This window comes from Lycium barbarum, chromosome 8 (assembly GCF_019175385.1).
Source record: "Lycium barbarum isolate Lr01 chromosome 8, ASM1917538v2, whole genome shotgun sequence".
NCBI lineage: Eukaryota > Viridiplantae > Streptophyta > Magnoliopsida > Solanales > Solanaceae > Lycium > Lycium barbarum.
Genome location: NC_083344.1, coordinates 128,473,919 through 128,535,477, shown reverse-complemented (window position 1 = coordinate 128,535,477; position 61,559 = coordinate 128,473,919). Strand labels below are relative to the sequence as shown.

The 61,559-nt window shown below is 33.1% G+C and overlaps 3 protein-coding genes, 1 non-coding gene and 1 pseudogene across 8 annotated transcripts; 4 read left to right on the top strand and 1 right to left on the bottom strand.

Moving 5' to 3' along the window:
* The first annotated feature begins 8,243 nt into the window (after window positions 1-8,243).
* Window positions 8,244-12,152, top strand: LOC132607337 (uncharacterized). The gene is made up of 3 exons (XM_060321271.1): window positions 8,244-8,694; window positions 10,439-10,668; window positions 11,448-12,152. Exons 1-3 carry the CDS (start codon window positions 8,358-8,360, stop codon window positions 11,724-11,726), a joined length of 846 nt encoding a protein of 281 aa, XP_060177254.1. The 5' UTR covers window positions 8,244-8,357; the 3' UTR covers window positions 11,727-12,152.
* Window positions 12,153-14,347: 2,195 nt separating this feature from the next.
* On the top strand, window positions 14,348-15,433 carry LOC132607336 (large ribosomal subunit protein eL38-like; annotated as a pseudogene).
* LOC132608397 (U6 spliceosomal RNA) lies at window positions 15,330-15,432 on the top strand. The gene has a single exon (XR_009570323.1). It is a non-coding gene; the product is annotated as a U6 spliceosomal RNA (small nuclear RNA).
* Window positions 15,434-41,086: 25,653 nt separating the features above from the next.
* LOC132607335 (probable disease resistance protein At4g27220) lies at window positions 41,087-49,847 on the bottom strand. Of its 5 annotated transcripts, none has more exons than XR_009570237.1 (3): window positions 45,868-49,844; window positions 44,704-45,060; window positions 41,087-41,378 (listed from the first exon to the last, which is right to left on the bottom strand). XR_009570237.1 is itself a non-coding variant. In XM_060321270.1 (2 exons), exon 1 carries the CDS (start codon window positions 48,828-48,830, stop codon window positions 45,870-45,872), a length of 2,961 nt encoding a protein of 986 aa, XP_060177253.1. In that variant the 5' UTR covers window positions 48,831-49,847; the 3' UTR covers window positions 44,609-44,803; window positions 45,868-45,869. The 5 variants fall into 5 exon arrangements, 2 of the variants coding, with proteins under 2 accessions (XP_060177253.1, XP_060177252.1); XR_009570239.1 differs by lacking the exon at window positions 41,087-41,378 and adding an exon at window positions 43,193-43,469 and having other exon boundaries at window positions 44,704-44,803; window positions 45,868-49,847; XR_009570238.1 differs by lacking the exon at window positions 41,087-41,378 and adding an exon at window positions 43,194-43,469.
* An 8,030-nt stretch (window positions 49,848-57,877) lies between these two features.
* Window positions 57,878-60,104, top strand: LOC132607334 (protein RADIALIS-like 1). The gene is made up of 2 exons (XM_060321268.1): window positions 57,878-58,354; window positions 59,844-60,104. The coding sequence occupies exons 1-2, from the start codon at window positions 58,104-58,106 to the stop codon at window positions 59,869-59,871; spliced, it is 279 nt and encodes a 92-aa protein (XP_060177251.1). The 5' UTR covers window positions 57,878-58,103; the 3' UTR covers window positions 59,872-60,104.
* Window positions 60,105-61,559: the final 1,455 nt, after the last annotated feature.

Here is a 61,559-nt window from a genome sequence, read left to right as displayed (position 1 = left end):
TAGGAAAAATGACTTAAGAAGTTTTTTTTTTTTTAATTTTCATTTTAGTGAAAATGTTTTTCCCTGCTAAAACAATTTCCACAGCTTATTAAAATAAATGCTGAAAATGATTTCATTATGATTTTTTTTTTTCAGAAAGCTTCTTTTTGGTAATTCAAAACATACTTAGTTCTTAATGGACAATGTTTTGTTTAAGAGTGTTGGGTTGCACTAGTCACAGCTAGAAACTTCAGCTATGAGAAGAGAATTCGAATACGGAAAAAGTAATACTTCATGGTAATAAAAAATGATGATTTTCCATGTATTAAGTTGCCTAAAAAGGATCCGTGTCAACGAAAATTCTTGATGTGCTAAATTCTTACTCAATACAAAATTATCTGTAACTTGTAAGCATGGATTGATTTTGCGTATATCTCTTTGAAGAGTAAATTTCGTGAGCTTATTCCATTCATATTTTATACTGTCTTGTATATAATGATGAAATGCTCACATCACATTCAGCAGTAGTCCTAAATGTAAGTCAAATAATCGTTAAATTTTTATGTATGCTTTTATTATACTTCTCTTTTATTTGTCGCTGTTCAATTTTATTTATTAACGTTGATTTAATAATTGATTATTTCGATCATATCAAACTTTGCTTTGAAGGGCACAAAAAGAAAGGGAAGGGAAAAGAAAACGAAAGGCAGGGGAAATAGGGGGGAGGGGAAGAAAGAAGGGAAGATGAAAGAACAGAGAAGGGGAGGAAGGAGCTAGAAGGAATTTTTTTTTCTTTTTCTTTTTATCATTAACGGATCGTTTATATTACAAGGATCTTAACAGTTCAATTGGTTGACTATTTCGATTTTTATTTTGTTGGTAAGGATTTGATTCCCCACCTTATATTATGATTAGTGAATTAGTTGCGCTTCACGCGATTATAAAACTCTTATAAATTTATGTAATTTTTTTCTAATATCTGAATAATACGAAATTTTAAATCTCTTTTAGTCCTAAAATTCAACTAGAATAGATTTTACGTTCTAAGTCATTTTATCATTGTCACTTAGTTTTATTCTTTTAATTTTTTTTTAACAATTTACGGATTTTAATCTTCCAGAAACACTTGAATTTTATATAATAATATAATCTTTATAGGTGGAATATCGTTTAAACATCGTTTTTCTTTGTTCATTTTATTTTAGGGGTTTACTCTCTTTATGTCGATATACGTAGTTTAAACATAATTTTTGCTTATTCATCTAATATATGAAGTATATAGTATCTAACTTGTCTTCTCTATCTAGAGTTACATTTTAATTTTTTCTCCTTTTAAAAAATCTTCGAAAAGGAAAATGCATCAACAACAACCTCTACTACAAAAGTAATAAGAAATAATAAGGAAAAGGGAGAAATCTCCTTGGTTAATTTTTGACTTATCTTTTTCCTTTCTTTCCCTTTTTCTTTTCTCTAATTCTTTGTTTCTTCCTTCCTAGGCCATTCATTTTCACAGAAAGTATTTACCTTTTCATCTTCTTCCGGAATATCACATTCTTTATAATCAACAACTCACTCTAAAGCTACTCTTTTCTATCCTCAAAATCATCAACATTATACTAAAATTTCATTATAAAATTTAAAAAAAAATTGCTCATTTTAAAAAAATATTTTTATATGAATTCAACACATGACATCTTCAAAAAAGGACAGAGAATTCAAAATATAACTGAATTTTCAAGCTTCAATTTCATTAAGAATCCTTTTGACAATAGAGAAATTTATCATTTACTAACTTCCTTTCATTGAAAAGACGTAAAATTAGTTGGTAAAGCTAATTGTAAAACAGCTTCACTACTATTTTTGATATATTTTCCAACCATATCAGTTAATAGCTAAGCAACAAAAGTATGCTTACACTATATATAAAAATACAGGATAGAGGAATGAGAAGTACAAATTATTTAAAAAAGAAATAGAAAACAATTGGTACAAGAAACTTTAGTAGATGGGAAAACCTGTTTTCGATTCAAAAAAATTCATACCCATTACAGATCAAAATAGAAAAAAGAAGAGAATAACACAAATAGAAATCACAATAATCCACCAAAAATAATATTATCATAAAATCACCAAAATAAAATAAAATAGGGGAATATTACATCCACATATAAACCCATTACTCACCAATTTTCAATCTGCAAAAAAAATAAAAAAAAAATCACAACCATGTCTAAATAATAACAATGTAGTGTTCTAGAATTTTATTTTATTTTTTAAAAAAACGAAGAGTTCAAAAAAACTCACCTGGCTTAAAAAAAGGACCAAATTGGTTGATAGGGAAGTGGTGATTAAATTTGTTTACTTATTATCGTTGATAAGGATTTTTTTGAAGAAAAGTAATAATGATTTGTAATTAAAGCTTAAAAAAACTGAAACTTTAAACCCATTTATGGGTTACGTGAGCCCGTTGACCGGTTTGGACCGGACCGGTAACCGGTTATAAAACCGGCCGGTCCAAACATTAAAAAAAAATCATTTTTTTTATTTTTTGTATAGTATATATATCTATATATATATTATAGTATTTCTTAGTATATTGTATGTATATTTATATATGTTATATAAGTTTATAAGTAAAGTTTATATATTTACTAACTAACAACATATATGTATATATATATTAAGTTATATGCTTAATTTATACTACATATACCTAAAATATACTAAGAATATACTTATAATATAAATATACTTAAGTTACAAAATAGAAATTTGCAAACTTAACTTATAAATAACTTAACTAACAGAAAAAACTTAACTTATATGTATTATAACTTAAATAAATATATATGTTTAAGTTATATGTATACTATATATATATATATATATATATATATATATATATATGTTTAAGTTGTATGTATACTATATATAGTTATAACTTATATATATATATATATATATTTAAGTTATATATATTAATTTACAAACTTAGAAAAAACTTAACTTATAAATAACTTAACTAACAGAAAAAACTTAACTTATATGTATTATAACTTAAATAAATATATATGTTTAAGTTGTATGTATACTATATATAATTATAACTTATATATACATATGTTTAAGTTATATGTATACCATATATAGTTATAACTTACATATATATGTTTAAGTTGTATGTATATTATATATAGTTATAACTTATATATATATATATGTATATATATATATATATATATATATATATATATATATGTTTAAGTTATATGTATACTATATATACTTATATATGTTTAAGTTATATGTATTATAACTTAAGTTTTTTCTAAGTTTACAAATTCCTATTTTGTAAATTAAGTATATTTATATTATAAGCATATTTTTAGTATATTTTAGTTATTTTTCAAGTATATAACTTTCTAGTTTTTAATTTAAGTAGATGTATATTATAAGTATATTTTAGGTATATTCCTAACTTAATATAAGTAAAAATATTTGCAAAGTTATATACTCAATGAGCCATATATTTTATTCATTCATGGATAACATTTATTTGCAAGTTGTAATTTTTCTTTTAACTTGCAAATAATACATGAGTTGCAAATAAATAGTAGAATAATAAAATCAAAAAGTGTCAATCATTTGGCTAATATCCGCCACATCATATTCGGTTATGAAGATATCTTCAAAGTTTTTCATTTGGTTCATTCCACTTGCTATCAAATCTTCAATCTCTTCCTCTTCGCCTTCCACCGCTTCTAAGTTTTGGTTGCGTCGCTCTGATCTAATCCAATCGCGAATGCACACTAGTACTTGCAAGCTAAATCCGGATAATGAGTGTCTAGGGTCTCCAATTTGTTTTCTTCCTTGGCTAAATGCACTCTCCGAAACCACGGTTGATAGTTGAACCGTAAGGATATCTCGAGTCATTCTTGAAAGTACCGGATGACTCGCCTTGTATCTCTTCGACCATGCTAAGACGTCCAAATCATCTAGTTCCTTGATATCCACATTTGGCTGCATCAAATAAAGGTGATATTCATCAAAGTTTGCATTGTGAGAAGGAATTGAATGTGAATGTAAAACTTTTAAATGCGACAAACCCTACAAGCCCTTTTTGCTACTTTGAGAAGTAGTAGGGCGTGGAGTAACGAATGTAGCACTTTCTTCCAAATTAGAATAATGACTAAAAACTTTTTTAAACTCGGCATCAATTGCGAGCTCGGCTTCACTTAAAGATGGTTCAACTTCCTCGTCAATTTCTAAATATTTATAAATTTGACCAACCAATGCTCTAGTATAAGACATTTTAAAACAAGGATTTAAAAGAGAACCCAATATAAATAAAGTTGGGATGGGAAAAAAAATACTTCTTAAATTTTGTTCTCATATTAAGAATAACCGCTTGATAACCGGATTTATCTTTATACTCATGTAAAACTTTAGCTATTTCCGTTAAGTAGGCTAAAATTTCGATTACGTGGGATAGAATTGTCAAGAAAAAGCAAGAGCTGCATTATAAATTTTTTGTAAAAGTTCAATACATTCTTAACATCTTCCCAATCGGTAATATTTAACCAATCATCACTATCCGTATTAAAATGGTTGTGAACTTGTTATATGGGAATCCTATAATCATATGCTTGTTGTAACATAATGTAAGTGTAGTTCTATCTAGTATCAACTTCTGCTTGAATTTTCCTAGGTCTAAGGTCATTTTCCACACAAAAATTCTTAAAATCTCTCATTTTTTGCCTATTAGCATTACAAAAAAGAAAAGCTACCGCATTTCTAATTTTTTGAATAGAATCTTCAAAATAGTTAAGACCATCTCTAACAATCAAGTTTAAAATGTGACAATTACATCTCACATGAAGAATATTTTTTAGCGGAGGGTTTAATTCCCTTTTTAAAAGACCAACCGCCTTTGTATTATTAGAAGCATTATCTAAAGCAATACAAAGTATTTTTCTATAAATGTTAAAAAAATTCATAATAGTAGACATTGAATCCGCTAATTTTTTTCCATCATGACGATCTTTCCCTTCATCATATAAAAAAACTATAATTCTTTTTTGCATCACCCAATTATCATCAACCCAATGACATGTAATAGCAAAAAAATCTAACTTGTTAAGACTAAGACTTAAATCGGCGGTAAGAGAAACACTACAATTTAAAGAATTAAATACATGACGCAAATAAAATCTATATTTTTATACAAATATATAATATTCGCTCTACAAGTACTTCTAGGAATACCCTCAAATAACGGATTATAAGAACGTTGAATATAAGTAACAAATCCCAAACCCGAAGGAAAGGAAAATGATAGAGCACCAAAAACAACCATTTTAGCTATTTCTACACGCTCTTTTTCTTGTCATAGCAAAAATTTCTACCGGTTCGTGAGTCTATTGTTTGTTGAATACCCCCACATTTGAACCCGTTTGCTCTCCCCAAATATCCCCATGTTTACCTTTCATATGATTCGTTAGTGAACTCGTTCCACCATCCTTACTAGTTAGTTGTCTAAAAACAAATTCTTGGTTACATAAATTACATGTAGTTGTTTGTCTTTCCTTATCCTTAGTCGTAAATTTTGAACTTTTAGCGGTCGGCCTACGAGTTCTTAGCGGTTTGTCTTGTGTATGTGATTGTGCAGGACCTGTATCTCCTATGGAATTTTCAAGGGCTTGTGTTTCATCATCATCATCATCATTAATTTCATTAAAAGTGCCGGTATAGTGTTGTTGCATTACCTCATGCTCTAAAAGTGGATTATTTCCACCAATATCAATACTTAAATTAGGTGTTTCATTCACAAATGTTTCCTCATTATGCCCACCCCTAACAATACCACTACTACCGGCACCACGTCTGAATCTCTTCGTCATTATTAAATAGAATTAATTTAAATCACACTCAAATAAATCACAAGAAAATAAATTGCAACAAATTAAATTGCGTAAATTAAATAGCGGAAAATAAAGATAGAGTTAGAACGAAGGTACCAAATTGCCGGACTAATTTCCAACAAAGTGAAGGCAGCTAGAATTGTAAATCCACCAAAGCTTTGGAGCTACTTCGGATTGTTGCAAAATCACCATTCCACCAATAATTTTTTTTTATAATTGCAAAATTAATAATTGAAACTAGAATAAAACTTTATAATATTTAATTGAGAGAAATTTAAAGTGCTAATTGTTGCAAAGTTGCTATAATTGAGAGAAATTGAGAGAAAGAGAAGAGTCAATTGGTGTGGATTAAAATTGAAAATGGAGAGGGGTTTATATAGAGGTAGGGGATGGATTAAAGTGTAAAAAAGTTTGGGGGGGTTGGGGGGCCAAAAGGGGAGTTTGGAGCCGTTGGCAACGACCATTTTTGCAAAATGGACCGTTGCCCAACAGTCCAGCCCAATCAGCAACGGCTACATTTTAATTTTTTTTTTAACCGGTTTTAACCGGTCCCAAAAATGCAAACCGAACTGGTAATAAATCGCCGGTTAACTGTGACGGGTAAACCGAATCACCGGTTTCGATTTAACCGATCCGGTTACCGGTCAAACCGGACCGGTTGACTGGCTTAAGGTTACTTAATAACTTTTTGAATCTGTACGTTTCAAATGTTTATCCAGCAGCAATGATCGTTGGCCGACTCCTGACTAACAAAGTTTATTTTGGCTGGAGAGATACATTTATTGTATGAGCCTTTTATTAATTCATAGCTTAGTAGTATAAATGAACCAAAAATGCAACTAAAAATGAGAAAAATGTCAAAAACAAAAGAAGAAGACAAAAAAGATAAATGAAAATGCTGGTCATAGAGATAGAGAGGTGCCTCATCACCTAGTCTATGCCTAGTTTTATAATATATATTGATGGTGAGAGTTAAATTCTCCACCTTGTAATTTCCTCTCCATTTCTTCTTCCTCATTACTCCCTTCGTTCATTTTTACTTGTCCACTATGAACTTTGCACATCCCTTCAAAAAATAATAAATGAAGTGCATAATTTACCATGATACCCATATTAATTGATACATATATTTAATGGATTTGAAAAAAGATTTAAATTGAGTAATTAATACTCCCTCCAGATAAAACAAAGTGTCCACTTATTAAATCAAGAAACAATTAATCTTATTTTTTCAGATTTGCCCCTATTAATTGTTATGTGATCAAATCCCAATGCCTATTTAATTAGGGGTAGTTTAGTCAATTTACATATTTTTTGTTATTGTAGTGACTAGTTTCTTAAAGGGTGTGCAAATGGTTAAATGAGCTCTTTTTTTGATCCGGAGGGACTACTATGATAAAATAGAAAAAAAAAATTATCTTTCTCTTGATACGGTAGTAGGAGACTAGTAGTACTATCTTTTACTATTAAAATGATTATAGTGTTTACTAACACGCACTTTGACCACATTAATTATACCATTATCGCATCTAACCATAGTCAACATCAATAATTATTTAGTCCAGAGTATAGAGGTCGTTACATGAGAAAAGCGGAAATAATCACGGGGCAACTTCATAGTAGTTCATACAGTACATAAAATGAAGGGGTCATATTGTCATTTAATTTTTAAAACAACCATATTCATAATTTAATATACCCCTCACTCTCTGTGTACATTCCATGCAATAACTCAGTAGCAGACACGTATTTTTAATTTAATTTATTAATTCTTGTATTACTTGTTTAGTTAGATACTTTCTCAATCTCAATAAGTGTCGCTTTATGAGAAATTATTTATCCCAAAATAAGTGTTGTTTTAGAAATTCAACACAAAAAATTAGAAGTAATTATTTTTAACTATATCTTTATATTAAAGAATTACTTCTTAATAGTGTTAATTCTCAAGTAACATCTAATAAATAAGAGTAATTTAATAAATTATAACTTGTATTTTTTTTTTCAATGAGCGTGAAATAAGCTAAAGCGATATTTATTTTAGGACAAAAAAAGTATTTTATTATCCGTGTTAATTAACACGCACTTTGACCACATAAATTATACTATTGTCGTATAAGTATGGTCAACATCAATAATTATTTAGGCAAGCGTGTATCGGTCGTTACGTGAGAAAAGCGGAAATAACCACAGGGCAACTTCATAGTAGTTCATGCTGTTCAACAAAACTGAAAATATCTTAACTAATTTTGATTCGCATATAATAAAATTAGAAAAAGACACGGAAAGACGAAAGTGATGAGAATGAGAAGGACAAAGTGGTAGATGCTCATTTTAATTGTAATTAAATACTCCCTCACACGCCATATTATATTGTGAAAAATTTCCCCTTCACTCTATTTATATCCATCCAGTAGTCACTACTATTTCCAAACCGACAAACAAAAAAAAGGAAAATTAATGTCGAACCATGGTACTAATAAAGCAGTCTGCCAGCTGGAGCCATGGAGAGAGCTCACCGGAAAAGTAGTAATGGTGACGGGAGCATCATCTGGAATTGGCAGGGAATTCTGCTTAGATTTATGTAAAGCTGGTTGTAAAATCATCGCAGCCGCTCGTCGTGTTGATCGATTGAAATCTCTCTGCGATGAGATCAACGGTCAGGATCAAGAATTACGAGCGGTGGCGATTGAGCTTGATGTTAGTGGGAATGGTGCTGTAATTGAAGCTGCTGTACAGAAAGCTTGGGATGCGTTTGGACGTATCGATGCTTTGGTTAATAACGCTGGTATTCGAGGTGAGGCGAATAATTGTCCAATTTAAAATTCAGTATTTAACGGTGTCGTTTTGAATATCTCTTTAGAGCACTGTTTATAATTTTTTTTTTTGCTTTTGACTGACCCGCTTAAAGTTATTTTGTGATTAAAATAAACTCAAAAAGATAATTGGATCCGTTTGACTTAGCCTATCTAAAACAGCTTATAATAAGCTACTTAAAATAAGTCCATCCAAACAGGCTCTTATTAACACTAATTCCACGGATACCTGATACCTGCTAATTTTATCTGTGTTGGGATGTGAACCTGACACCTTTACGTGACACGCTTTTGTTTGAGATAGATTTGTGCCGCGTAAATTGGGACGAAGGGAATATTATAAGAAACCGTGAAAACTCACAATACTCATTCAATAGCCGGTGTGAGAGGTGACATTGATAATTCTAGAATTTGCTTCAGTGTAGCGTTAGATCCTTGATGCATGATCCTGTTGGAAAAATAATGGATCTCACAATTGAGTGGCTAACCGTAAACCATCAAAATAATAAATTATTTATACCGTAAAAGTTCAATTGTTTGCACAGATTGTAGTTAGTTTTGAAGGCCATTATTATGGAGTCATAGACAAATTTTGGAAAAGTCTTTTTTGAAGGAATAGTTGTGGAAGACGAACTTTTCTTTGAAAAACACCCTCAAAACATTTCTTCAAAAAAGTAACCACAACACCATACCTTAGGAAAGAGACTGTTTCCGATAGACTCTCTCGCGGGAAAACCCCATGTACTTAGCAGGCACACGCCTTAACCACTCGGCCAAAGCGACTTGTTTTCTTCAAGAAAGTAGTTCTATATTTAAAAACTTGGTACAAGAACTTGTTGAAAAGCAAAAAGAACTTAACCAAACGAGTTTATGTGAAAGATTTTTGCAAGGTCTTAAAATTATTCCATGGACAAGTGCCTAATTATTTAAAATAAGTTTAGTTTAGTGTGCATTATAATAATTTTCCACATTATTAAATGGATTATAGAGGAGACATAATGGAGCAGAAGATAATATAAAAAACAAAGCCAACTTGTGTCTTTTGGTGGATTTACTATTTATTGCCGAGGTGAATTGTAGAAAGATGGAAAAAGAAAATGATACAACTAACATTCCAATGTGTATGTAAACTATTCCAATGTGTATGTAAACTTTCTCCATGATTAATATAATAATATTTCGAGTTGCTATCAGCCTTAATTAATGAGTTAATGAATAGTTTCTTTGGGCAGATAAAAAAATACTAGTATTAATTTAAGAAATTCTTCCTGCAAGCTTGTCAATGGAAGGTGTTACTAGGGCAGTCTGGTGCACTAAGCTCCCGCTATGCGTGGGGTTCGGGGAAGGGCCGGACCACAAGGGTCTATTGTACGCAGTTGTTTTTGATTATTTTCGAATGCTGCTTCTGGTGCTCCTTTGAAGTTTTAAAATGTTGCAATGTCCAGCTAATTTCCAGAAGAGAAGGGTATTTTTATTTTGGGGGGTGGAGGGGGTATTTTTGTGTGTGTGTGTGTGTGGGGGGGGGGGGGGGGGGGATTGTGATTGCTCATAGTATTAACTGCAGGCATAATTGATTATGGTACAATTGATTCAGAATATATGAAAGAGCTTTCTTACCTTTTAGTAATTGGACCGAGTATTCAGGTATCAAATTTGGTTTATTTTACATTGCTTCATAACTGAATCTTCTTTGTGTGACGTCTATCTGTCGGTTGTATCATATAGGCAGGGTGCACTCTCCACTGGATTTGACAGAGGAGGAATGGGATACAATCTACAAAACGAACTTAAGAGGGGCATGGTTGGTGACCAAATATGTTTGTATTCATATGCGTGCTGCTAATCAAGGAGGATCTGTTATTAATATCTCTTCTATCGCTGGTCTTAATCGTGGGCAATTGCCTGGCGGTCTTGCTTATGCTTCTTCAAAGGATGCTCTTAACAGCATGACAAAGGTAGTGTCTTGAAAATGTTTAGAAATTTAAGCTTGCTTCATTGAGATTGCACACAATTATATGAAGACAAACATGCATGACTTTTCTAAGCAAATTAGTCTCTTTTGTCAGCTTGAAGCACACAAATTCCATACTTAATACGCCAGGTTTCTGACTTTGGTAGCTCGGTGAATGAAGAGGTGAAAGAAGAAAGATAAATTCATATATAACTTAGAGAATACATTTAAATGCGCAGAAACATATGAATAGACATACACATATTTGATGTCCAAAATGGTTTGACATTTTGAGAATACATGCAGTGTAACAGCACTAAGGAAGAGTGACTCTAGGATCTAATCATGGTAAATGTTGAGGTATTAAGCTCGTCAACGGGAAATCTAAGCAGTTACCATTTTCAGTTGTCTCACATGAAAGTTTTCACTACTTTTTGGACTTTATATATGCGACGCCTCACGCACATCAGCCATATTTGGCTGTGATTCCTTTATGGTGGGCTTGGTAGCTTACGCTTCATAGATATAACTTGTCGCATTGTCACTTATAGCTTATGGTTGTTAGTGGTGGACAACATAAGCAAGATGGTCTACCTTCCCGAAGTGTACTCTAAAGTCATTCTCATTAGGTCTCATCCATTTCAACTTTTCTTTCTGAAAATTTCGTTCCTGCAGTGTATAGCAGGTCAAATGTACAGTATTTCACTCTAATAAGACCTTTGTATGTTTTCTTCTCTTTGTGATTTACAACCTCGTTAATCGTTTTTTTTCCAAATGTGACAGATGATGGCCCTCGAATTCGGACCATACAAGATCAGAGTGAACTCCATATCACCAGGACTTTTCAAATCTGAGATAACAGAGGCCCTCGTGAAAAAGGACTGGATTCATAATATTGCATTGAGAACCGTTCCCTTGAGAACGCATGGAACTTCAAATCCCGCTTTGACTTCAGTAGTACGTTATTTAATCCATGATTCGTCAGAATATGTTTCAGGCAACATGTTCATAGTAGATGCTGGAGTTACTTTACCAGGTGTTCCAATTTTCTCATCGCTCTAGTCATAGAGGAAATTGAATTTGTTCTGTTTGAGTATAGTGATACATGATCCGGAGGTTAAGAAAAGGTTATAGAAATGTTTGGGAACGAACACAGTGCTTCCAACATTATCTGCTGTGTAGTTTGTGAAGGAAACAGCAGGTTGAATTTGGTTACAGTTTGAATTTAATGTTTTGGTGTGAGATGTTTAAGGTAAAGAAGGCCTTTTTTTCATGGAATTGTTCTTCCTTGTTTGGCTCCATCTGAAATTGTATTATTAATTGAGTTAACTGCTTTGAAGTAAAGTTAATTGTTTTTATAAGGTTGGAAGTGACAGTTATATTTGTGTTGCTGACTTCTTTTTTCCGCTTCACTCAGAGAAGCTATTTAAATGTTACTCATTGAACAATTGAAATGATTCAAGGAAGCAGGAGACATGTTATTGTTGACAGGCTGCAATTTGAGTTCCTACCTTTCCGTTTCATTCCTTATATTTCAAATTTGCATGAACTTAATTATACCTTATATTTATACCATTTCAATGAATATACAACATTTCTCTTTACCGGCATTGTTATCACCCATTTTGCTTGATTAATACATGTTCTTACTTCAATTTTATCAGTCAACATATGGTAAACTATTGTAGTTTAGTGTGAACATCGGATCTGAGAAATATTTTTGTTCGATGCAATTTCATTTATTGATACAAGGAATTGTTACAAGGTCGACACGCATAGTTGTGACCTCGACTTTTGGATCTGTTATTTTGATCTTTGCTCAAGAAACAGTTGCACCAAAGGAACTCTAACATTTTATTTTGGGATAGGTGTTATAATTACCAGTTAAAAGCACTAAATAATGACGTTTAAAAGAGCTAATCATGACATAAAGATTAAACAGAAGTTACATTTGGCGTGAAGAAACAAGAGTTGGTTCTGTAACCAAATGAAAGTTGTTTATGCAAAACCACAAATTTGAATTACTTTTGACAAATAATCATATTACCCAAATATAAATATTAGAGAAATAGAGGATCCGAACATGGGATATGCGTCAAGAGAATTTAAATTTGTTAAAAATCACGCATTTTTTTGCACGGTTTGCCCTTCTTTTGGGGTGGTCTAAATTTTGCCCCTCATATTTGTGGTCTTTAAATTATGCCCTTCATATTAATGATCTTTAATTTTTGCCCTTCGCATTGTAACTCTGAGCGTTCACGCGGAAATCATGAGGTTCTGAGTTCGAAATCCTGCTCAAGCATAAATTTTAAAAAAAAAAAAATCCAAGCCAAGGTTTGGATCGCGTGTATGCCGGACCCAGCATACACTTGTTAAGGAGTTACCAAATTTATGCCGGACCTGGCATACTCATGCCTTATGGGCAGACTTGGCATAAGTATGTCAGGTCCAGCATAACTTTGGTAATGCCTTAACAAGTTTATGCCGGTGGGGAAATACTTTTAATGGGCAAATGTTTATACCGGACCCGGCATAAACTTGTGAAGGAATTACCAAAGTTATGCCGGACCCCGCATACTTATGCCAAGTCTGCCCATAAGGCATAAGCATGCCGGGTCCGGCATAACTTTAGTAATTCCTTCACAAGTGTATGCCGGTGGGGGCATAGCGAAATTTAAACTCTGTCTTGCGATTTTTTTTTTTTTAAATTTTGACTGTGTGGGGGTTCGAACCTAGAATCCGTGAGCTTTAGCCGAAGGACAAAATTTAAAGATTTCAAATATAAGGGGCAAAATTTAAAGACCACCCTAAAAGAAGGGCAATTCTAATTGCCCAAAAATCACGTCATACATGACCCAAAGTAATCCCTAAAGCCCGTGCTAGTACGGGCTCAACACGATAAATAGTACCACAATTTTCTTTTTAGTCTGTCTTAAAAAGAATGATATATTTTTATGTTTAGAAATCATTTAACTTAAACTTCCTCTTTACCTTGAATGAAATAATTTAAATCCACACAAATATTTATGACTTATTTTAGACCACAAGTTTCAAAGATCTTTCATTTCTTTTTTAAACTTCGTGCCTACTCAAACTATGTTACATTAATTAGGACAAAGAGAGCGCCTTTTAGTAATATAATTATGAACTTTTTATTATAGAAAGTATTATAACTCAATTAATTGAAACTATCACTAAATTATTATTTTACTTATTCCGCTTCTCTCATATATGACTTTTCTGGTTTGTTTTTTCAATTGAAAGATTTAAAATACACATTCTCCTATCGAATTTCATGCCATCATCTGTTTCTACTCAACAACACTGAAAAGTGCTTTCATGTGTTAATATCTGTTGTCGTCTTAAATTTCTAAATATAGATCAACTTCATCATTTTAAGAAAATATGTGTATACGTTTCTTGACCGTTTATATTTCGTCTTCTTAAGGTTATTCCTCATTATTTGTGTGAGACGTATGTGTGTATAAGTTTTAAATCTTTTGGTTTATATAACTTCTTTAGCCGTTTTCGCGTTTAATTTAAATCGTTATTTTTTTTTTCATGAATTTCTCATCTTTAAATTTTCTCTAAGCTTATCTTTACTATTTTTTGAATTTATCATCATTATTTAAATGACTTTTTTAAGGAGGGAAATTATTTTTGGGACACGAAAGAAAAGAAAACGAGGATCAAAGCTTGTCTTTATATAATATAGTTACTTTTGATAAATCAAATCCCTAGAAAAGTCGAAAATCTATCTCCGTCTTCACCTCCTTAGCGCCAAAAAAATGCCTAAGCAAATCCAGGAGATCAAGGGTTTTCTTCTCGCAGCCAGAAGGAAGGATGCACGAACTGTCAAGATCAAGAAGAACAAGGATATGGTCAAGTTCAAGGTTTGAGTGTCCGACTTTGAGAAAGCTGACAATTGTTGAAGCAATCACTTCCTCCAGGTTTGAGTGTGCAAGACCTGTGAAGAAGGATATATGCTTTTTATAGAGTAATGAGGCAATGGACAATTTGAGAGAACTCATATCTTTGTGTCTTAATGATGCCAAATGAATTTTGATTGTTAGAAAAAAAATAAAAATAAGAAGGGTAAAAAAAAAAAAATGAAAACAATTTTTTTTTTCAAAGTTGAAGTATGCATTATCAACTGATGTTGTTTAGTGATGCTTGAATAACATATTTTAAAGGAAGTCTAGACAAAACTTGAATCGAATTAAAATAATTTTCTTTAATGTAGTGACATCTACAATATTAATCTCTCTAATACCTTTATGTATTTTTGAAGCATGTGTTATATTATGAGAAAAAGAAGTATGTCAATTCTCTTTTCTGCTGATAAGTATATTTAAATTTCTCCAATTCAAGCAACTACTCATATCTATAACATCTCTAAATCCTTGTGGGTTAACAAATAATACAAGAAAGTGGGAGAATTCAATACATTCAGAAGTGTAGAGGGAACTTTATCATATGAAGGAAAACATAAGGGGTTGCTTTCGAAATAAACGTTTCTTAAAACAGGAAGAAATGTTTAGTTTTCGAACTTCAGGACCCAAAATGATATTAGTCAAATGCATAACTCCCTTTTCCCATTCTCCCACATCGTGCAGAGAAAGAACTCTACAGCCCTTTAAGAACAATAGCAAAGCAACCAGGCTTGTCCCTTCGGGGACATCCGATAAAATTGGAACGATACAGAGAAGATTAGCATGGCCCCTGCGCAAGGATGACACGCACAAATCGAGAAATGGTCCAAATTTTTTTTGCCATTCGTTGTGATGCTCAAAATTTAGCTGACGGCGATATGTTTATTATTATGCCCTAGTCTTGATTATTTAATTTTTTTTTCTAGTCACGATATTATTGTGAAATTCACTCGTGTCACATCTGAAAAATTTATGAATATGAGCACTTAAAGGTATTATGCCAAAAAAAAAATATATATATAGATTCGAGAAGTAATTTGATGTTTGCACCTAAGAAGAGGATTCAGATATTATTTCTGGTAATACAGTAAGAGTGAACAAAATGGAAGCTCAGAGCTTACAGAAGTATAGCACAAAGATTTAATAAAATGAGAAAATTTCATAAATATCTATAGTTTCGAACGTAATTACAGAACGTAGCTACATTTTGCATATTTACGGAACAGAGCTACAATTGCCCATACAGTAACTATAGTTTAGAGTTGTATCAGTGCATCCAATTATGCTGGATTAGCTGAAATTGCGGGTATCAGCTGTATCAGCGCGTACTGAATTGAAGTTGGGCGAAAGAGCTGCATCAGCGCATACAGTTATGCGCGCGTATAGTGTATTTGCTAGAAACCCGAAATGTGGCTACGTTCCGTAATTTGTTGAAACTATGACTACGTTTCATAAATACAGTCTAGATGTTTGCCACGTCGCGTAGTGTTTCCTAATATATAGGCATCTGAAGTTCAGTCATTGAACTCTTTTCTATTTGTTCATGGAAGCTAAGGGCAATTTGTCTCCTCAGCTTGTTCTCTCTGTGTTTTAGTGCTTTTCTTCCTTTTGGTCATAATGTTATCGATGGTGCTTGATGAATTTCTGGTAGCCTTAATGGTTGAAGATTGATTTGTCCCTGTTGTACCATGATATCTATTCCATGTCTAAATTATATATTTATTGTGTTTGATACTTGTATTTCACAATCCATGAAGACGAACAAATAATAATGATTGCTCGAATGAAATTTCATCTAAATTGGGCTGCTTAGGAAACAGGGTTGGAAAATCGTAATGATCATACAGGTGCAATCTTTAAAAATTAAAACCATGATGAATTATGCAGATTAACTATGAAAATTTTTGGGAGAGAATTGTAGATATTTCTTGATATTCTGGTAAGGATCTGTCTTTTTAAGTTAACTGTTTAGATAGGGAGCAGGTCTCTACTGTTAATTTTATTTGTGCCACTTCTTTCTTCATTGCTAAATGAACCATATAATGATGAGATGAATGAAACCTGAGGCATCTATGATCTATTGGGTAGCTTGAAGCAGCGTTCCTACATAATTGTAAGACTGGGGGACAAAAGGGAAAACGAAAAGCCTTTTAGGGGTCTTTTGGGTGGTGGATAGGATATGGTGAGATTTAACATCATCGGATGGTGAGGGAATTGTGTTCTGTTCTTCTTGGAGAACTGGTAAGTTAATTTTTTTTTGCTCTAGCACTAAGGGTGTGCTGTAAAACTATGCATATAGAGCAAAAACCAGTAGTGTATCCGTTGTCTAGCCGGGGAATTATTAAAGAGGATATTGTGGATGGGATTGTCAATGGGTAATGCTTGTGTCACATATTTGTTTTTTGGTGGATTAAGTGTGGGATTAACTTTTGCTACAAAGTTGACCTTTGTCAAAATGTATAATATAACCTATAGTAACTAGTCAATGCATGTAAAAGAATTAACAAGTACACATGAATGGTATCTCACATTCTTTCCCTGGGGGATAAACTTAACCTATGAATGTGGAACTCTAATCTTTCAAGTCCAAATTCCACATACCAAAAACAATCCAATAACTTAATTATATTTTGTCCCCCATTTTGCAACCTTAATCCACTAATCAAACGACCGTGTAGATTAGAGTTGCTTGTTTGCGAGTCAGAAATCAGAATCAATGATTTTTTATATAGTCATTCTACTATCTTTAACCACGTGTACATTGAGCCGCTTTTTGTTCAATGGCTTTTCTCCATCCTTCTATACTTTTTCAGTTGAGGAAGCTCGTCCAAACATTTGTTATATTCCTTTGTGATTTTTCTCTGCGATGGAGAAACTATGGACATTAATTTACAGCTATTCTAAGTGAAGCCTGTAGGGAAGCATCTATGTTATAAGCCACTGTGTTGTTAGGATTTGAATCCCAAATCCGACCTTTGTAAGCAGGTTCCCAGGAAAGATTGGAAGGTCACAGCTGGACCACTTAAATACCAACCTCCTTAGACAGAACCTACTTACGCCGTGATGTAAGCGAAGAATAAATAACACACACAGATTTATAGTGGTTCACCCTCAATGTGAGAGCTACGTCCACGTTGCTGCTGCAGATCTTATTAAAGAAGAAATATTACAAGTGTTTACAACACTCAACCTCACAACCCCAATCCCAATTACACTCAAGAATTTTACCACAGAAAATTCTCTCAAAGACCTTCTCTTACTTAGGCCTTTCACTAAGAGTATTTCTCTTAGATTTTTTCTCTCTTGGGATGTGTATAGCAAATGATCTTAATGGTATCTTACAAATGAACCATAAGCTACCTATTTATAGGAATGAATTTCCTATGATGAGGTAAGCGCTTACATCACAACTATTATGAGGTAAGCGCTTACATCACGACTATGTGAACAAAAGAATTGACTTGTTTGGCCAATTCCACACCTAACAAATCTCCCACTTGAAGACTAATTTTAATTTGTCTTCACACTTTGATCGATGCAGCAGCTCTTTCCTACTTTCATACTTCGTGCAGGCCAACTGAAGTTGAGCATAGCTTCAGTTTGTCTATCGTCACTGCCTTTGTCAGCATGTCTGCTGGATTCTGACTCCCTGCGATCTTCTCAAGCACTAGCGCTCCATCTTCCAAAGCTGATCTAATGAAATGGTACCGGAGTTGTATGTGCTTCGTTCGAGCATGGTAAACCGGGTTCTTTGCCAAATGAATGGCGCTTTGGCTATCACAATATAGCACACTTCCCTCGTGGTCCTGATCCAATTCCCGCAGAAAAGATTGTAGCCACATCATTTCCTTTGTGGCCTCCGTCACAGCAACGTACTCAGCCTCACAACTAGAGAGAGCTACTATCTTTTGCAACTTGGAAACCCAAGAGATTGCAGTACCTCCGAAGGTGTAAACATACCCGGATGTGCTCTTTCTGCTATCAATATCACCACCGTTGTCAGCATCAACATACCCTTGCAATCCTATTTTTGATTTTCGGAAATACAGAGCTGAACTCGAGCTGCCTTTCAGATATCTGAATATCCACTTCACAGCCTCCCAGTGTTGCTTTCCTGGATTGCTCATAAATCGGCTGACAACTCCCACTGCATGTGCAATGTATGGCCTTGTACATATCATTGCATACATAAGACTACCGATTGCAGATGCATAAGGTATCTTGTCCATCTGCTTCTTCTCATCATCGGTTGTCGGCGACTGATCCTTTGACAACCGAAAGTGTCCAGCCAAGGGAGTGCTGACTGGCTTGGCATCATGCATGTTAAACCTTTTGATAACTTTCCTCACATATTCTTCTTGTGAGAGTTTGATGCCCTCCTTGCTTCGGTCGATTCTCATCCCAAGGATTTGCTTTGCAGCTCCCAAATCCTTCATTGCAAACTCTTCCGATAACCCTTTTTTCAACCGATCAATCTCCTGTAGGTTTGCTCCTACGATTAGCATGTCGTCGACATAGAGTAGCAGTATCATGTACGAGTCTTCAAATTTTTTGAAGTAACAGCAGTGATCTGCCTCGCACCTTGAAAAATCAGCTTTCTTCATAAAGCTGTCAAACTTTAAATACCACTGTCTTGGAGCCTGTTTTAGTCCGTACAGACTCTTTTGAAGTTTGCACACCAGATTCTCCTTTCCTTTGATTTTGAATCCCTCCGGCTGTCGCATGTATATTTCCTCGTCTAGATCACCGTGAAGAAATGCAGTTTTCACGTCCATCTGTTGCAGATGTAGATTTTCCTTTGCTACCAGCCCAAGAACAGTTCTGATAGTCACCATCTTGACTACGGGAGAGAAGATCTCCGTATAGTCAATGCCTTCTTTCTGTTGAAATCCCTTTGCAACCAGCCTTGCTTTATAACGCTTGCTTCCATTGGGTTCTTCCTTTATCCGATAAACCCATTTGTTTTGCAATGCCTTTTTATCCTTTGGCAACTCGGATAATTCCCATGTATGATTTGCCGATAGTGAATCCATTTCATCCTTCATTGCCAGCTCCCACTTAGTCGATTCATCGACTTGCATTGCTTCTTCATAACATTCCGGCTCCCCTCTATCAGTGAGTAGAATGTAGTTGAGGGATGGAGAGTACCTGTGAAGCGGCTTCCTGATCCTGGATGATCTACGCAGCTCTGTGATTGGCGTCTGTTCATTTGTTTCAGAATCAGCACTTTCATCAGCACCTTCTCGGATTGTTTGTTCCTCTGCCTCGGTTGTACCTGGCTGCGGCTCAGGTGCCGGAAAGTCCCTCAAATCGACTATTTCCGATTCCTTGTCCTGACATTCTGAATTCTTTTGCAGCTTGTCTTTGTACAGTACCTCTTCGTTAAAGACAACATTCCTGCTTCGGATGATCTTCCGATTTTGTTCATCCCAAAATCGGTACCCAAGCTCGGTGTCACCATAGCCAATAAAGTAACACTTCTTTGATTTTGGATCAAGCTTGCTTCTAGCCGTATCATCATTATGAACATATGATAAGCAACCGAACACTTTCAGAGATGAAAGATTTACCTTCTTGCCACTCCAGACTTCTTCTGGAATTCTGAAATCCAAGGGAACTGACGGTCCTCGGTTAATTAAGAAGGCCGCGGTATTGACTGCATCTGCCCAGAATGTCTTGGGCAGTCCAGAGTGTATTCTCATACTCCGATCACGCTCGTTCAACGTTCGGTTCATTCTTTCGGCTACTCCATTCTGTTGCGGCGTTCCAGGAATAGTCTTCATCATCTTGATCCCATTATCGGCACAATACCGTTTGAAATCACCATCAGTGTATTCTCCGCCGTTGTCGGACCTCAAACACTTCAACTTGAGGTTTGTTTCATTCTCGATCATGGCTTTCCATCTTTTGAATACACTAAACACATCAGATTTATTTTTCATAAAATAAACCCATACCTTCCTGGTTGAATCATCAATGAAGGTCACGTAGTAGTGTGATCCTCCAAGGGAGGGTACAGTGGTAGGTCCCCACACGTCTGTGTGCACCAATTCCAGCTTTTTGACCTTCAACTCTCTGCCTGCACTTGAGAAGCTTACTCGCTTTTGTTTTCCGAGAATGCAGCTCTCACACGTATGAAGGTCCACCGTCTTCAGCTCTAGAATTAAGCCATTTGTCACCAACAGCTTCATCCCCTTCTGGCTGATATGCCCAAGTCGACAATGCCACAAATCTGTCTTCTTTGTGTTGTCAATCACAGCAACAATATCACGACAGCTATCCGTCATGTAGAGAGTGCCAATCTTCTTTCCTCGGCCAACTACCATAGCACCTTTCGCCACCTTCCAAGACCCATTACCAAAGTTGAGATCATATCCCTCATCATCAAGCTGACCTACTGAAATCAGGTTTCGCATCAGCTTTGGAACATGTCTAACTTTTGTAATCTTCCACGAGGATCCATTTGACATCTTCAAATTAATGTCTCCCGTGCCAACAACGTCTAGCGGCTCTCCATCGGCTAAATAAACTTTGCCGAGATTCCCAGCCACGTAGTTTGTCATTATATCATGATGTGGGGTGGTATGAAAGGACGCTCCTGAGTCAAGCACCCAAGAGTCTATCGGGCTGTCAATCGATAGCAACAACGCATCGCCAATGTCTTCCGTAGCAGCGTTGATTCCAGCCCCCTTGTTGTCCTCCTTCTTTGGCGTCCTGCAGTTCTTCTTGAAGTGACCTGGTTTTCCACAGTTCCAACACTCATGTGTTCGTCCTGGTCTGGATTGACCCCTGCCATTCCTTGACTTCGATCTGCCCCTATTTCGGTTGTAGTTTCTGTCATAATTTCTGCTTCTGTTTTCAACATTAAAAGCAGAACTCGTCGATGCCTCTCCAGAATCTGTCCTGCGCACTTCCTCAGCAAGGATACGATCCCTAACATCGTTGAACTTTAGTTTGCCACTGCCGATAGAATTGCTAACCGCTGCTCTCATTGGCTCCCAACTATTTGGTAGGGATGCCAACAAAATTAGAGCTTGTACTTCATCATCGAAATCAATTTTTACCGATGACAATTGATTTACAATGGTATTGAATTCATTTACGTGTGCAGCAACATGAGCATTTTCCATCATCGTTAGATGAAATAATTTCTTCATGAGAAATACCTTATTATTTGCCGAAGGTTTCTCATACATGTCAGACAATACCTTCATCATATCTGCGGTGGTCTTCTCCTTTGCCACGTTGTGAGCAACGTTCTTCGATAGCGTCAGCCGAATGACTCCCAGAACTTGTCTGTCGAGGAGATTCCAATCTGCTTGTTTCATCTCCTCTGGTTTCGGACTCAGAGGTTCATGAAGCTTTCTGCCATATAAATAATCTTCAATTTGCATTCTCCAGAACGCAAAATCTGTACCATCGAATTTACCGATGCCGTGCGTCGTACCATCTTCGCCTCCCATCGTTTCTAAATCACAACACAACCTGTTGCTCTGATACCAGTTGTTAGGATTTGAATCCCAAATCCGACCTTTGTAAGCAGGTTCCCAGGAAAGATTGGAGGGTCACAGCTGGACCACTTAAATACCAACCTCCTTAGACAGAACCTACTTACGCCGTGATGTAAGCGAAGAATAAATAACACACACAGATTTATAGTGGTTCACCCTCAATGTGAGAGCTACGTCCACGTTGCTGCTGCAGATCTTATTAAAGAAGAAATATTACAAGTGTTTACAACACTCAACCTCACAACCCCAATCCCAATTACACTCAAGAATTTTACCACAGAAAATTCTCTCAAAGACCTTCTCTTACTTAGGCCTTTCACTAAGAGTATTTCTCTTAGATTTTTTCTCTCTTGGGATGTGTATAGCAAATGATCTTAATGGTATCTTACAAATGAACCATAAGCTACCTATTTATAGGAATGAATTTCCTATGATGAGGTAAGCGCTTACATCACAACTATTATGAGGTAAACGCTTACATCACGACTATGTGAACAAAAGAATTGACTTGTTTGGCCAATTCCACACCTAACATGTGTGTGATGTCCAGTTAGCTTTTTATCATCCAGTAAACTTCGTGTCATATAAGCAACATTGTTTCCTTTCTTTAACTATTTCCTTGAATTGAGGAGATTGAAGGAGGAAGCTTCCTATGGAAAAGATGGAAAAAAGGGGCTTCAATGAAGATTCTAGAGTTATTCGAAGATGACATGGTTTTTTCGTATGCTTAATTGTTATCATAGCACCAACAGACATGTGAAGGATGTTAAGACCAGGTAGTGTTCTGTTTGTTAATGCCTGTGGATCTTGGAGTGTTTTATCAGTTACTTTACTTTTTTTTTTTTTTTTGGATAATAACTTGTACTCAAGGTAGAGATATGATTCTTTTCTTATCCTCGGCATTAAGTTCCTTGACTTTCGACAGATGAGGTTTTCTCCTAGTACTATGGCAAATTAATTATGCAGTTTGTCGGATCCATCCCTGCTTCTCGGAAGATAGCGGAAGTAGGTTCGACAGATGGACTGCAAAATGAGAAGAAAATTGTACCTAATAAAATTGCTTGTCTCTGTGGTGCAACCTGTTATCTAAGCTACTAGTTTTGTATGACAAATAGGTATCATAGGTACATGAATTTTCCGTGTCCGAATAGCATAATCAATCCGTTACTTATCGAGTTCTCCTAGAAAGCATTTGTAATGCAGTAGGATATTTTTTATCCTTGCACATCTTGCGTTTATCCTCAGTTATATCTGTTTAACATCGGAATGTATACATAGCTAATATTATATGACATGTTATTTCAGGGTCAAACAAAAGGGATTAGGTTCTGTTCTCCGACACCCCCACCCCCCACACCCCACACACACCCAAATCCCCAACTTCCATAATGATTTGATCTGATGTAAAGTGGTTTGCTCCTATTTCTTAAATTCTCTCTTTACCAAGTGAAGTCAATTAGAGTAAACTGCTTTTATCCTATCTCAAGTTGTACTAAACACCTTATTGAATTGTTTAATCTGGAATATATGCATTATGTTTGCCACGAGACTTACATGATATGGTACGAAATATTTGCCGATTTACCAATAGTGTTTTTTCTTGGCAGATTCACTGAGGATACCTCTGAATCTAGAGGTTGTCCATATGCTCAGATGCCTCTGGAGATGTGACTACTAAGGACGTTGCTTCCATACTTAACGGACCAGGAGTGAAGACAAATGTAGATATCAGAAAGCTTATGTTGTCTGGAGATGTTATATCTACAATCATTTTGGGCCGGCCTTCTAGTTCTGTGGGTGCCCTTTTCTAGAGCTCTGAGCGTCTGGTACTGTCTAAAGCTTTTGTTACGTCTGATGCATTTGGCATGTCTATATTGCCTTTCAATTTTGACATGACCATCCCTTGTTGTACGGTAAACACTCCCACGTTGGCATGCTTGTTCAACCGAGGACTACACAAACCATCCGAGTTGGCATGCAAAGTTGGGGCAGGGCTTAGAACAACAATCATATGTAATGAATTGTTTTGTAGAAGATAGAGTAATGTGTGAGGTAGTAGGTACTCCGTGGAATTAGTCGAGTTAAGAGAAAGCTAGCTTGGAGACCAGAGTTATGTAACATAAGAATTATAGTGATGCATGGGCTGGTAATTTGTAGGACGATAGTTTAAGGGACAAACTCATTTATGTTACTGTTCTATGAAATGAACTTATTTGAATTTCAATTGCTTACTATGAGTCAATTGTCCCTTAGGTGATAAATTATGACAATTAGGTAGAATTAATGTTACTTAAGTCTTGGTACAAATTGACTTTAGGTATAATGCTACTGCATATAGTATTCATGATAATTGCTGAAAACAAGCCATTGCTTTATCCACTACAACATGTTGGACCTCAATATAATATGTTGCAGCATGAATTTTTTGTCAGCTCTTGGGGTCAATTTCACGAGGCATTACATGTTCTTCAAATATGTCTAAGAACTGTTGCAAACATTTGTTCCTGCTGAGAAAGTATACAAGTATGGGTAGTTTGTAGATACAAGAGTCCTAGCTGGTTTTTATGGCTCTGCTCTTCTGTGTACAATTTCTTCAGGACATTAATGACTCTGGGCATTTATTGCCTTCTCAGAGTGCTCTGAGGAGATGTCAGTTCTTGGGAAGTTTGGTTCATAGAATTTTATTTTCTGGTGGAACTTTGTGAATAATTTTTTTTTTCCCACTTACAGAAAGGTAATGATAAGAGTATTATTTTCTTCAACTTCGTGTCTATGTGCTTTAAAATATACTAGTATAAATTTACGAAGCCAACTTTCATAAACTGGATGGAACATGTCTTTGTACGGTTTTGACTAATCCTCTCCTCACGAGGTAACTTTTGGTATTGACTTTATAGGCTTAAGACTAATACTACTACTTATTCTTAAAGACTGAGGTCTACTGGTGTTAGTTCTTCTTTCTTTTTAGCCTCACCCTTTCTCAAAACGATCATTGTGGTTCCATTCTAACCCTCATGTGACTCGAACTTTTGACATACTGTTGACGTACTAGTTGGGTTTGTTAGAGTGTTCGATGCTGGTAGAAGGAATGAGATGTAATCTCTTTATGAGGTATTGTACATTCCTTACATCTTGAGCTAACTTTTTAAGTTGAGTTAGACTTCTTGTGTATCTTCTTTGCATGTTTCCGAGACCAGAGGCATCCAAATTGTCCTTGTCTAGTCCTAAATGTGTGAGGGTGTTATAGAGTGTCCCATGTTCGTTGATGGAACATGTTATATCTTTATATGGTTTTGACCAATCATCACTTCACGAGCTTAAATTTTGAATTCGAACTCCTGTTGAAAATAAGTGTCTCAGTCGAATGATCTACCACTAATATATACCACGGCTAAGCCTCAGTCCCAAATTAAACAAGCCGGAATCAACTATAGATATAAATCCTCACTATTCCATTGGATCTCAACTCATGTTCTAGCATTAATGTAGAGGGCAAGTTAGATTTACGTTCTACTTAATGTGTATTTCCCCCTTTTTTTTTTTTTTTATTATTATCTGTCGCCGTCCAAAGAAAGGAATTACTCCAAAATTAATCATATATTGCTCTCACAACATGTAAAGTGGTGGTATTCAATGCCATGAAGGCAAGGGTAGTAGAAGATAGTTAAGGATGTGACAAATGCATAGAACCAAAAACAAATTGAGTAGAAAACAACTACTCCTATGAGGAGTGCCGTAACAAAAGAGGACAATCTGTTTTCATCTTACTTTGGGATCTTACTTTTCCCAATTGGTTGTTTCCTCTTGATTTTTTTCTGTGCAAATGAAAGAAAATAGTTCATTTTCTCATTTGTTGCAGACATGTACAGACCTTGTATCCGATGCTTTACTAAATTGGGTATAAAGCATCTGTAATTTTGGAGTGGTCCTCTCTAATGCAGCTATAGTTTATGTGTTTGGATAGATAGGGGCGAAGCTAAAAGGTTACATACGGGTTCAGTCGGACTCAATAGTTTCAGTCCAAATAGTTTCAGTCCAAATTCATATATCTTTATCAAAGATTCACTTAATATGTCTAAAAATTAAATTCAGGACCCAGTTACTAACAACTAATATCCTATCTTAGACTTAAGAACACATAAAGTTTAAATTCTGATGACTCCGCCTATATTGGTAAAATAGTCTTGACAAACGAGAAGTCTCACGGTTCGAACTTTTGGTGAATAATAGGCTCACTTTAATAACCATGGCTTATCGCTTCTCCACTTATATATTAGATTTTTGTCTATGCATGGTCCAAACCCATAAAATACGCCTAATGCATACATCACGTGTTGTGCATTTATCACTGGAGCAAAGCCCTGAAATTTCTTGAATTGTTTTAACAGAGTATCTTGATTTGTTTTGGTAATACCAAATAAAGCGAAAGAATCTATTCGAATTTCAAGAACAAAAATGACAAAAAGATTTCATATAAGACATCGCGAAAAAAATGCATATACTTATTTTCTGAAGTTTGATAAAACAATTACAAAACAACTTGAAACCGCTAATAGTAATTGATAGCAACTATCAGTTTTTACATATGAAACAGGAGAGATACATAAAATAGATTGAAAACCAATGTCATATATCAGTCGAGATGGTGGATGTTCGTTTGATCAGATTATTTCCTATCCTTACTTTAGTTTCTCTTAAAAAAAGTCATTTGGGTTTTACTTCTTTTTGTTAATGTTTTCCTATGTTAGTTTTGGTGATGAGGGAATAGATTCTTGTACAAAAAATTTATTTACCAGTTTAATCATCTTTTTGGGTGGGGCGTGGGTGGGTGAAGGAATGAATTTATTATGTAAATTTTGAACTTTATGGTACAATAGAATTACTATTGGCGAGACAAATATAACTTCATGGTGAGATCAGCATGATATTAGTTAGTCAAGATTATTTTGTTGAATAATCATTAAATTGTGGACACCTTCCCACATCTACCATTTTGACATCTTACAGGAAAGAATGTTAATAATGATATCGTCCTCCTCTACTAAGTTTTTTTTCGAAACAAACATGCAAATTACTCAAAATAATCTTTTTAGTACAAAGTGAATCAAGTGATAGGCCACCACAGAAATCATCTTCGATAGTACTACCTTTCCTAATTAGATCTTATTTGTTTTTATTTTGTTTGGGATGGCAAAATTCTTTAAGAGTTGATTTCCAGTATGAATACAAACCATACTGTTCAAAAAGAAAATCAATCTAAATGAACAGAATAAATTGTATAGACTAGGAACGTGAAGTTACACCTACTTAAATTTGAACCACTCAATTTGGTGAAAGGACTGCAATTTCTAGTGTGAGAAGAGCAATAAATGTTCATTGTCTTACACTTTTCAGAAGAAATTAAATACAAACTTTCACATGTTTGCAGTACAAAAATCTTGTGATACAAAAATCTTGTGATACCATTTTTCGTTGCTTTATGGTGGATCTGCGATGGCTCCGGTAGAATTGACCAATATAGAAGTTTCCGAAGTGGTGTGTGATTTGGGGTGTATGTCGGCTAGTTTCATTTATTGCTTTTTATTTGGATCGGATAGCTTTTGTTCCGGGTTTTATTTTCCTTTTCTGTTGAACTCTTATTATTTAGTATTTAATAAATATCCCTCCACTAAGTATTACTTAGTGGTTGCTTAAAAAAAATTGTTTTCAAAATATTTAACGTTGTAGTAAAATAAGAATAGTTAATTTAAATAGAGTGTTAATTTAGTGAAAGGTAGGAGATTATTTTGGGGAAAAATCTGAAAAAATCATATTCTTCTATTTAAATTGTAAGAGCCAAGAGATTATTATTATGAAATATCATTTTTAAATATATTAAAAGATACTTTGAAAGATAATAAAATGGATCAAAGGCAATAATAATACTAATAGAACAAAACCGAAAAAAAAAAAAACTAATTGAAAAAAGATACTTAGCATAGTAGTTAGAGCCAAACGGCAATATAGTGCCTGTCTCAATCATTTACAATGTAGTATGTAATGCCAAGTATATAATTTACTACATTTAAAATAATTTTTCCTTCTAAAAGACAAAATATAAAGGGAAAAGAGCAAAATTGCAGGAAATTTATTACCTTCACTGATTTTTAGCCGAAAGTGAACCCCACCATTTATAAATGCAGGCCTGATTATGTGGTGGGTCCTTAGCTATTGAAATTGTTACAGAAATTCATGTTTCTGCATAAGTGCCCTTGTTTTCATCTTAGCTTGCACCACACCACATTTATTTTAAATTTTACCTTTTCTTTCTTTCTTTTAAAGGCTAGAAAAAAAAAAAAAAAGAGGGTAAATGCATGCAAAGTTTTCAGAATTTGAACCATCATTTATTCAAAATATTGTTATTCTATCCTGAAATTATAACCAATATTATAATTAGGATTATCTATCCATCTTTCTATACGTGATACGTAGATAATCTTAGGACTATGGTATAAATTTTATCTTGGTTTTAGCTCATATTTCCAACTAAACACATGATAGATTTAACCCCAAATTTTATATCGGAATAACCGCTTATCTCTGAAATTTAGGATAATGGCTTCAAGTTTAGCAAATGAGTTATGCGTCTGATTTTTGTACATATATTTGAAGCCAAAGTTATGACATGCAGCCTACTATAATATACTATATAAAATTGCACTGATAGCATAAACTTCTTTACACTGTTTATGAATATAATACTAAGTAAATTCTAAGATTTAAGCAACGGCTAGATTATTACCTTCAAATAAATAAAAACAAAATATATTATAGTTGATGGAATGATGGGATCTTCTTCCGTATATTGCCATGCACACGTATTCACGTTTGTATTATGATGTTAACAATGATAAAGAAAATACTAATTGATGCAATTTAAGTACTTTTCTAGTATAATGATCCTTTGCATATATAAGAAAGAAAACTATAAAATAATAAGTTGCTTATTTTTGCTTAAACTATACCCCACATTATTGTATAATTGTTCCCTAACAAGATGGATATCTTTTGGAAGTATGTGAATCTATACCTTTTTGTTTCTTAGTACTATGTTTGGAAGTATGAATAATTTAAATAAACTTAGTAAATGTTCCATTGCTAGTTTGGAAAAAAGATTCTTGATACCTTCGTTTTTGCCATTTGAGAAATGGAAAATGAAATAGAAACTTTAATTAACATGAAAAGAAGTGGAAGAAGACTATAATTCAGTACTCTACCAACAATCTCAATATAATTATAAACCTTATTACATCAACTTACTATCAAACAAAAAATAAATAAAATATTTTCTCATCAAAACAAAATCTCATCATGAGAGGCAACAATTCTCATATACAATAATATCCAGATCTCAATAATATTCATATACAAAAATTCAAGATTTCTTGAAACATTCCTACGAAGCCAATGTGTACTTAGCTTCAAAGACCATATATCAAAATGATTAAAAAAAAACACAGAGAAAAAGAGTTGAATAAGAGAGATCAAACTCATATTTTTTTTTCATTTTTTCTTCTACTTATCTGTTGTGTAGAGGATTTGGACCAGTGCGAACTTTCCTCTTATCATCACCAAAAATCTCATCCATATTTGGAATATTATTTTTTCCTCTTGAGAAGAAGCTTCTTTTGTTGTGAGATGTAACAGCTCTCTTTATAGAAGAAGAATAATCACCTTTGAATCTGTAAAACTTGCCATTATTTCCAATATTTGCACCACAAAATGGAGCTTTGAAATGTAAAATACCCATAAGAAGAAGAGATAAAAAGGCCAAAGTAGTCAACATTTTCTTGCTAAAAACCCAAGTCATGGTTCATGGGATTTTCAATAAAATATGACAAATTAGAGGTTTGTGGGATGCTAAATAATAATAGGAGAAAGAAGGGGAAAAAAATTAGAAAAAAGGGCTCTTTTTCTTGGATCTTTTTGGATGCCTAGGAGTTTGGAGTGGTGTATTAAGTCAAATGCATAAATTTTGCTGCCTTGTAATATTCTATGCAAAATCTTGGTTTTTGTGAATTTTCAGAAGGAGAAGTGGTATGATTTTCACTTGCCAATTTCAGAGCCAAATTTGCTCTCTCTAAACATGGCCACCAACACAGAAACAAAGGGAAAGAAAAGAAGTCCTCCTTTTAGGTGTTTGATAAAAGAGGGGGGGGGGGGGGGGGGGGATAGTGGGAGAAAGAAGGAGAAATATACTAAAAAAATTGGGCTGACTTAATAGGAAAAATGGGTCACTATGCTACTCACTTACACTTCTTTTCTCTCAAAATCTTTATCAATCTTGGCTCATGTGAGGACAATCATTCTCTTGTTTATTTATTGTTTTGTTTTGTTCTTTCTTTTTGTGTGTATTTTTTTTTTCTTGGGTTTGGTTGGGAAAGTAGTGGGGATGAAGAGTTGAAAAGGAAAGGTTATTGCCTAATGGTAAGTAGAATGTCTTTCATGCTTTAAAAGTCTATACAATTCCATTATATATATTTCAGAGAAAGTCCAGAATGGCTTTTGCTTTTTGCTCAAATACAAGAAAGTTGCATAAAGGGCAGTTCAGTTAAGTAACTTACTTGGCATTTAAGCTGGATGTTTGTAAATTGCCATATTAGAGACCTAAATTGCCTGGACTTGGAAAGAAAGATACTTAAATTCTACTAGCACCTACTCTAATTTAGAGGGAGTTATATCTTTCAGTTATTTAACTTATCATAACAAGTTAATTAGTACTCCCTCCGCCTCAAAATAGTTGTCATGTTTTTCATCTGTACGTCCCTCAAGAAAGCATTAATAACTAATAAGGGTAGCATTTTTACTATTTTACTCTCTTAAAATATTTTCACTGTATTATCTCTCCTCATAAAATATTACTCCCTCCGGATCAAAAGAAGAGTCTACTTAGCCATATGCACACCCCTTAAGAAAATACGCACACCCCTTAAGAAAATACTAACTCCTAGATAAAAATAGGTAATTTGACTAAACTACCCCTAATTAAATAGATATTGAGATTTGATCATATAACACTTAATAAGGGCAAAGCTGGAAAAACAAGGTTAATTCTTTCTTGATTTGATAAGTGGATACTTTTTTTCACCCAAGAAAAAGGTTAAGTGAACACTTTTTTTTATTCGGAGGGAGTATTATATATTTATGCCAACTCCATCAAAGATGTACTCCCTCCTAAATGTTGTAATAAATACAAGGGATAAATGGAAAAAAAAATACTTAATTTTATCCTGATTTTTATAATGACAAACTTTGAGAAGTATAAAAGACAAGTATTTTAAGATGGAGGGAGTATCATATTAATGTTTATTATGAGGATTTACTTGTAGTTATTTTATAAATAACCTAATTATGTAAGTATCTTTTACACTGTCAGTGCATATAACTTCTATCTTTTTTTAATTATTATTACCTAGGGGGTAGGGGAAGGAGAAATGGGAAGGGAATTAGAACGTGGCGATTCGAACCTTCACCAACAAGGTGAAAGTTCAGGTAGCTAATCAACTGAGCTACTAAGATCCCTACCATATAACTTATATTTAATTTACATATAGGAGTACAAATTTTTTGAATTTTTTTCTTTTGGTATAACCATCTGGTGTATGAATTCGCTGCCCCAACGGATCTAATTTCAAGTCGCATAGGACCCATTAAAACAGAAGCGTTCCCTATCAATGGTTTCTCCATTTCTAAACCTAGAACCCGACCTTTAATAAATGTATAGGAATGAATCGTTCCGTCCCACAACAGCCATGGATGGGTAAGGTTGTAACATATATGAATTGGTTTTCTTTCGTTTGTTTGTTCATTTTAACTTGTGAGTGGTAGTTCTTGAAATATATGGTGTCCTCTCCATCCTAGCTTTTATATGAAACTCTTTCCATTTTATGAAGTTTTAAGATATTTGATACCATACAAATTCCTTTGTTTCGTTTTAAGACACTAACAATAATTGCAAAGTTAAACTATTTTCGGCCTGTTTTTCATATATTTTTTAAAAAATAATTATAAAATGTGATTTATATTACTTTTTATATATTTATAAATAAAAGTTATTTTAAAGTATTTAACAAAATTGGAAGATGAAAAATAAAGGCTATTTTGGTCTTTTAAGTGTTTTATTCCCTAGAGCTAATCCCCGTATCAGTATAAAATTAATAATAATTTAGATAGTTAACCATCCTCTAAAGAAGTTTCTCAATGATTTTTTAACGCTAAGAAGGAATCTCTCTATGCTTTTTAAAAGTTAGTCGTGTGTATATATATATACTAGTTATGTGAGGCCTGTGCTAAGCCCGGACCCAGACTCAAGATATAAAAGTAGATATTTTAACTAAAGAAATATAATTTGTGTTAGTACAAGTGTACAACAACAACAACAACAACCATATACCCATTGTAGTCCCACAAGTGGGTAGTTATATGAAAGCAAAATTTTCATTCCACTCCTTTAATATTTTAACTTCCATTTTGATGAAATTATTTAATTCAAATCAAATTTGGAACCAGAATTTGACATTATAACTTATGTATCCTAATTTTCTGAAGTTATTTAGTTCTAAATAAATAATCCATACATAGTTAATGAACTTTTAAGACAAATACATAATTTAACTTGTGCAGCGGATGGAGTTGCTCCTCTCTTAATTAGGGATTAGGGGTTCGAACATGGATATGGAAAAAAATCTTTGGAGGAAGCGCTCCCCCCGAATAGGCGCGATGCAGTGCGAATTATCTGGATTAATTGGGCTCAAATGCGGATATCGAGCACCAATCAGAAAATCAAAGAACGTGAAAAATGAGGTAGGAGGTTCGATAGCTTTTGAAAAGTAGACTTTAAAAACAAAAAACAAAAAAAATGACTTAAATAAATAAGATTATGACCTAAAAGTAATTAATTAAAAATTTTTAAAAAAAAATTGAAAATTATTGTGAGGACTACAAAAGTCCCCCGGTTCGATAGCTTTTGAAAAGTAGACTTTAAAAATAAAAAATAAAAAAATTGATTTAAATAAATAAGATTAGGACATAAAAGTAATTAATTAATTTTTTTTAAAAAAATTGGGAAATTATTGTGAGGACTACAAAAGTCCTCACATTTGCTCTTATATAATATAGTAATATATATATATATATATATATATATATATATATATATATATATATATATTTTTTTTTTTTTTGACGCTGCACAACCATATATAGTTACTAGTATGCAATATATATTGACTTTTTCTTGCTTTCTATCATTTCTCCAAATAAAAAGTAAATCTTAAAGGGCAATCAATTAGTCAAAAATGATGATGGAAATAGTGCTAAAAACACAAAGTCATAGTAATAATAACATTAGTTGTCCATATAGTTCTAATCGATCGGACAGTGGTCTGCCTCCTAATTACCTCCTATATTTAGAGATGCATAAATGTTCTCATCATTATAGAAGATTTTACATTTAAACAGTCTGAATAGTGACCTTTCCATTTAATTATTTTGCCAGCTGAAGAGCATTTCAGAATTAACCACCATCTCCCTAATTAAGTTTAATTAATTAGTGCTACTCATCTAATTAAACTGGCCCTGTAACTTATTATCATTAATTTTTTTTAACATTATTTTTTTTTAACTAGACAATGTTATTATTGCTACCGTTACAACAGGGCTATTAAAAAGCTTATAATATGCAATTGATTATTTTCTTTGTTTCCTTTTTTATTTTTTTATTTTTTTTGCTTTTAGGTGTTGAGCATGGAGGGGTTTGATCATGTAAAGTTTGAGTTGATTGGACTTCATGATATTATTGTGTTGCATGTCTAGTTTATTAGGAGAATAAAACCATAATTTCTCAGATTCTTTTATTTATATATAAGCGTTTCAACAAAATAAAGGCTAAGTAGCATTTATTGCAAAGGAACAACATTTCATGGTAAATATATATACATGTCCTCTCCTCTGCACTATTTCATTGGGGAACATTATTAAAAAAACGTGAATTTCGACGGATGCTCCGTCGGAACATAGTTAGAAATATGAATTTTTTGATGAAAAGTTTGTTAGAAACGTTTCCAACAAATCAATTTCTGATGAATTCCATACAAAAATTGCATTTTTTTAGTAGTGCAAAAGTAGGAAGGAAAAAATTGTCTATGGTTGTACATTTTGTTTCTTCTGAAAGTGGTCTAGATAGTGATTTCTTTATTATTTTTCAATCGATGTCTCATATCTGCATTGATGTCCCGGCTAATTCAGATTCACACTAACAATCTTACAGAAAGAACCATTAAAAAAGAAAGTGCTCCATACAAGTTTTTTCATATCTAGAACCCAAGTCGAGACCTCCGGTAAAGGATGGTAGTTAAATGATGAAATTAGATATGCATTGATCATAGTTTATTTATTTTTTTATAAAAGAAGGTGATTTTTTCAAAAAAGTTTTTATGTTTTAATATGGCTCATCATTTGCAAGAAGACTAAGGCAATTAAGTTTCTTGTGTTTTTTTCTGGGTGGGCCAATAAGATAAGATGTAAAAACCAGAATGTATGTCGTGATTACTTTCTTATTAGAAATGATGTTGTCTCTTTTTCTTCTTTTTTATGCTTTGTGGTAAGAAATAACAGGACGTGAAAGTTGGATGACTCGTTACTTTTTATGGTTTTTTATAGTAGTATATATATATTTTTTTTAACTTGATGTCCAAAAAAGTGGCCCTAAAATTCCAAGACCAAATTAGTATAAGGATCAAAATGTTGTTTGAAAAAAAAAACTTTTGTTTATTCCTTTGGTTCATCTTTGTTTCTTTCATTTCGATTGACAGCTTGCTTTAATCAACCACCAGCCTTTAATAGCAATTTTACTTCGATGCAAGATCGAGGAAAAAGCTATTGATTTAATGTATATTCCATTTAGTAGGACAGAGAAAAAGTAATAGATCACGTCCCTTAAAATAAATACAAAATTATATTTAACACGAGAAAAACTATGTACTAACTGTACAAAAGAATTACACATATAAGAAAATTAAAAATAAATTATTATAATAAATATGCAATTGATAACCTGATGAGGTAAATGATTAAAATTTAAATCCGTTTGATAAGTGTATCTTTTGGGTGCAAATTTTCAGAACCCTACAAAATTAGACGGGAGTACAACATTTTTTTTTAAATTTCCCTTCACTCTTACACCAAACAAATAAACGAAAGCGAAAATGGTTAAAAATGTCCTTGAATTATTAGAATTATGCCCTTTGTTTGTTTTTTAGTACAAAAATGTTCTTAAGGTTTGCCAAATGGAACAGATATGTTCCTGAACTATTGAGAATAGAGCAATTATGCCATTAGTTTGCTTTTTTGGCACAAAAATATCTTTACTAGCGAAGTAGAGCATATATGCCACTCTACACTAACAACTCCACATCAGATGTAAATTATAGCACAGAAATAATATTTCTTTTGCAGAAATCTAGGTTGAAAAAAAAAACAATAGAATGACATAGTTACTCTATTTTCAATAGCTAATTAAGAGCATTTTTATCTTTTATCCCTAAAAGAAAACAAGTCACTCTCTAGATTTCTTCCCCTCTCCTCTTTTTAAAGATCCATTATGCATATATACTTAGTATTTATGAAATACTCAAATATAAAACGTTAGATGTTCAACGCCTATGAACGCACATAATTTTGTAGGCAGTTCCTTTATTTTTTCGGCCTGTCAAACGATTACTCACTTTACTGATGAGATAAGGAGAAAAAGATTGGCTTAATCTTAAAAACAAATCCCTTCATCACAAAATAGTTGTCATATTTCACTTTTCGAATGTCAAATTAAATAAAAATATAGAGTATAATTTATGGTTGTTCAAACTTTCAAATTTCGATGTAGAAATTTTCCTCTAATTGTAGAATACAAAATGAGATGATTCCCAGTTTGCCTCTTCATTTGTAGGATTTTCCTCTAGTGGAATATCGAGTTCTTTACCTAAGCTAACTATATTGTGCTATTTGATAGTACTAGTTTTCATAGTGTACTTCAAGACCAAAATGTGTGATCGCAATAACCTTCATAGCGCACACATCATCCCTTTTCCTGTTGAGCTCAGACCCTTACATACCTAGCATCTAAAACAAATAATTTTAATATTCATATATGTACTCAGATTCAAACATCTTATTCTTAACAAAAAAACATCAAGTTGTAGATCTGATTAGTTATGATTATAAGGTATAATAAATATCAAAAGCATAAGCCTAATAAATATCAAAAGCATAAGCGATTGCCCATATACAGTATATGATAAACCTCCATCACAAGCTTAGATCATAACAACACTCTGCCATAGCAGCTGCAACAAGAAGTGGAAGAAGATAATGATACATAATCCATTCAATAGCATAAATGCATAACCATAGGACAATTTAGATAAATGAAAAAGTGGGATGACTTCAGATGGCTTAGTTATATAATTAGATCATTAATTAATGTATTCATATGTTATAAGAATGAATACTTATGCAATCATGCATGTACCTTATACTCATCTTCATTATCTAGGCAATAATCTAAGGCAGGATACATAACGCATATAGATAATCATAACATCAAGGCAATAGAGCAGACGGCACCACTTAGATGTGTGAACATTGATACTATTTAAATACTCTAGTAGATATTCCTCTCAAGTGGTATCACTTTTAATTAAACATATATTTGTTTAAGGTAATAGCCCTTTCATCTACTATTAGGATGTTAATTGTGGAAAAAAGGAAAGTAGACTAATCACCTTGTTTTTAAGAGCAATATATGAATAGTCACTTATGTACATGAAATCATGAATAGTTAGTTGAACACACCGACTATTTTTTAATATTACATTTTAAGTTGGGCGCTTTTTGTTAGTGTATATGGAGTAAGAGGGGAGCTAAACTGCTAAAGGAGAACTCCGATTATATATATACACACACGTACAAACACACACCTCTTAATTCACTAAAAGGCAAAAGGCATATATATCTTGAGTTGATGAGATCTTAAATAAATACCTAAAATTAAAAGAAGACAACTGCATCATGTGTAATCACTTGCAAACAAGGATAATTTTATGTTTCCTAATATAACGTGTGACTAAAATGTCAATAACATTTCCAAATCACTTATATTGAATCATCATTTTCATGCATACATAAATCATCGCCCAAGCTTTTTTATTTAAATTTCCACCTCCCAAACCCTAAGGTCGACAATAAAATAAGATGCGATATATAAACGCCTTTTCTAAGAATGAAAACAAGTGTGTGTGTGAGAGAGAGAGGGGGAGAAACTCTAGCTAGTTATTAGTTTGTTCCTTTTTCTCCATTTAAGAAACTTTTATTTTCTGAGTTTCGGAGAACCTTGGAGCAAAGATATAGTCGTGAAATCACTATTGATGCTTGTGTCATCGTAAGTTACCACATCATACTTTCTTGGGGCGTGACCTTATTCTCCGAACCCTGCGTAAACGAGGGATGCATCATGCATCGGCTGCCCTTTTTATTTTTTAACCTTTTAAGTGCTATGCACTAACAACAAGATATATGTTTACTAATCAGGTCATTTAAAAAGAGAAATATCGCAGGCAACTCTATTTAATAACAATTTATTAGTAACTTAGAATAAATTAATGGTAAATGATTTGTTATAACAAATAAAATTGCACTGATGATGTAAAAGAAAATCATACAATATCGATATAACTTAAATTAAATTCTTATCTTTTTCGAGACCATGTCAACTATACCAAAGTTATAATAAGAGATCTCTCTCTATTTTTTCCCCCTTATCCCTCTTAAAGCCTAGACCTAAAAAAAAATTCCTTTTTGATGTCTATAATAATAATACACGATATGTAGTGTGAGTGGCAACAGCTTTTAATGTGCATTTTAGCAAAAGATGGAGTTCAGTGGGGAAGAAGATTGTCGTTATGAGTACAGGCTTCATCATGAGAACAAAGAATACAAATATTGTTCAACAAGCAAAGCCTTATATAGCTAGTGTTGTCATTAATTCTCCTTTTCCTGATGTCGTGTCTTATTAATTCCCACTTTTGCCTTTCACTTTTTCCATTGTTTTCTTCATTCACATCGATATGGTCAAAGTTATGGGGAGAACATCATTGGAACATCAACAACTATATTATACCACTCTCAGTCTACTTTCACTTGTCTATATTTGACTTGACACACTCCTTAAGAAGTACTATATCACATTTTAAATATAATAAATATTTTTTTGGGAAATGATTATAGTTATTAATTAATAAGGGTAAATTAGGAACTAAGTGATCATAAATTATTTCTTGATTTTTCAAACTTGACAAGTAAAAGCTGACATCTATTTTTAACAACTAAAACTGGACAGAGGGAGTAGAAAATTTCATGATCATATATATATTTGGTTGCCCATCCTTATTAATGACTAATCATTTCTATAAAGCTTGCTTTATTTGACTAGTCTTTATTAAATGCATTGTGTTCATATTTAGTTATACCTTCGTAATTTATTTAAAGTATTTGCTTTGGACTTAAAAAAGGGATATTAAAGAAAAGATATCATGGAAATTGAACAAATTAAATGGAAGAAGGAGAAGTTAATTTGTAAAAGGAGAAATAAGGGAAGTGTTATGACATTAACATCGTATTACTGGACTATTTCTTTCAAATTCCAATATGTTTTGCCGTTACAATACTACACAAAAAGCCTTATATGTAATACTTCCTCCGGTCCAAAATAATTGAGATTTTAGACTTGGACACACGGATTAAGGAATTCACTTTTAATAGAGGCTTTAGACTTGGCACATGGATTAAGGAATTCAGTTGCTCCTAAAAATCAAGAGGTGTATTGACTAAAATACTCATAATTAAGAGGGGCTTTGAAACTATAACAAACATTAAATTTGTTTATTGAATTAAGAATGTGTCAATGATAAATTTGAAAAAAGAATAAATTAAAATACCTTCTTGATAGACTTTTTTTTTTTTTTTTGTGAACGAAAAACTTTATTAATCACCAGCAGAAGCAAACATACACAAATGTAAACTATACAGGCCTCTGAGAATCCTTGCATACCTACCAGGTAGGGCTGCAACTCCTTTCAAGAGCCAAACATAAATCTATACTATATCCTATCTAATGTGTGTTATTTGCACAGTATAAGCTTTGTATCCATTCTCGTCCATACCTATTCATTCTTCTGTCTATATGATTATATACTTTAATCTAGCACTCCCTCTGTAATTGATCTCGGATGACACTTGGATGTGGGACTTTTTGATTCCAATGTGCTTCATTCTTTGCTTTCCATATGTTATATATCAGAGCTGTCAATACTGCTAGCACAAAGCGTCGGCAGTTCTTCCCCCTAATCTTTCTTGTCATTCTAATTATTTTGGACCAACTATTAGAGGCTAAATCCGTAATTATTTTAGACCAGAGGGAGTAGTATGCAGATTTGAGACTTTCACAAATTCAAGAGACGAAGTTAGAAGGTATAAAATTGCGTTAATATGAAATTAAGGACTCAGCCATATTAATTTAACAATATGGATGTGAGACATATAGGATCAAAAGGAGAATATTAGGTCATATTTAACATACTAAGCTTAGTGTTCAATTTAATAATATCATGTAAAATGAGATAGAAGAAGTAGCATTTGAAAGGATGTGATACTATTGAATGTTGCTTGCCAACTAGCTCTCTCTTTGATTCAAATATCTGGTATTTGTAATTCGCCGATTCATTAATCAAGATCCATACAGCCTAGGGTCTTCAAGAAAGAAATGCCCCTGCTAGAAACTTTTCATTTTTAAGATTCTAACCCGAGAATCTTGATAAAAAAAAATGGAGGAATCTGTATCTATCCCATTGTGTCCTATGATGATCTTAAAAATGAGTCAGAAGGAGTAGCATTCGAAGGAGGTGATACTATTGAGTATTTCAATATTGCACTTCTCTTTATTATTTAATCATCTTGAATTCGAAATTTAATGGCCGATGCCCCCAAACGCACACGCAAGTATATGTCGTCATACAAGTAATATAAGATTGTTAAGTCCAGATATCGTACCCACAGAGACTTAGATTTTATATTGTTCAACTAATTCAAACTTCGTTATAACTATTCAAGAGAGTGACAACCAAAGTGTTTGTTGTGACTAAACTAAAACTGAAAGTAAATAATTGAGTATGAATGTGTTTGTGACTGAGAAACTTGTGACGAAGACTGTAAGATTTATCAGATGAGAGAAAGTTCCAGGGTCATAGCTTTCGACAATCCAGTTGATCTTTTGACAATTCTACCTATCATATTTCCTGGGTTACTAGTTGACGGGTTAATTATAACTTTATGATATTCTCTCGAACTACTCACAAGCCTGTAGATGCTACTATAACTCTGTATGATCGCCAGAGGAAACAAGAACGCATTTATTTCTCCGTAACCAACTAAGTAGGGCTAAAGGGTATATCTCTATCCTCGGTAGCGAAACGATTATATCGAGCAAACTCTATTTATTCTTATCACTTACGTGAATTCCCTCTCTCAAATCCAATTCGTGCACCACAAATAGTGTCTATCTATTGGCCAAATAATCAAACAATTAAGCACAAGAATAAATAAGCAACCTAAAATATGAAAATTTAATCGATAGAACTTTTCGCCAAACCAACTATCATGTCTTCCGCAACAACCCTAGAATTAAGAAGTTTAGCTACTCATGATTTTCGATGAAGAACAAGAATTCATAAATAATCTAAGGTTGAAAATAAAATAAACCTAGAGAGAGAAAGTAAAAGTGACGGCTTACAAGTCTTAGAAATATCCCAGCACATCATTAACAACTAATAAAACGTCTATTTATAGTCTAGGGTTAAAACTAACATAATTCGACCAAATCCTAATCAAAATAGGAGAAACTGGCAGCTCGTATGTGTTGCACCCGCGTCGCATGTGCAACGCGGGTGTCCTCAGTGATTTCTAATTCGCCTTGTTCTGCAGTTGTTTTTCGCGTCTCCTACCCGCGACGCGGGGTTCACGCCTGATTAGCCTCTGCGCAACGCTGGTGTGATGCCCAACTTCCTTCAGTTGGTACAAAAAATCTTCTAAGTGTCGCGAGCTCCTCTCGTTAACTCGAGGACACAGGATCACCTCCAAAAATCACCCAAAAATGCTCAGTTTCCAATCATTTGTCCTCATTGTACCTAAATACACAAAATATACCAATATAAGCAAGAATAAAATGATTCCATCATAGAAAATGCGATTAAAGTACTAAGATCAAGAGGTAAGATGACGCTAAACTCGATATTTGTGCCAAATATCAGCTGACTAATTCAGATTCCTATACCGTATTGGTCCACGCGCTACTGTTAAAATTTTCTTCATTCTCAAGATTCTAACCCGAGATCCATAATCAAGAATAGAGGGTCTTATCTACCCCCATCAAATGAGATGGAAGGAATAGCATTTGAAAGGATGTGCTTGCCAACTCTCACAAACATTCCCCGAAACAAAAGTAGAGAGGTGGGAGGTGGGCCTTAGACTGATCTGGAGCCTATTGGATAATTGCTTCTCTAAGGTGGTGTTCTTTCCGATCCGACCCAAATAAAGGTATTATCATTGACACAATAATTCACTTCCGAGTACATGCCACATGTGTACATAATGTCTCATTTGATTCCATTTATTTTTGTTTACATATGTTCCACTCTTGACTTTTCTCTTTGATTTTCTTTTTTGAAATGTAAATATCATATGGATCTTAGAGGAGCGTGCGTAGTATTAATGAATCATTTTTTTATAACATGTGTGTATTACAAAGGTTTAGAGGTCATAGTACATACGTGGTATCGTCATAGTACATACGTGGTATCATGTCGAATTCATGTGTGACCAATATATCAGGCAAAATTCAAATGTTATAAATGTTAGTAAATTTTATAGGTGAAACGCCATAAGTAATTATTTTGTAAAAAAATGACCGAGAAATGGACAGTAATGCTATTTACACCAATAGATAAAATTCACGAGTCACTTTTTAGCCTTTGTAGTTGAAAAATAGTCATTGTAATAGAATTTCAAATTCTACAGGTAAATTTCAAGATTGTCATGAAGTTTTAGAAGTGAAATTTAAAAAAACTCCGTGACAGTGGCTATACAATTACAAAACTGAAAGTGGATAGTCTGCGCTATTACAACTCATAAATAGGCTATGCAAATCAAAATTTTGCCAAAGTTATTTGGTTTCAGAATTATGGACTCATGGGCTTATTTAGAAGGTTTTAACTATCCGGGCTGGGCAGAGAAAGTGATCACCATCCAATTCCATAGTGGCTGGGTCATTTTGTGCTGGTCTCTAAGGCAAATAACTTTTTCACGGGGTATAAGTTTTAATTTTTACATTATAATATTTCACAAGTTATGCTCCATGTTCTTAAAGAACTTGTGCCCCGCTAGGCATTTGAAGGACAAAATTTAAAGACCTGCCCATTTGAAGGACAAACCGTGCAATTTTTTCATAATGCCTAGGCTAGGAAAATAGTAGGAATGGCACAAAGTAGAATGATGGTATTGTTTAAAGGGAGAATAACCTATATGTGCATAAGAATAGAGTATATTTATGAAATATGACGATATTTTTCAGTTTACAAAACATATCAATAGATTTCTTACAAAACATATACGAAAATTTTGTGTACGACAACTGTATGAAATGTGTATATCTCGCTCAAAGCTTAAAATTTTCGTGCATAATTTTGTGTATGAAAACTGTATGAATATGTATATCTCATTCAAGGCTCAAAAATTTCGCTCATTTTTTTATGTATGAAAACTGTATGAAATATGTATATCTCGCGCAAGGCTTAGAATTCTCATATTTTTCATGTATGAGAACTGTATAGAAAAAAGGTATGAATTTTGTATTTAACTGTATAAAATTTGTAAAAAGTTCATGTTAGGTTTTGGAATTTAATACAACTACAACAATATTGTATACAATTTTCATACAATTTTTTTGTGTATGAGGCTGTTCTCTTGATGACTGTGATTTTGACCTCCATCTTCTTTCATGTGAATTTTTTCAGATGCATAAAACTAAATGTCGATTCACTTATTTTCCATCAGGAAAGTCCTGCTAGGGCCAATGATCATAATTTTAATGTGGGCAACCCTAACAATGAAGTTACCATGCGCCAGCTATCACCCATGTTCCAAAATTCAATTTTGAACAAAACCCAAATATTTTTCTGCCTAATTATGACTGAAAATTGGCGAAGCAAGACAGTGAAAGCCTGAAATACAATAAATTGCACAAAATCCATAAACTATTTTGCCCAAAAGAAGTAGAAAATCTACACCCTAAATGGAGTTCCAGGTTCTTGGTATGATTGAAAATGAAAACGCAGATTCATGATATACTATGAAAATCTCACCACAAACACAGATTCACAACTATTGTTTTGTAAAAAAATGGAATGAAATAGGGAAAAGGGGAAGGGAAGGGTGGCGGGAGGGAAAATGGGAAGGGGAGGGGAAGGGTGGGCAACAAAAGGAGAAGGGAAAGGTGAGCTTTTATTTTTTTCAGATCCATTATGTTTTGTAATTAAGTTGGTGTATTTTGTAAATAAGAAAAAATATTCTTATGTTTTGTACTATAAAGTCTTAAGTAGTCTTATTAGGTCATTTTCCCTGGTTTAAAAACATACTCAATTTTTTAAAATTATTAAAAGTTTAGCTAGAAGTGACAAACTTCAAACATGCTGCTGCTTCTTCTCCATTTTTTTTCTTGGTGAATTATAAATAACAAAATAGATATTAATAATACACAAGGAATCTATTCTGGTGCTTCTTTCGATGTATATGACGTTTACCTAGGAGCCTTAAGCTTTTGATTTGGAAATACTATGCACCTTCTGGGTGCTTTAAAAGTAATAAAATTGACACCTCTTCATAAAAAAGATATAGTAAAACAATTCTAAGCATGCTATGAATGTCTTCTTTAGAATTATTGAATCATTGTGTATACAGTTCATGCAGACGGGGTATTAAAATATCAAGTTTCAATTACTAAGCCAACTTTAGACATTTGGATCTACAATTAGGTTTGATAGTTCCCAACTTAAAACCTTTGGGTTGAAAGTTCTCAAAACTCCAACCCAAAGATTTGAAGCTAGAAGCTAGATAAACCTAATTAATCTCAAACCTTTTGACTTTAATATTTTAAGTGTGTTGAATTTTATTGATTTCCTTTAAAAAGAAAGTTCATATAACTTAAATAACATTTATAACGGATTACAAAACCAAATCTCGCGAAATACATTGTGGAAATGGTTGGCATCTTTGAGATTATTTAGCTCAATAGCGTTCGATGTTCTTTGTTTACCTTAAAAACGTAATAACAAACTTTGTTAGTTTAGAAAAACTAAACCACTTCTCAAGAAATCAATTATTTTTTATCAAAATCAGAAATCAATGCATACTATTCAAACATCAATACTACCTATGCAGAAACAAATCTTTGCTCACCATTGACTGCCCCCATTAGACTCCACCACCACAAAGAAATGTTGAAAAGAACTTTCCATTGTCACATTCATCATCAACTGCAGTAACAACTTTCCAATATCTGCAGATAAAGTTATCAATCACAAGTAGCTGTTGCTACATATTTTACACTTGAGCTCCAAATGTCAATCTTTATTTGGCATTTCAGACAGCACTTGCCTAGAAGGTTAGCCTTGGAGCAACTGTATAGCTGTCTCCATGTGAATCATAGGTCACAAGTTTGAACCATGAGACCAACCACTAATGCTTACATCAGGATAGGTTGCCTACACTATATCCCCTTAGGGTGCGATCCTTTCATTTTTGTATCGCCCTTACCTGTTACCGAGGGGAAGAAGAACAAGATCATTGAGTGATTTCAGTTACTTTAGTAACCTCTATGATGATAAGAATCCTCCATTTTTTACTAGGCACATAATTTAACAAAGAAGGGAGTATTTTTAAAACTCGTGGCCTTAGACATGACTCGCCATGACATATCTGTGGTTGTAAAAACATGTCATTAAGGGAGTTAAAGTTAAAACAGGAAGTTTAAAGTTGAATTGTTTTCAAATATGGAAATGTAACATACACATAACATGAAACAAACGGAGTAATAACATATGCCAAGCGTTAAACAGTAAAAAATTCAGCATCAATCATGGTTGAGTATGAAGTAGTTTACACCATAGAAGAGTCAGTTCAACAATCAAACCGCATACAATTATCTGTCAAAAGTATAGACCCCAATATTTAGACTCAACTATCAGTCAAAATGAACTTGTAAAGAAATATAGCTTAGGGTGTTTGGCAAGATTTACCGGAATCTTGTTCTGCAAATTTATTTATGTTACCTCTTAGACAAAGTAAATGGAAATTTTCTAACCGATTAGGAAACTACCGCTAAACTTTGAAGTGTTCAAACTTCAAGGAACTTGTAGGCAGTGATGACAATCTACTTAGTTCAACCAGTTATCAATCAATAGATTTTGCTAGAAATAGCTAAGGAATAACCTCAAAAGTAGACAAGGGATAGGACAAACAAAAAGATGCAGATGACCTTTATGCAACTGCACACAATACAGGTTTCCAGCAAAAATATGCTGATTAACCACAAAACTTAATGCGGAAGAGAGGAGAGAGTACCTTCATCTAGCCGTTTCTACTTTTAGCCGATGTGGTGATTCAACGGAAAGAGTTTGTAACTCAATAATCTGATCATCATGAGCAGTAAAACTACTTTCTGGGGAGAAATTTGGGAGGTTCGGAAGGTTCTCAATTCTCGAGAACTGTAAACTGGGGAACTCAATGTCCTCAATTCCCTTGCAGAATGCTTTGAGCATTGGTAAATCCACAAGCCTTAAGATCTTTAATTTGGAGAACTTAATCTTGTCATCCACAACCTCATCTCCTGTTACATCCTCTGAAAAGACTTCTTCCATCATCTGGCAATCAGAGATTCTGAGTTCTTCAAGCTGTGACAACCCTCTGACCACTGAAATTGGAAAGAGATTTTGTAATCTAGGACATCTGTTTATGGATATGGATCTGAGGTTGGCAAGTGAAACATTTGGATATATTGACAAGCTCTTTAGGCACTCTAATAAATCGAGCTTCAGTTCTTTCAATTTACTGAAGGATCCTGCTGGCAAAGGACCATGACAGATCTCTTGTAAACTGGTAAGGTCGACGAGATTCAGCAACTCCAAAATGGGGAAAACACCAGTTCCATGTACAATGCAACTTGTGTTTACAAGAAACTCCAGGATATCACAGTTATTGATCTGCAATACCTTCACATGCTGAAAAGCCTCCGGCATCAACTCTTTCACTGCGTTCAGTGAACCTTCTCCCACTAAATCTAGATACTCCGTACCTCTTAATGTTGACCGAATCCAATCAGCCAACGGAGCCATTGTCGGTAGGAAAAGGTACATAGCTCGCTGGAAACGTTTCTCGACATTGTTGGGCAGGACATCTCTTATCGATATAGCATATTTTGTCAGCTTTGAGGAAAGAAGCATGTTTCTTGGAATAGCCTTAGCATCGGCTATTTGAATCTCTAAAGTACTCAAGTTCGATAACGTTTCCAGCTCACCAACTGAAGCATTACTTCTTTCTTTTCCTTCTTCCACAACTGCCCATCTAAAACCAAAGTTGCACCCCATATAAAGTTCTTCCAAGCGAACTAGGCTTGATATCACATTTGGTGCAATTTCTCTAAGATCGCCACAACCTGACATATCCAACAACCTCAACTTTTTCAGCTTTCCAATTTGTGCTGGCAATACCTTAATATCAGAGCCACGAAAACTAAGAATTTCAAGGTTCACTAACTCACCAATCACGGATACATCTTCCAAGGAGCAGCTATAAAGATGCATTGCTCGAAGGTTCCTTAGAAATCCTAGAGATGGTGGTAGAAATGGCATATCCATGTGACAGATGTCCAATACTTTGAGTGCTCTCATTCCTTCAAAGAAACTATCTGGTACGGAGATCTGTGGCTTGTCACATTCTAATTGCAAAAGATCAAGTTTAGTGAAAGTCAGTCCACTTGGAAGTGAGGACATTTCCTTCGAAATCACAGAGATGCACTTGCAGTGCTCGTAGGAGTCTTCAATCGGCCAGTCTTTGAGGTTGACATTGTGGCTTATCAAAAAGGTGTGCTTATCCTGGGACGCAATAAATATTGCAACGTCACGAACAAGATCATGCATTTTGACGTATGATGCTTTATATCCCTCAATAAGCAAGAAACGATCTTTAAGTATCTCAACTAAAGTATACGCTCGGTTTCTTGCTTCTGCCAAATTTTGGATCCCACCAAACATACGTAATCCCATTCCATATCTAATCAAGTCTTCGATGGGGATATTAAAATCTTCTTGGAATAAAGAACAAAGTAGAAAGAGAGACCTGGCTTCAGCGCTTTCGATCCGATCATAGCTCAGCTCTAGTGGTCGATATACATCAGCAAGCAGTCCAGGTATGTTAGTAGGCAGAGCTTTTCTCAATTGTAAAAGGGCATCCTCCCACAAAGGCTTGTGCTTATTTTGCAGCGCCCTTCCAACAGTTACAAGGGCAATTGGCAGACCTTTGCATTCATTGGCAACATCTCTTGCTATAGGACGTAAATCGGGGGCTTCAATACAGTTTCCCGTTTGCCCTCTGAAAAGAATCCACGCTTCTTCTTCATCTAAAACTTCAACTGTTATGATTTTTTCAGCTCTTGTTGCAGTACAGACATCGCGGACTCTGGATGTTAGCACGATTTTGCACCCTTCATGTGAACTCCCATAAGGGATTCCAAGTTCCTCAAGATCAAGCCTGGACCAGACATCATCTAGAATGACAAGAATCTTCTTAACATTCATTAATCTTGTCCGTAAACGAGACGACCTAGCTGATAAACTTTCCTCTTCAAGCTTCAGACCCAATAACTCAGAAATTTCACCTTGAATCTTTCTTAAATCTGGTTGTTGACTAACAACTGCCATGACAACCTCATCAAAAAGTTTCTCTTCTCTCACTCTCTTAGCAATTGTTTTCACCATCGTGGTCTTCCCAACACCCCCCATGCCACATATTCCTATTATGCTGGCATTTCTATCCTTTATTGCTTCCATTATATCATGTTCTGTTGATTTTCTAGATTTAAATTCCATGTAAATTCCAGTGCCAAGAAAAAAGTCCATCCCTAATAAAGATGCTGGGCCACACAAACTAAGATAACCATTGCCTTCATTTTGCAGTTGTATAACAACTTTTGTTGTCTTCTTGGCTCTCCTGCTTAGCACAAATCGCGACTTCACATTGGGACACCGTCCATTCAAACACTGATTTTCAATATTCTGAATCTTTGGCTTCATCTGGTTAACCTCTACCAGCCATGCCTCGACATCAGGAGCAATCTCTTGTAAGTTCCCACGAGCCAAATCAACCGAACGCCGCACCCCATTGCTCATAGCGTTTAGTCTCTCTGATTGTCGTTGAAGGTCCTTAACATTCTTTTTGTAGCAAAACAAATATCCGAATTGTCGGACAATTGGCTGGATCAAGTATGAGGCAACTGCACCCACAATAGCAGAACCAAATTCTGTGCCCATGTGAACTTTCTTTTATAGTTTCTTAACCTCTTATCTTTCTTTTCTTGAAAGCAAATGATAAGAGTCTTATCAACAGGAGAAAACAGAATACAAGAAATTCTACAAGCTTACGAGAAAAACAATCATGTATAGAATTTACAGAGAAAGTTTTGATGCCAAGAAAAATAGAACCTTGAATGATTATATGGTCCTCTCTTAGCAGGAAACAACACAGGGCCTTCCTTGATTTAAGACAAGAAAATATGTTGTCTTTTCTCAAATTTTCACCTACTAAGAAGAATAACCAAGAAAAAGATGCTACAATTGGTTCATTTGAATAAAATAATAAGTACTAGTACTAGAAGAAACCGCGTTATTAAAATCTCCAAGACTTAATAAACTAGAAATGAAAAGGAGAAGTAAACAATAAAAGTATCAGAAAGCTACCAGTTAATTGGAGGATGGAAACTAAGTTACGATTTAAAAAAATTCTCCTTTCTTGCTTAGAGTCCCTCAGTTCCATCTAACTACTCCTGATCCTGACCATCCTAACCAGACAAAGATAGCCAATAGTTTTATCTACTATGATAGTTGATACACCTTTTTACGGTATGCAAACATGGTTATAAAATGTGGCCACAGTTAGTCGGCGCTTGTGTTGGTGGAGATAGCAAGTATATGCTGAAATAGTCACGAGGTATGTTCAAGCTGACCCGTAGACCACCGTTATAAACTAAGTCATGTTACTGTGTATGCAAACTCCAAAACTTTTTGCCATTCATATGGACTAATTCCATATAAAATAACATCCAGTCACATTATTGACTGGATAACCTTTACAACACTCATTTGTGCTCACACTTCTTTGTATTATTTCTACTAGGTGTATTGTCAAATGTAGACTATATAGTGATTTCCAAAAGAAAATACCAGTTAGTACTGCTAATGCAATTTGCAGATACAGCTGTACAGCATAAGAGTTGTTTGTTTGTATACCATTCTGAGTCTTGACTCAAGTAACTAGTATATATAAAAATGTTAAATTCAAAAACTAAGTGAAAACCACTACAAACCACTGATGTTCTAGCTTACGAAAGAAGAATGCAACTATTTATTAGTGGTAATTAGATTAACAAGAAAAGAATGCTCAATCAGACATTATTGCCTTGTTGTTATCAATAAGTAAAGGAGACTTACTAAAAGTCCTCCCTTATCAAATCTAAAGAGAGAAAAGAAAAAAATATCCAATAGAATTTAGCCAAGAAAGCTTCAAAATGTCTCTATCAACTTCTCCATTAACCAAAACCAACTAAGAAAAGAAAGTTAATTACTCCCCCAACCAACAGCACCCACAAAAAAAAAATGAAGTTTCTTTATCAATTTATCAATAATTCAGAGGATGAATTAATCTTTATAAAGTAATTATATTATTAACAATTCCACGGGCCATTCTTGCATGCTAAGCTTTGAGAATTTCCTGAATGACACGGTACTTCTCTGAAATTTACACAAATACAAAACGACAAGTCAGAAAATAAAAGCAAAATAAAGAGACCAGACAAAAACTTACAGTAGGATACTCACAACCAGGGGCGAATCCAGGTATAAAAAATGGGTCACTTGAACACATTATCACCCAACTAAACTCGGTATATTATGTATATAATCCGTAAAATATATCTAATATCCACTAAAGCAACACATGCTCAAACTAGACCGAATAGAGCACTGGCTAATTAAGTGCTACCATTAATCCTTAAGGTTGTGAAATCGAACCTTACTAAATGTATTTTTGCATTTTTTTTTTTAAAAAAAAAAAATTTAAGATGAACTTATCCTCTCGAAATACTAAATTTGCCTCTGCTCACAACCATCTCATTGAGAAAGAAGAAAAAAGTCTCAATTAAAGATATAGAAACTTTGTTGCGTCCCTGGGCCTTGAGTTAACGAAGGAACTTGTTCAACGTGCCATTTAATTTGTACATAGTGAGCTAAAGTTATAAAATTTGAAGCTGTTGTCAAACTGGAAATAGAGCAATTATGCTTTTAGTTTATTTTTTGGCATACATACCTCTATCCTTAGCCAAGTTAAAAAGAATGTCTGAATTATTGGAACTGAAGAAATTATATTCTTTGTTTGCTTTTTGGCATAAAAGATACTTATCGTATGTTTTCTCTACTAACGAATTTTATATCATATGTAAATTAGGACAAATTAACTTTTTTGCTGAGTTGAAACTTCAGGATGGAAAAAAATATGTGGAAAAGGTAATTTCGATAACAATATAACACAGTTAGTAAACTAAATCACAATAATAATTTTAGTAACAATATAACACAATTAAGAATGATGGAATTCCAAGTATTTCACCATTTTTTATGGGTTTAAAGTTGTGGTACTTAAAAGTTGTCCATTACATTTTAAAAGCTACTTAAAAAATATTTCAATAAGACTAGGATAGTTTTCTCAAAAATAATAATATTATAATAATAATAATAATAATAATAATAATAATAATAAAGAACAAAAGTATGTTCTATTGTCAAAACATATTTATGGGATGGAACCTAGGACTAAATTAAGAGTTTTTTTTTTCTCTATAGAAAACAGGCCTGGATTACCACTTACTCTGGCATAATTGATTAAATGGGCCTTAAGGATCAGCCCAGTCTTTTCTGAAGCTAGATCAGTAATTGCACGGTTTGACCTTCAAATGGGCTAGTCTTAATTTTTGGCTTCAAATGGGCTGGGCTTCAATTTTTGCACTTCAAAATCGAACTTATGTTTAGTAGGGCATAAATATTTCAAGGACGCGGGCACAACTCATGACTAGAGGGCATAAGTTCAATTTTAAAGAACAAAACTTAAAGACCAACCAATTTGAAGGACAAAAATTTAAGACCAGTACAAAATAAAGACAAAAGTGCAAATCACCCGGCGTTTGTTGGTATAAAAAGATGGGCTTTCTAGCAGCAGCCCGTGTTCGAAACTTTGGTGGGCTAAAATGCATTTTTGGAGGCTGATTTACCCAAATGACCTGTTTTAAGTCACCATTTAAATTTTGTTCCTACTTTTAAAGATGTGCAAATATAGCTTTGGAAAATTTTCCTTTCGGACAAAGTTAGGTTTGGCCATAATGTTTACCATATATTGTTCAATCTTATGGAGAAAATGTTAAACTGTCATTTAATGTATGTAATAATTTATAATTAGACCCTAGATACTCTGACGTTTGTCTCGCACCGATCCCACACACCTAACCTACTCTTATTAAGTTTTTTTTATGCATAGCATTTTGAGAAATGGGTTCAAGAAATAAGTCTAAAATAGTAAAACTTGTTAATTTTCATTTAGTGTGCTCCTAGCTCACCTTGTTTTTAATTTTCAAGATGATAAAAATTAAAAGGAGAAATTTACTCGGTTCAGCGCAAGAGTTTAGTTTGTGGTATTGATTTTATATTTGTGATAACCCATTACTTTTTATTCAGAAATGATATTGATTAAACACCAATTTCAGAAATAGTTTAATTTAAATTAAAGGAAATTGAGCATTCATGATTTAAAAATCTTAGGTCCGCCACTAAAAGAACTGATTTGTGATGTTAAACCTCCAAGTCTCGAACTTCTTTAAGTTGACAATAAATCATCATGTTCTAACTTTTAATTGATGGATGAATTGACCATAAACAAATGACATGTCAATTCACATGATAAACATAATGCTACTTTCGAATTAGATTTGCAAAGTAAGAGGGAATTGGAAAGAGAAAGAAGGGTTGCAACTTTTGTTCAACTTCTTTTTTTGTGTGGAAGTTACATTATATTATCCAAAATCCAAAATACTTTTGTGAAATTGCAACCATGAGTCAACATGCTGCTTTCCTGGTTAATAGTTAGGCCATTGATAGCTATATATAAGTATATGACATTTCAACTATGAAGGAAATTGGAATTTGAAAGATCTAGGGTTTGTTTGGTATGGAAGGAAAACATTTCAGCCAGTTTTTTCGTATTTGATTGGTCAAAATATTTTGCAAACATTTTATCGAAGAAATCAAGTTCTTAAAAATTAGAAAATATACTTCGCTGATGGAATTATGTAGGAAACAAGTTCCATAAATAATTTTCCATGTATTGTCTCCGCAGCACCCCCACCACTCCACCCACCCCCATTTGCAACCTCTGACCAAACCACCTTCCTATCACCAACTAATTATTTGCTAAGAAAATATTTCCTTCGTATCAAACACAACCCTAATGACAACAAATCAAAATTGAAGCATCACATTTCACTTCGTAAAATAATTTAGAATCTTCAAGTTATGCCTTTTGGTATTTGGGTTATGACCATTTCTTGACACAAAATCCAACTTTATACATAGAATTATACTAGCATAAAAAAGTAGTTATATCTTATCCAAGATTATGTTCTAAAGAAATGTCTTTCTACGTCATGAAGGAATCATTTTACCTCCAAGATCATTGACCACTTGACAACATTATCTGTATATCTTCTTTTTTGCATCTGGATTTGCTTTTTGCCGGCCATTTTCTTAATTAGAAAAGGAAAAGAATTTCACACATTCTAATGAAAAATGCTTAAGTGAAAATTTTGAGAACATTGTTATATTAATAATTAGTAGAAGAAAAATATTTAAAATTTCAAAAACCAATTTTTTATGTTTGTAGAAAGCACATGCAACCACTCGTGTGCACTATCACCAAATTGAAATCGCATTTATATATATATATATATATATATATATACTTTGACAGTGTAAATATTTTTTTAATATCAAATTATTTAACATATTGTAGTTATTAATTAGTTGTGACCTTATTTTTCATGTTAGTATATCCATTTATTACGGATGACTACCTGTATGTAGTTTATGATCTTTTAATTAAGTAGTAATTTGATATTTAAAAATTCTTTTATATTGTCAGTGCATAGTAATTGATATCATTAAAGAAATGGTATCTAGTAAAGCATATGTCTGATGTATGGATAGGCCTGATGAATCTATCTCCTTATCTTTTGGAACATTTGATGACCAATAAAAGATCTTTCTATTCCTTTCTCCCTATTGTTTCAACCACTAGAATATTGATCTTTTTAAAAAATGTATCTCTTTAATTTATATTCATAATCTCCTAGTTGTAGCTTAATTAAATAGTAGGTTTTACTAGTTCAACGAATTGGTCTCTTCTGATTTGAGATATTAAGTACATAGACTCAAAAATGTGTGACAAATATGGTATCGTGCTCGATCGATTGATAGGATTTATCGTATATTCACAAACAGGTAAAAAAAAAAAAAATTACACAAGGGGTTCCTTCCGAGATTTTCGATAAGAATTTTACCCAATGCAGTTCAATGGTGTCAAAGATAACTTGTCTTATTATTGGAGTTATTGATTTCACTGCTTATGGGTTAATACATCTAATTATCTTCAAGTGATCTGATAGTATAAAAAGTTTATATTGTAAGTGTAAAGAAGCTAAACTTTATTCAAATATCTAAGAAGGTTTTCTATTTTAATTTTTATGAACAATCCATATGAACGTAAATGTATTCACGTTCTTAGTTGACTGCATGCGATAAAATAATACATGCATGGAAAGAAATATTAGGAAATTCCTTTAACTGTGAACAACAAAAACAGAGTTACAAGTGGGGAATTAATCTAAATTTTTTAATATACACTGGGATCATGTTGAAGGAATTTCAGGTATAGCATAGATTCCATTTATCTCAAAGCTTTGCTGTATATCATCAACATATATAGATTCCAACCAAAATATTCCCTGAATATATCAAAATATGAAAGGCAGCACCTCAAATGTCAAAACCCTAAGCAAGTTGTCTAAATTTAAAGGGGAAATTAGTTAACTCTTTTTTTTTACAGAGTTAATTAAGAGATTAACTATCAGAGCACAATTAATTAAAGAACTACATTTACATAAAAGAGTTTTCAATTTCAGCTTTCCCTTTTAAGAACTTCTCAAATATATGGATAATGATCAGCATAAAGTATAAATCAGTAGATATATTCAATAATTTGGATGATTTCAAATCTAGAAAACCGAAGTAGGTCGAGACAAGCCAAAGAAAGTATTTTGAGGATATGTAATGTCATAAAGGAACTTCTAACTTTTCTTTAAAAGTCAAAAAAAGAAAAACCTTTTCTTTAAAAGTTGCATCTTTTAGAAAAACTTCTAACTTCGTTGCGAAGTTACGCAGAAAAGAAAATAAAAAATAAAAATATATAGCAGTCGGATGCACTAAGCTGCTGCTATGCACGGATCCGATGAAGAATTGGATCAAAATATATTACTTTTACACAGTCTTTTTTTTTTTTTTTTACATTTCCGCAAGAGATTGTTTCCATGTCATCAAGTGTACTAGAGATGAGAAAAAAACTGGAAAATAGGCAAATGTAGACTTATAGGTATGGATTGATCCGAATTCAATAATTTTGGCTCGGATCTATATATATGTTAGAAAAATCACGAAGTAAATACAGTTAATTGATTTCGATCATAATAGGTTAATCAAATTAGTTGTTACAGAATCCCGAACTTTAAAACATAAAGTTCAAATCCTGAAACCGCCCGTGAACAACAAACGTTTGTGAAGTTACGATTTGATCGTTCCTATTGGTTCAATTAGAGATTATTTCTATCTTTCTAATAAATTTAAAGAGAACTTAAAGAGAGTATTTGAGTAATTAAGAATACGGTTTCCGTTAAGAATATTAGAGAGTCAGAGAAGCATGAAGACCTCAACGAAAAGGACGTAGTTGACAGATTCCAAACAAGTGGAATAAGTTATCTTTAATTAAGATATATGCTTACGCTTAAACCAATCATGCAGAACAAGTGAGAAAAGGACCAAAATTATCCATAATGTTTGGGTTTGAATCAAAATCATACATATTCTTTCACATGGAGCACTAATAGTACATTATGTTTGCATAAGTGGTGCACTTTTAGTCAAACTCCCAAATAAATTTAACGAAAAAGAACAAAAATGCCCCTGAACTTTTAGAAAAGGTATAAAAATACCCTTTATTCATCTATTTTGCTAAAACTACCCATCAATTCAACTTTTTGGCTCATTTATTCCCCTTGACTAACGGACAACACTAATTTTTTTTAAAAAAAAAAATTAAATTGCACATGACATTTTATTACTGAAAAATTGATTTATTCTTTTAAAAAGAAATCTGAAAAATCGTTATTTGTAGAATAAGGAAAAATAATTTTTCAACATCCGTCTCTTTAAAAAACAAATGTAGTAAGCCTTTTTTATATATATATATATATATATATATATATATATATATATATATATATAAAACAGAATTGGATTTTCATTAAAACATATGGAATTTTTTTAAGTTTGGAAAACTTTTTTTAACGGGTGGAAACCCCATTTTTTTTAAAGAAAATTCAATTTTAAAATCTGAAAAATTGATTGTTTTTTTAAGTAAAATGTGCAAAACTAATACTCCATAATTTTCTTCTAGATTTAAAAAAAAGATAGTTTTCTGGTTTTTTTTAAACACAGTTTTTCCATAAAAAAATTAATTTTTTCAGATATTTATAAAAATCCAATTTTTCACATTTTGAAAAGAAAAAAAATTAGTGTTGTCCGTTAGTCAAGGTTTTACTCGTTAAAAAAAAGTTTTCCAAATTTAAAAAAATTCCAAGGTTTCAGATTTCTTTTTAAAAGAATAAATCAATTTTTCAGTAATAAAATGTCATGTGCAATTTAATTTTTTAAAAAAAAAAAAATTAGTGTTGTCCGTTAGTCAAGGGGAATAAATGAGCCAAAAAGTTGAATTGAGGGGTAGTTTTAGCAAAATAGATGAATAAAGGGTATTTTTATACCTTTTCTAAAAGTTCAGGGGCATTTTTGTTCTTTTTCGTTAAATTTATTTGGGAGTTTGACTAAAAGTGCACCACTTATGCAAACATAATGTACTATTAGTGCTCCATGTGAAAGAATATGTATGATTTTGATCCAAACCCAAACATTATGGATGATTTTGGTCCTTTTCTCCGGAACAAGTTAACCATATAGGGGCCATTAACTCTTCTTAGCCAGATTCTTTTTGGAAGTGCTATTTAGAGCTCTTTTTCAACTCTATTTGAACCGTAGTCAAGAATGTCGTCATTGCAAAAAAAAAAAAAAAAAAAAAAAAAAAAAAAGGAATTATGGAGAATAATTTATGTTGTTAAATAAGAAAATATTCGTCGCTAATCTTATTTAACGACGAATTATCAAAAAATCTTCAGGTACAAGCTATACGTACTTAATTAGTACGTAGTAATAGATTACCGACGAATTCCATAAACATTTTTACATTTTTAGTGGTTGTTCCCTGAATAATAATTAGGTCACAAATAAGTAGTGATTTCACCAATTAGTACATGGAATGGAGGCTAACACCAAATTACTTGTAAAAAAATCACCTAAAAGGTGACCGGTACTAACGAAAATAATTCGTCCACATCAATTTTGTTCTAACCTAAAATTTAGATTTATATAGAAATTTCAATTGAATCCTTGTAAACTCGGGTCTTAAGTTCCATCTTAGTTAATATAATTTCTTTCGTGTAATTTAGATTCCTCGTCATTGCTTAATTTGTTTTATAATATTTTAGAATAGTGAGATAAATTTCTATTCAGGTCGTTCTTCATGTTCCATTGGTTAATCATCTTATAAATAGTACAAATATCTAGAGAGTTTTTGCATATGCATGATATTTTGTTCTAGCTTCTACTTATGATTATTACATGATATTTTACAGAAAGTACTGAAATTAATCGAACCATACTGATACGGAACAGAAATCGAGATGATTTCGAAAGTCTATTTTTAGTTATACAAAATAAAGTAATCGAAAAATTGATATAGTATAAATTTTATATAAATTTTATAAAATAACCAGGTAAACCGAACTACTAACACCCCTACTTATTCTCCCTCCACCTCCTCCCTTGCCCACCTCATTAATCTTGCTTCGTATTTAGGCTCTTAAGTATCACATCTACTTGCAAAAGTTAAGAATAAGAAGCCCAAAAAATCAAAATTCAAAAGATATTCGCCAGCTTGCTCCAACTGAATGACCTTCATCCTCCAGCATATAAGGAGCTAAAAATGCTCTTCTCTCTTACCCAAAACCATATCCTTGACTTAGCTCATTTATATATTTACCCATTTCACTTATTCTTCAATTCATCACTAAACCCTTAAATTTTCTATATATTATTATCTTCAGTATGGCCTCAAATTGGACAACAAAGCAAAACAAGAAGTTTGAGGAGGCATTGGTTATGTACGACAAGGACACTAGTGCTGATAAATGGTATAACATAGCCAAATATGTTGGTGGCAAATCCGTTGAGGAAGTTAGAAGGCATTATGATCTTCTTGTGAAGGATATTACCCAAATTGAAAATGGTCAAGTCCCTTTGCCTAATTATAGGAATGCTTCAGAAACCAATGCTAGAGGATATGCTAATGAACAGAGGTACATATTATGAGTTTAAGTTATATGCATCATTAGTGTAACTATTTTTTGAATCATCATATCATATATATTTGTTGTACGTAGTAAAAAGGAAATTGATTTATTTTTAAGATTACAAATTAAATCCTACATTTTAAGAAGGTTTGCTTGTAAATATATCCTTTAGGGGAATCTGATATTCTTTTATTTTCCTATTTTCTGAGGTCAAGCATTAAGCTAACAAGATTCATAGTGTCTACACTATTTTTTAAAGGATCTAATTAATTTATATATATTGATAGTGTAAAGAATTTTTGCTTTGCTAGCATCATTAATTAACATGTTGAAGAAGGTTTTTCTGCCTTAGTCTTTATCCAGGTTATATGAAGTAATTCCATTCACTGTGTGCGTCAACTATCTATTTAAGCGGTCTGATAATTTATTTTTAAAAAAAAAAAAAAAACGAAAGAGTTAAACTCTCAATGACAATGTCTATACATATTGTATCACATTAATATTACCTGCGACAATAGGGAACTAATTAACTATAGTTATCCTATTTGATAACAACATAAAGGCACAATAAATAATTAGCTATCACTGGTTAAAGACATTGATAGTGCAAAAAAATTAACATTGTGTATATGTAAGTTAAATGCTAAATTATACTTATGAGATCCTCATGCATTTTCAACTTTAGGTCTTTCATATGAATTCTTGAGAACACGCCATAGATTACTGAAAATAGAATTTACGTATAACATGTATGCGATCGATAATCATATTAGCACACATATTATAATGTATACTGTGATGGTAAAATACTCCTACAAAAGATCATCTTAATTAGCCTATTTAAGCTAACTGGAAACCACATTAAATGGAGTCCGACCTGATTAATTAAGATCGCATGATTATCTTAGTATAATTTCAGGACAATTAACACTTAACTCTTACGTGGATATATTTCTTCACCTTTCTTTCGTTTTTATACTTTTAAGTGAGTTGCATATCCTTAAAGTATGACGATTTAGACATCCACATGAAAAAAGTTGTCTTTTATATTCACCTTTGGCTTGAAATAAAAGCTAACTTCTATTCTATCTACTCTTGACAATTGAAAGCAATAAAAATCTTAGTATTATCTTTTCGGACCTAAACTAGATAAAATGACGGTGTTAAAATATTTAGAGACTGCCGACATATTTTAACTTATTCGCCTCATTTTTTAAATTACTAATCTCGTTATAGATAATTATTGATAGTTATTTTTAACGTCTAACTTATAGAATAAGTTTATAACGCTAGAAAATATAAGATGCCCGCTGGTTTAAAAGAAACTCAAAAGCTTAAACCCATAATTAAGTTTAAATTTCGAATCTATTTCAACTGAGTATAATTATGGGCACATGTCAAAAACACATACTCGTTTTTCCTAAGAAAATTGATGATATTTTCTGCTGCATCCAAAATTTCGTGTTAATTTTTTTTAATTTGATTATTCTTGCAGGCTTCTGAAGAATCTAAAGCTACAGTGAGCGGAAGCTTGGACTTATAGTCAACAGTCAACGCCATATATCCAAATTATCTGTAAAAAATCCCAAAAATCGGGGATCCTAATTGTAAATTCGTGTTTAAGTGCTTCTTATTTTCTGTATTAATTAGATTGTTTCCTCAATTAAGAGATAATGAATGTGTAAGTAACTTCAGCTACGTACCTTTTGTTTCTGCTTAAGCTATCAGCTTATGAGATATAAATTGAGATTTTCTAGCTTTAATTGTTAATTCCTTGGCATAGAATAATAGACATTTGTGAATGGAAAATTGAAGTATTCAGAAAAACAACTTTCAGATCTTTTTAGCTTATTCCCACTAAGTAATCTAAAACAAATAATATTTATGTATAATGGGAACTCTATATATAGTTGAAAAGTATTTGATGCATAAGAAGTAAATATGTTGTATACCTCCAAGAGATTAGTATTTAATTTGGACATTTTATGGTACGATTAAGCAAAACATGAATGCTATACTTGCAAAGACAAAAATGGAAGGGTGATTTGCAAGAATGACCCTATAAGTGGCAGGCTTGAACTTTTAGCCTCGTTTAAACAAACTGAAAAAAATAACCTCTTTAGTTCATCGGACATAATTAGTTGTGGCTATAAAATTAGTTTTGTTGATAGGGCAAGAGTTTGGGATATTTTAATAAGTCAGACACAATGAACCTGTACAATTGATAACAAGTTCTCGTTCATGAGCGAAAATTGTATGTGTTGCTCAATAGTTTACAAGTCAATACAACTAAAAATTCCTATCCGGCAACACATTACACTACTTTCGTTTTTATAACTTCTTGAAATGTTCTGATCTCCGGCCTCATAGGCAAAACAAACCTATGCACACATTCTAACTAGAGATATTTTAAAAAATATTTTGTTAAATATGATCAGAAGTTCAAGACCATCTCGTAGCTATTTCTCCAATTTTTTCAAAATGGAAGACGAAGGTCATGCTCTAAAGTAAATTATTTAAGTCAACAAAAATGGGAGTTTTATAAACACGTCTGGACGCTCTATTTAGTGGTGGATTCAACTTTTATATATAAAATATTTATATTATATATATATATATAATATAATTTTCTTAGGAGTATATTATTTGTGTATTTTAATATGTTGTAGCTTTAAACTACCTGAGTTTCCTAGTCATTAATCCTATTTTTTATGCACCGTCAAGTACTCTTACCTTAATAAGGCCAAGCAAAGTATGATATACTTGACGAACGAAAAGTTTCTTTTGTTCTCTTTTTATAAAGAAAAAAAATAGAACAGATTGCACAATTTCCTCCTTTTCTTAGTCATTTTTTGGTTGTTGCAGCACGCAAACAAAGAACTGATAAAAGTCTTTTTACAAAAGTGATGACTCTATTTATACACACACGCAAAGATAGCAGAAAATTGAAGAAAATGTACATGTATCTTTACATTTTTTTTTTTGGTCCATTGGAAAAACAAACTAAATAAAGAGTGTAAAATCGCTCATAAGCAATATAGCTTAAGTTCGCTAGCTAGGAGAAAAAACTCCAAGTCCTTAAATGTATTACTCAAAAGTAATATCAAGCCCCTTCATAATTGTATATCCCTCATTTGCTAGAAAATCGGCACACTACTTTGCCTCCTCCAGACGTGTCTAATCGTGGCCTCGTTGTCTTCATCAAAATCTT

Excerpts from the sequence above, each read along its gene's own strand:
- LOC132607337 (XM_060321271.1), top strand. The coding sequence starts at position 8,358 with ATGTCGAACCATGGTACTAATAAAGCAGTCTGCCAGCTGGAGCCATGG. Across the intron at positions 8,695-10,438 it reads TAATAACGCTGGTATTCGAG|GCAGGGTGCACTCTCCACTG; the intron begins GTGAGGCGAATA and ends TGTATCATATAG. Across the intron at positions 10,669-11,447 it reads CTCTTAACAGCATGACAAAG|ATGATGGCCCTCGAATTCGG; the intron begins GTAGTGTCTTGA and ends CAAATGTGACAG.
- LOC132607335 (XM_060321270.1), bottom strand. The coding sequence starts at position 48,830 with ATGGGCACAGAATTTGGTTCTGCTATTGTGGGTGCAGTTGCCTCATAC.
- LOC132607334 (XM_060321268.1), top strand. The coding sequence starts at position 58,104 with ATGGCCTCAAATTGGACAACAAAGCAAAACAAGAAGTTTGAGGAGGCA. Across the intron at positions 58,355-59,843 it reads GGATATGCTAATGAACAGAG|GCTTCTGAAGAATCTAAAGC; the intron begins GTACATATTATG and ends TTATTCTTGCAG.